Raw genomic sequence first — 60948 nt, 5'->3', positions numbered from 1 at the left:
CCTGCACCTAATTTTTATGTCTATGTTTCTATGGGTCCTCAGCATTAAATTCAACTTGACTTGATTCCCTGTTTTACATCATATTTCCAAGACAATGTGGGGTTTTCTTCAATTGTGTTGCAGATGGTTCGTGTGAGCTTTATGCTCCCAGCGTTTGTGTGAATGAGTCGGCATGGACCTGCAAAGCGGCGAGCACTTGCGTGCGCGGACTGGGAGGCTGGCGAGGCGGTAGTTCGTGCGGGTGCCGCTGAGGGCGCTGTTCGCGGCCGGCCGGCTGCCAGCCCGGCATTTCCGCTGCTGACGTCGACAAGGAGCTGTTATTGTCGAGGAGGCGGCCGGCGGTAGCGGCGGCTTGAGTGGAGCAGTCACACGATGGCGTACGCTTACCTCTTCAAGTACATCATCATTGGGGATACAGGTGAGCCCTGGGCACAGTCGGGGTTTGCTGGTACAATGGGAGGGTGGGGAAAGGCACCCTTAGGCTTTGGTTTGGGCCTCCGCTCCCAGCCCATTGCCAGCTCACCCGGCCTTGCGTGTGTCTACCGCGGTTCGGCCCGCCTTGAGCTTGAGCTTGCGGGGGCTGGGTGTGGTGGGGCGACGCGGCTATTGCGAAAGGCTTTTGCTGGGCGCTCAGCTGTTTCCGCTCCAAGTGCAGGCCCGTGGGCGTCCCTGTCAAAGGGGGCAGGGGCATTGTAGATCCCATCACTGAAACGTCACTAAATTGGGCCTTGAAGTGAGAGAAGATCCAAACTTCCTCTAGGCCTCGCCCGGATCCACGGCTGAGAGAGAGAGAGCCAGTGCTCGGCAACGCACTGTTTCGCCTGTAATTCGGTTAACGAGGCAAAGCCGAGTTTTCTCTGAGGGCGCTCCCCGGGTTGGCGACAACTGCGTGTTGGGGTGGAGATTAACAGAATGGATGCAATTTGTGCCCTTACCACCAAAGGTCCGAATTTTCCATTGGGTAAACACAACTCAATTCTCGTATTACGGAAGTGTAGGAATTGCAGGTGAAAACAGTGCATCAATTTTCATATCGTGGACAAACGTATGACATCGCACTCTTTGCTTGGTACAACATTGTGAGAACAGATTTTGGGTATAATTTGGCGAATTGTGAGATTACGATAGGTGGAATCGCAGGAATAGATAATCTCAGCCAACGATTGGAAGGGTAGAAGTGAAAATATAATACAATCGAACTGATTTGAATAATGTATGAAAAGGCAGGGGTTCTTTACTCTTGCCCCACCATCTTATAAAAATCTCGACCCAAAACGTCACCCATTCCTTCAGAGATGCTGTCTGTCCCGTTGAGTTACTCCAGCATTTTATGTTTATTTTTGATTAAAACCAGCATCAACAGTTCTTTCCTACATATCTTAAAAAATATGCAGGTTGCTTGTATGAAGCTGAAATGTACAGCAGTTGACTCTTCATGTGATATTTTACAATGAAGACCTACCTGAGTGCAACCTGTTCTTAAAATATCAATGGATTGATTTTTTAAGAAAGAACTGATGCTGGAAAAATCGAAGGTAGACAAAAATGCTGGAGAAACTCAGATGTTGAGGCAGCATCTATGGAGTGAAGGAATAGTTTTGGGTCGAGACCCATCTTCAGACTGATGTGGGGGGAGGGGGGGTCAAAAGAAGAAAGGAAGGGGTGGAGATGGTAGGCTGTGGGAGAGCTGGGAGGGGAAGGAGGGAGAAAGCAAGGACTACCTGAAATTGGAGGTCAATGTTCATACTGCTGGGGTGTAAACAACCCAAGTGAAACATGAGGTGCTGCTCCTCCAATTTGCGGTGGGACTCACTCTGGCCATGGAGGAAGCCCAGGACAGAAACGTCAGATTTGGAATGGGAGGGGGAATTGAAGTGCTGAGCCACCGACTGTCTCTGCCTCTTCCTTTCTTCTTCCCATCCACCCCCACATCAGTCTGAAGAAGGGTCTCGACCCGAAACGTCACTAATTCCTTTGCTCCATAGATGCTGTCTCACCCGCTGAGTTTCTCCAGCATTTTTGTCTACAGTGGATTGATTTTAAATGATCACCTTACTTGGAACTTGTCAAAAATAAACCAAACTGGTGCCAAACTTTAATTGGTGAATTCTATATTTTTTAATTTGTAGTTATCCTTGATTTGGTTCCATATAAAACTGCAACAGATAATTGATTTAGTCTCTGTGGAAAAGTTTTCAAACTACTGACAAATAATTCCTGTTCCGGTTCCGATGGCGCTGCGAGTTGGCTGCCTCGCCTGCAGCGGGTTCGTTGTTTTGACTTCTTTTTTTTTTGGTATGTCCAAAAGTATGTTTTAATGTTTTCTGTATGTCTTGTGTGTGGGGGTGGTGGGGGAAGAATAGGGGAAAACCGGTTTCAGGCACCCCCCTCGACGGAGATGTGACTTTCTTACTTGTCGCTTCTTTGCCCCCCCCCCCCCCCCCCCTCCTCGCGGCCTTACAGTTGGTTTGATGAGGAGTCGGGCCCAGAGCTTCAGCGACGGTACAGCGGGGACTTTAACATCGCGGAGTCCCTTGCTGGGGTTCGCCGGAGAAGCGCTCCGACCGCTGGCCTGCGGCCTACAAGATCTTGAAGCCTCGGTCTGTGGAGCTTCTGGCGGCAGGCGTGGAGCAGGCCTTTCATCGTGGAACGGGTGATCCCTCGCCGGGGGTTGCCAGAGAAGAGCTCCGGCCTGTGGCATACAACATCTGGAAGCCACAGTCTCTGGTAAAGAGGTGGCCGATTTGAGAACTCGACCTGTCCCGTCGTCGGCTTTTCGACCATCCTGACCAGAGGGCTTGAACATCGGGCCGTCCGTAGCGGTGATTGTGGAGGGTCAGGGCCCCGACCAAGGGTGAACAAAGGAGGAGGATGACTGCCTGAACAGTATTGCCTTCCACCACAGTGAAGAATCCTGTGGTGGATGTCTGTGTTGAGTGTTGTGTCCTTTTTTAATTGTGACGCTGCATGGTAAATTACATTTCACTGCACCTAATGGTGCATGTGACAAATAAATTTGAACTTGAACTTGAGAATAAATTATTTAATGGCAACCAGGAGACTTGTAAAAAGGCAAGTCGTGTAACTAATCTCATTGAGATTTTTGATGTTAAGTAATGAGGGGGCAATACTGTGATTATAGGTATACAGTTCCAAAAGTTGTTTGATAAACTGGATCATAGGAAGGTGGGTACTGGTGCTTCTTGGATATTAATTATTAATGACTTGGATTTACACAAGATAGGTTCACGGTTTGTGGACTACATACAGTGCCTTCCATCATTTATTTATTTGCCTCTGTACTCCACAATTTGAGATTTTTAACAGAAAAATTCACATGTGGGTAAAGTGCACATTGTCAGATTTTAATAAAGGCCATTTTTATACATTTTAGTTTCACCATGTAGAAATTACAACAGTGTTTATGCATAGTTTCCCCCCCCCCATATTTCAGGGCACCATAATGTTTGGGACACAGCAATGTCATGTAAATGAAAGTAGTAATGTTTAGTATTTTGTAGCATATTCTTTGCATGCAATGACTGCTTGAAGTCTGTGATTCATTGACATCACCAGTTGCTGGGTGTCATCTCTGGTGATGCTCTGCCACGCCTGAATTGCACCCATCTTTAACTTATACTTGTTTTGGGGGCTAGACCCTTCAGTTTTCTCTTCAGCATATAAACGACATGCTCAATTGGGTTCAAATCAGGTGATTGTCTTGGCCACTCCAGAATTGACAATTTTGTGGCTTTGAAAAACTCCTTTGTTGCTTTAGAAGCTTGTGTGGGATCATTGTCTTGCTGTAGAATGAACTGCTAGCCAATGAGTTTTGAGGCATTGGTTTGAATTTGAGCAGATAGGATGTGTCTGTACACTTCAGACTTCATGATGTTACTACCATCAGCAGTAGTATCATCAATAAAGATAAGTGAGCCAGTACCTTCAGCGGCCATACATGTCCAGGCCATAACACCCCCACCACCGTGTTTCACCGATGAGGGGGTATGTTTTGGATCTTGGGCAGTTCCTTCTCTCCTCCATACTTTGCTCTTGCCATCACTCTGACATAAGTTAATCTTCGTCTCATCTGTCCACAAGACCTTATTCCAGAACTGTGGTTGCCCTTTTAAATACTTCTTGGCAAACTGTAACCCGCCCTCCTATTTTTGCGGCTAACCAGTGGTTTGCATCTTGTTTGCAAATGTATAAAAATGGCCTATAATACAATCTGACAATGTGCACTTTAACCACATGTGATTTTTTTTTTGTTGCAAATCTGAAATTGTGGAGTACAGAGGCAAATAAATAAATGTTTTTGTCCCAAACATTACGGAGGGCACGGTATAATGTGGTATTACAGGTGCACAACCTTTTATCCGACGATCCAAATAACGAAAACCTCCGCATAGCGGACATTTTATCGGTCCTTGAAGAAAGGTCCTTGAAAACGTTCACCGAGGGCAGCCCGCAGAGGTGACAGCAGAACCTCCGGTCAGTCCTCGAAGAAAGGGGAACTAAATCCCCATTCATAAAATAAAAGGTGAGGGTATATTGTGCGGGAGGGTTAATAATTGACAATATGCTGCTGCCTGTCCGCTGAGTTAAAAAGTTCCCACGGTAGACTCATGATACACAGTGTATCGTGAGTCTTGCGTGGGAACTTTTTAACTCAGCGGGCAGGCGGCAGCAGATTGTCGCTCCCTTCAGTTTCACCCCACCTCCACCCCTCTGCTTCCCGGCCATGTGTGTGACCCCATCCCTCCCCTCTCCAGCTCCCCACTCATTGCACCGGCGCGGGGGCTTTGCACTGTCTTCACGTCGGCGATGCCAGCATACAATCCCAGTCACCGGAGACGTCAGGACCAATTGGACATCGACCACCAGGCCCGCCGCAAGCACGCAGAACCCAGAGACCCACAGCCTGCAGCAGCCCAGCCCCGCTCCAACTACAGAGGAACCTGGGTTGCGGATGACGTGGCGCAGCTCGGGGCGTCGTAGGGGCCCATCGGGGAGCGGGTTCCTGTTGGTCCTGACATCTCCGGCCACCTGCTGTCCTCCGGGAACTGTACCGCCCTTACAGGAGAGTGGGGTTGTTTGCAGTTGCAGAGGGAGGGGGCAAGGGCGGTACAGTTCCCAGTCTCAGCTCCAGTCCAGGGGGGTGGCCGGAGACGTCAGGACCAACGGGACACCGACCCCCAGGCCCACTGCAAGCACGGAGATCCCAGAGACCCACAGCCAGCAGCAACTCCAGCCCAGCCCCGCTCCAACTCCAGAGGAACATGTAGGGCAAACTGCCACTTGTCGCCGTAGCGGCCCATCGGGGAGAGGATTCCTCTGGAGTTGGAGGGGGAGGGGGGGTATTGTGCTGTTTGATCGCCCCTGCTATCCCAGGGACAGGGAGACACAGCGGCTTTTTAGACTGGTGGGCAATCACTTCCAAAGTTCTGCCCACCCAGTCAGTACACCTATCCTACGCTGCATTTCATACAAACATTTATTCTGCAAGAAAAAACTACATTGAAGACTCAAACTCGCGACCGAGTAACTGCCAGGATCGAGGCGCAAACTCGCGACCTAGCTCAGAGATTCAAGAATCCCCGAGCTAGGCCGCCTAAGGGCATGTAGCCCCGCTAGGGTGACATGAGTGCGAGAGGTGATTCAATGCTGCGGGCACATTTACAAATTCAGGAATTCATTCAACACACTGCATTTCATACAGACATTTATTCTGCATGAAAAAACGACATTGAAGACTCAAACTCACGACCGAGTAACTGCCGGGATCAAGGCGCAAACTCGCGACCTTGCGGATATGAGCCGAGCACTCTACCACTGAGCCAGCCATTAAAATCTACGCTAAAAAATTTCCACTCCGAAGGCCGACAAATTCTGAATTACGAAAAGTGTCTGGTCCCAAGGCTTTCGAATAATTTCACTTCCAATTCCAATCGTGGCACTTTAGGAAGTTTGTGACTGCCTGGAAAGGGTATGATAGGTTTACAAGAACTATTCCAGAATTAAGGGACTTGGGTTAAGTGCAAGGTTTCTGCCTAGAATAAATGGAGAAACTTGGTTTCAGTGGAACATCTAGAGCATTTAAAGTAATTGCTGAAAGAGGCAAATACATAGAAAAATCTTTTATAAACAAGAAACTGCAGATACTGATTTACAAAATAATACAGCGGATTAGGCAGCACCTCAGGAGAGCATGCAGGGCTCAAAATTAATGGTTGCCCGGTTGCCAATGGCCACCTAAAGCCCCGCCGGGCAACCTAAAAGCTGTGTCATTTTGGCCAGATTGGCCCCCTCTCTCTCTCTCACTCTCTCTCTCTCTCTACGCCCGCCATCCATGTCTAGACAAGGCAAGGCCTAATTCATTATATGCTGAGCAATTAAACAATGTATTTGTAATTACTGGATGGTGTGTTTAAAGTAGCTTAATTTCATTTAATTAAAAACAAGAACTTTATTTTCTAGGCCCTTTTGTTTTTAAATCAAAATTCTACGGTGTATTTGTCTAAATTATTCTATGCTACCACATGGGTGCTCTGCCATTTTCAAATTTCCAAGCCCTGGTGAAACTCATACTGGTTGATTAAAGCTGGTGCACTTGTAACTTTTTTTGTATCTCATGTGCATTTGAAAACAAATGGGTATCTAAAATTCTTGTGTTTGAATTTTGTGTACTGAATGTATTTATGAAAACTACTGGCAAATTGATCAACAAGCTAATCATGGATTTTAGCAACAAGGTAGGTTGACTAGGAATTTGCCACAATTTGACTCCAAAGTAGTTTTCTTATTAGTTCACAAATTGATATAAAAAATAAATGGCTTTTAGGGAAAACTCAGTACAAATAACAACAGGGTAATCATGTAGCATTAGCAAATAAGTAAATTGATTAGACAAAAATAAACATTTACAGAATCTCAAATTTGACGAAACAAGATCCTGATGAAGCAGTGTAATTGTTTAAAATGAAATTAAGTTGATGATTCACAACACATGTGCTCAAGGATATAGTCATTTGCTGACACATGTAGGAGAGTTGGTACCTCACACCTCCAGTTGCCAGGGCCGGATTTTAGACTAAGCTGTTCTACTTGTGAGGCCCCCCCCTCCAATCCCCCACCCCACGACTAGAGGAAGATGGTCTACCAGATTGAAACCGATTTGCGGCAGAGTGTAGCCAATGAGATAAGGGGCTGGAAAGCTGCGCTTTATCTATTTATTTATTTGTCTATCTATTTATTTATTGTCAGTGCTAGTGTCGAGTTAAAACACTATTATTCTGAAATGGATGGCAAGGTAAATTACTGAAGGGTTGTTTAGAGACTACAGTGCGTTGTGACCGCATATGTAAGAAAGGCCTATGACAGTGTCAAAAATATTATACACCTTGCAGGGCTCTCACTTAATTTGTTTTCTCTGTTAGCCGGGCAACCTTGGCAGCTTTTTAAGTTGCCAAATGACAATTTAGGTGGTCATTTAAGACGGCTTGCATGGGGCGTGCTATAATGTGCTTTAAGAAGTGGGTAGTTACCAGTCGGAATTATGCTCAATGAAGCATTCACATATTATTTCTGCTTCAAATAAAGTCACAAACTAAACATATACACCAATCAAGACATGATATATACCACAATGACATGCAGCAAAATTATAATACAGTATCTCAACTCTTTTTACACATTGCAATGAATGCAATTTCTATTATTTCTTTCCACTTCCAAACAAAAATGTGGTTGGATTATTCAGCGTATGATCAACCTCGGTGAGACCAAGCGCAGGCTTGGCGATCGCTTTGCACAACACCTCCACTCAGTTCGCAATATCCAACCTGATCTCCCGGTGGCTCAACACTTCAACTCCCATTCCCATTCCGAATCCAACCTTTCTGTCCTGGGCCTCCTCCATGGCCAGAGTGAGGCCCACCGCATATTGGAGGGGCAGCACCTCATATTTGCTTGGGTAGTTTACACCCCAGCGGTATGCACATTGGCTTCTCTAATTTCAGGTAGTCCTTGCTTTCTCCCTCCTTCCCCTCCCATTCCCAGCTCTCCCACAGCCTACTGTCTCCGCCTCTTCCGTTCTTTTTCATGTCATCCTCCCCCGACATCAATCTGAAGAAGTGTCTCGACCCAAAGCGTCGTCTATTCTTTCGCCTTACCCGCTGATTTTCTCCAGCTTTTTTGTCTACCAATGGGATCCCACCACTGGCCACATCTTCCCATCTCTTCCCTTGTTGGCTTTCCGCAGAGACCGCTCCCTCCGTAACTCCCTGGTCAATTCGTCCCCACCCAAACCATCCCCTCTCCTGGCACTTTCCCTTGCAACCGCAGGAAATGCTATACTTGTCGTTTTAATTAAGTTCAAGACTATGGGGCTGTACATTGGCCATAAAGTTGCTGCCTAAAAGTGCCAGAGACTGATACTGAATATGGGTGCTGTCTGTATGGAGTTTGCTCCTTTTCCCTTTGATCGCATGGGTTTTCTCCGGGTGCTCTTGTTTCCTTCCACATTCCAAAGGTGTGCAGGAACCTATTTCAGACCCAACCCAAAACGTAATATTTTCCTTTTGTCCAGAGATTCTGTCTGACCTGTTGAGTTACTCCAGCTTTTTGTGTCTATCTTCAGTTTAAACCAGCATCTGCAGTTCCTTCCTACACGCACGATAATATACGATAGAACTTTATTAATGCCAGGAGGGAAATTGTGTGTGTGTGTGGGTATATATATTATACACCGACTCCAACTGGTCCAGAACACAGCCGCCCGACTCATCACCCACACCAAATCCTGGCATCACATCACTCCAGTCCTCAAACAACTTCACTGGCTTCCCATCTCCCACCGGATCAACTACAAAATCCTGATCCTCGCCTACAAAGCCCTCCACCATCTGGCCCCCCCCATATCTCACTGACCTCCTCTTCCCCCTACCAACCCTCACGGTCCCTCAGATCCACATCAGTCGGTCTCCTCTCCATCCACAAGTCCAACCTCCGCAGTTTTGGGGGCAGAGCCTTCTCCAGGGCAGCTCCCAGGCTCTGGAACTCCCTCCCACAACTGATCCGCAATTCCGTGTCCCTCACCATCTTCCAGTCCCGCCTCAAGACCCATCTCTTCACCTCTGCCTATCCTCAGCCCCACGTCCCCCTCCCTTTTCATCTGTGCATTAATTGCCTCGTATTGTGTTTTGTATTGAATTCTGTCTTTACTTTGTGTACTAGTCATGTCTCTACTATTTATTTCATTCCCCTTACATGTATTTCCTCTACCTGCTAAATTTTTGTAAGGTGTCCTTGAGACTCTTGAAAGGCGCCCATAAATAAAATTTATTATTATTATATATATATTTATATAGTTATATATTCATATATAAATATTCACTGTTTTGTTTTCTCGTTTATAACTTTGTTTACAGAGTACTATGTTTACATATTCTGTTGTGATGCTGCAAGTAAGGATTTCATTGTTCTAACTGGGACATGAGAGAATAAAACACTTTTGACTCTTGACTTACTCCGCTAATGTGTGGGAAAGAACTAGTGTACGGGTGATCAGTGGTCGGCGTGGACTCGGTGGGCTGAAGGGCCTGTCTTTAAATTAAACTAAAGACACTAAAACCAGAGGGAGTCTAACGAAGGGTCTCTACCCGAAACGTCACCCAATTTCTTTGATCCTGAGTTGCTGGCTGCTCCATGGAGTTCACCTGCACAATTAAAGCATGGAATATTCTTCACCCTACCATAGTTACCCAACCAGTCGCAACTAAATTTAAGGAACCTCTTTTTTCGCCAAGAACCCTTTATTGCTTAAGTCCAAGTCAAGGGTCAAGAGTTTTGTTGTCATGTGTCTCAGATAGGACAATGAAATTCTTGCTTGCTGCAGCACAACAGAATCAATGAACATAATACAGAACAGGACATAAAAGTTCAGTGTGTTTATATACCATAGACCATATATATACACAATAAATAAACAGATAAAATGCAATAGGCTGTTATTGTTCAGCCCTCTACCACCTCCAGTTTAAATTCCATTTAGAATATTTATGGAGGACCAGGAAACCAGAAGCAAGAGTTACTCCAGAGAGTTACTCCTGATCCAGGGTCAGGGAGTGATTCTGCGTTAGTTTTCAGCGGTTGCGGCGAGGCAGCGACCGGACAGCAATGGCGGCCAAATCTCCCACAATTCAAAGCGAGGGAGAAAGTGCCCAGCGCCGACCAGTTGCAGTGGCAGTGCGCATGCGCAGGGCGGCCGATGATGTGCGGGCCGTGGTTGTGCGCATGTGCAGGGGGAGGAAGTGCTGGCCGTAGCAATGCGTGTGTGCAAGGCGGCCTGCCGTGGGAGAGCGGAGACACGACTGCCCGGACAAGGATGCGGGGCAGAGACGGAGAGATAGAGAGGGGGGCCCGCCCAGAGTTGAACGGCAGGTGTCCTGCCTTGGCCGGAGGCCCCCTAAATTTCAAGGCACTAGGCTTCAGCCTATGAAGCCTAGTGGTAAATCCGGATCTGCGAGGCCCCCCTAGATCTCGAGGCCCTAAGCTGAAGCTTATCCAGCTTGTACGTAAATCCGGTCCTGCCAGTGGCTGGGGTTCAGTCTGATCTTTGGTGCTGTCTGTTTGTGCATTCTCCCTGTAACTTTCTGGGTTTCCTCAAGTTGCTCTAGTTTCCTTCCACAACCCAAAGATGTGTGGATTGGCAGATTAATTGGCTGCTGTAAAATGCAGCGTGTAGGTGAATTGTGGAATTTGGTGCGACTTCATGCGACTATTGGTGAGAAATGGGATCCGTTTATGATTAGTGTAAATTAGTGTTTGCAGACTCTGAGCTGAAGGGTCTGTTTCTATCCCGTCTGGCTCAGCTCACCTTTGCATGATTTATCAGGTACAAATGACGAGCAGCTTTTTTCTCAAACTAATAATATTCCTGACTTGAATACTGTTTAGCACCTGCCTTTAGATGAACACTTGGCATCTGTAGCTGGGCTTCTTTCTGTAAGGCAAAACCAAGTAATAGCTCAAGTGACAGCGAGGTATGTCTCCTGGATGAACTGAATGTTTTTTTATGCTCACTTTGTAAGGGAGATTATTGATGTACATTCTAGGGGGCCCTCAGCCCCCCCCCCCCCCCCATGACACTGTAATTTCAGTCAACAAACTATCAGAAAGTATCTATTCCCGATCACCTGGCCACATTCTTAAAAACCTGCATGAACCAAGTGGCCGAAGTTTTTGCAGACATTTTATACCTCTCACTTGCTTTAAAGGGACATAATAATATCTGTGCCCGAGAAGAGTAGGATGACATGCCTCAATGACTACATAGAAAATAGGTGCAGGAATAGGCCATTCGGCCCTTCGAGCCTGCACCGCCATTCAATATGATCATGGCTGATCATCCAACTCAGTATCCTGTTCCTGCCTTCTCTCCATACCCCCTGATCCCTTTAGCCACAAGGAGAATGAGGCAGGAAACAACATTTAAATAAACTATTTTATCCATTTGCTGCAGGCACATCTAACTCCCTCTTAAATATAGCCAATGAACTGGCCTCAACTACCTTCTGCGGCAGAGAATCCCAGAGATTCACCGCTTTCTGGGTGAAAAAAGTTTTCCTCATCTCGGTCCTAAAAGATTTCCCCCTTATCCTTAAACTATGACCCCTTGTTCTGGGCTTCCCCAACATCGGGAACAATCTTTCTGCATCTAGCCTGTCCAACCCCTTAAGAATTTTGTAAGTTTCTATAAGATCCCCCCTCAATCTTCTAAATTCTAGCGAGTACAAGCCGAGTCTATCCAGTCTTTCTTCATGTGAAAGTCCTGACATCCCAGGAATCAGTCTGGTGAACCTTCTCTGTACTCCCTCTATGGCAAGAATGTCTTTCCTCAGATTTGGAGACCAAAACTGTATGCAATACTCCAGGTGTGGTCTCACCAAGACCCTGTACAACTGCAGTAGAACCTCCCTGCTCCTATACTCAAATCCTTTTGCTATGAATGGGTGGTACTAATACCTCCGGGTATTACGTGTTATGAGATATGACGCATATCAATTCCTGCCTTAGTAACGCCCTGGACCCACTACAATTTACCTACTGCCATAACAGATCAATAGGGGATGTGATCTTGCTGGCTCTCCACTGTGCTGAACTCTTTGGATAATTTTAAAAAATGGACATCACATTGTTATTCATTTATTGCAACTTGGCAATTAACTACATCATTCTCTCCAAACTCTCCAAATATAACGTATACGTATAACATAGCAAAGATTAGTGGGAAGCCAGTGGATTGGGAAGCTAAAAAGGCAATACTGGGAGAAAAGATGAAATACGAAGGTAAACTAGCCAATGATATAAAAGAGGATAGCAAGAGTTTCTTCAGTTATAGAAAGAGGCAATAGTGGAAGTTGGGCCACTGGAGAATGATGTAGGAGAAGTGATAGTGGGGAATAAACAAATGGCAGAGGAATTGAATTACTTTTTTGTATCAGTCTTCACAGTGGAAGACATCAGCAATTTGTCTGAAATTCAGGAGAGTCAGGGATTGGAAGTTAGTGGGGTAGCTATTTCTTGGGAGAAGGTGTATTTTTCTATGGGAAGGAGTCCTCGCCACCCAGTGATGACCCATTCTCCTCTCCTACGGTCCTCCTCATCTTGGACTCCCCAGGACTCCGTTCTACCCCCGCTAGACATTTCCATTTCTAACTGGTATCAACAGTCTTGACTTTACTACTCCCCTTACCTACTCTGACCTCTTCTCCCCTCCCCCACCGAATGTACAGCCCTCCGCTCAATTTGTAACAATCCCGACATTAACATCAAATCTGCTGATAAAGGAGGGGTCGTGGTAGTCGGGCAGGCTGACCTCTACCGGGTGGAGGCCAGGTCCAGCTCTTGGACGCCTCCTCTTACCTCTGGATCATGACGCCATAGATGAGCACCAGGCCATTATCTCTCAGACCATCTTTGGTTTTATCACTTCTGACTGGCTGCCCTCCACGGTTTCCAATCTTATTGTTCCCCAGCCCCGTACAGCCCAGTTTTACCTCCCCCCACCAAAAATCCAGAGGCAGAACTGGAGGCACGGTGACACAGAGGTAGAGTTGTTGCCTTACAGCGCCAGAGACCCAGGTTTGATCCTGTCCATGGAGTTTGTACGCTCTCGCCGTGACCTCGTGGGCTTTTTCCAGGATCTCCAGTTTCTTCCCACACTCCCAAGAGGTAGAAGTTTGTAGGTTAATTTGCTTGGTATAATTGTAAATTGTCCCTAGTTTGTGCAGGATAGTGTGGGGACCACTGGTCGACGTGGACGTGGTGGGCCAAAGAACCTTTTTCCATGCTGTATCTCTAAACTAAACTAAACTGCCCTGGCAGACCCATTGTTTCTGTCTGCTCTCACCCCCTGAAATCATATTCACATACTTCCATATCATCCTGGCCCAATCCCTTCCTACCTATGTCCATGACACCTCAGACACCCTTCGAGTCTGAAGAAGGGTTCTGACCGGAAAGGTCACCCATTTTTCTCCAGAGATGCTGCCTGACCTGCTGAGTTACTCCAGCACTTTGTGTCTATCCTCAAAATTTGGCACCTAGGTTGATGTCAGCTAGTCCATCTGGTTGTGTTTTTACTGATTTAATACAACTGTATTGATATGAAATGGTTTACTGGGACTTTCTGGAGGGAAGTTAGGAATCAGCGCTTTTGCTGTGGGTCCAGAGTTTCATATGTTTTAGACCAAGGAAGGATACCACCTGTATAGCTCTGACGGCTGTTGGTGGTAGTCGACTTGTGCAGTGACATAACCTCTGGCCACGTTTTGCTGCAGTTCTGTGGTACTGTTGGAATTATCTTCTTTCTGCTGGTCTGGCGATTCAGGAGCCATGAATTATTGGGTACTAGTTTCTGTTAAATCTTCTGGCTTACCTTCAAGGTGGAAATGCTGCACATACCATAAGCTACATCATTCAGTATGATTTTCTACTGAGTTGCTGGGTTCAAGAATATTAATATCGTTTTATTAGATATTTTGATATTTTACACAATTTAAAGTTTCATGGTAAATGGCATTTTGCATAACCCTTTCTCACACTTTAATAGGCTAGGTATAGTTTTTAGGGAAGTTAACTAGTACATTTTGACTGACCAAGGAAATGTTTTCCATTCGCTTTATTTGACTAATCACTGAGGAGTTTTGTCATAATTAAAATAGTGTACTTCAGTAAGAAGTTGGGTTTTGTCTTTTGGAATAGAATTTAAAAACTGTTCTTTAAATTATTCTGCTGTACCATTGTGTGATTAAATGGCACAATCTTTAAGTTTCAACAAATATGTGGTTAATGCTACATTTAGCTTTAGTTTAGAGATACAGCGTGGAAACGGGCCCTTCGGCCTACCGAGCCCACACAGACCATCAATCACCTGGACACTCGTTCCATGTTATCCCAGTTTCACATCCACTCCCTACAAACCTGGGGGAATTTACGAATCTGCAAGTCTTCAGAATATGGGAGAAAACCCATGCGGTTCCAGCGAGAATGTATAAACTCCCTACAGACAGAACTCGTAGTCAGGATCGAACTCGGATCTCTGGCGCTGAAAGGCAGCAACTACTGCTGCACCACTGTACCGCCTCCTATTTGTGCACCTTAATTGCTTGGCCAATTTATCATGGCTGCTCTTTTGTTGCCAGCGGATCAACTGTCAAACCTCGGTATCTACTGAATTGTAACGATTGTGAATAGATTCTGTTACGAAATTAGTTTTCATATGTTTAAAATGTGCAATTGTTACTACACTGAATTTCATTAATTGAATTGATTGAAAAATACCACATGGAAAGAGGCCCTTTGGCTCACCGATTCCACTCCGACCATCAATTACATGTTCACAAGTTCTGTCATCCCACTTTTGCATCTGCTCCTTACAATGCAGGGGCAATTTAAAGACCAATTAATCTACATGTCCTTGGGATGCGGGAGGAAACTGCATCTCAAGGAAACCTCCTGAAGCTAACTTTGCACCGAAAGCACCCAGGTCAGGATCAAACCTTTGTCACTGATGGTGAGGCAGCAGCTCTATCAGCTGTGCCACCCCTGCCATTATGCTGTAATTTGTCTGTTGAAAGACTTTTGTGTAGAACATGTTATTCTAATTGAAATAATTATTGCCTAAAATTCAATAACACCTTGGCATGACAAATCAAAATAGGATGTACATGGTAAATGGTAGGGAATTGAAGAATACGGTTGAACAGAGGGATCTGGGTATAACCGTGCATAGTTCCTTGAAGGTGGAATCTCATATAGATAGGGTGGTAAAGAAAGCTTTTGGTATGCTAGCCTTTATAAATCAGAGCATTGAGTATAGAAGCTGGGATGTAATGTTAAAATTGTACAAGGCATTGGTGAGACCAAATCTGGAGTATGGTGTACAATTTTGGTCACCCAATTATAGGAAGGATGTCAACAAAATAGAGAGAGTACAGAGGAGATTTACTAGAATGTTGCCTGGGTTTCAACAACTATGTTACAGAGATAGGTTGAATAAGTTAGGTCTTTATTCTCTGGAGCGCAGAAGGTTAAGGGGGGACCTGATAGAGGTATTTAAAATGATGAGAGGGATAGAAAGAGTTGATGTGGACAAGCTTTTCCCTTTGAGAATAGGGAAGATTCAAACAAGAGGACATGACTTCAGAATTAAGGGACAGAAGTTTAGGGGTAATATGAGGGGGAACTTCTTTACTCAGAGAGTGGTAGCGTGGTGGAATGAGCTTCCAGTGGAAGTGGTGGAGGCAGGTTCATTGGTATCATTTTAAAATAAATTGGATAGGCATATAGATGAGAAGGGAATGGAGGGTTATGGTATGAGTGCAGGCAGGTGGGACTAAGGGGAAAAAAAATTTGTTCGGCACGGACTTGTAGGGCCGAGATGGCCTGTTTCCGTGCTGTAATTGTTATATGGTTATATGGTTAATAACTTTGGGAGTAATGTGCAAGTTTTTATTCTGACAGTTTTGTAACACTGCCTTCATCATGCATGCTTGTTGGTTAAATTCTTAATGCAAGTTAAATCGTTCCACTGCCAGTAGAAGCTTCAAGAGCCGTAACACTAGGTAGACCTGAATTTGAAAGAGCAAAATATTTTTCTATTTTTGGGTCATAATTAAGGCCAAAACAGTAGGAAAACTTACTTCCCCCATTTCACTAGACTGTAATCCTCTTGTCAATGTTATCAATTTATTCTGAAGCACTTTTCTTGGTTTGAACTGCTTTTGAACACAAATACAAAATTTGTAAAACTTTTACTTAATAAAACACTAGTATTTTTAAAGCAGAGATTGATAGGTTCTTAATTAGTAAGGGTGTCAAAGGTTATGGGGTGAAGCTAGGAGAATGGAATGGAATACTTTATTGTCACGTGAAAAGGCACAGTGAAATTCTTTGCTTGCATACCCAAGTTATGCAAATGGCGGCCACCTACGGCGCTGATAAAGTTACAAAGTACGCCGGCTCCGTTGAGATTGAGAGGGAAAGAGGGATCAGCTGTGATTGAATGGCAGTAGACTAGATGGGCCAAATGGCTTGTATCTGCTCCTATGACATCAACACTGTAATGCAATGTTTGGACATTATATTTTGCATGAAATTCATATTCATTTTCTTAATTGAGCATTTTGGCTGTAATAGTTAAATTAGATTAGATTTGTTTATTGTCATTCAGACCTTTCGGCCTGAACGAAATTTCGTTTAGTTTCCCTGCAGTCATACATATAATTAAAAAATGACAAAAACACACAATCAACACAAATTTAACATCCATCACAAACGCCAAACAAAAGTCGCATCCCCGAAGGAAGAGTCCAAAACATGTTTCTCCCACCCCACCCACACACATACACAACTTAATAAAACAAAATTAACTAAAACATGACAAGGAACAAAAAGAAAGAAAAAAAACAGACGGACTGCAGGTGGACGCAGCTGTTAAGCCAGCGCCGCCATCTTGTATTGGCACCTGCCCCCCTTAGTTGGCACCTGCCCCCCTTCCCCGTGATAAACCCCCCCCCAATGGTTCTTCCCCCGTCTTTTCGCCGAGCTCTCCCACACGCTGGCACGGGGGCTTCCGGGGCTGAGCTGAGGATCCTCGCCGATGGCTGATGCTCCTCCGGGACACGCAAGAAGGGAGAGGAGCGGAAACCTCGCGATCCTGGGGAGGGAGAGTGGGGAAGGAGAGGGGGGATAGAGGGAGTGACTAAGGGCAGGGGAAAGGAGAGCGGGGAGGGATTGGGAGAGGGAGGATGTGAGGTGAATGGGAGGAGGGGGAATAGAGGGAAGGAGGGGGGGGGAGTAGAGGAGAGCGGAAGTGGGGGAGGCAGGGAGTGGGGAATAGAGGGAGGCGAGGAGGGATAGTTTGGGGGATAGGGGTGGGGGATAGGCGGGGGTAGGGAGGGTAGAGGAATTATGGAGGGATGGAATGACTTGAGGGTAGTGGAAAGGTGGGGGAGGGATTGGGGAGGAGGAGGGGAAAGAAGAGGGAGGGTGAAGAGGAGCGGGAGGGAATGAGGGGAAATGAGCTGCGCCTGTGCAGTTGGGGACGATGGGTGAGTGGTGGAATATTGCTTTGGGGGACCAAGCCTCCTGTGTGTCAGGGACCCAATGGGTCCCACTTGTCTAGTTGATGTATTAATATGGGGTGAGATAATCGCAATTGACTGCCTTCTTGGACAATCCTTAAAACAGTGGAGAGAGCTAATTACGCAAACAACAGCTGTGCTTTCATCATCAGTGTTGGTACCAGCCAGTAAACCACAGGCAGTAACAAATATGCTATTATGTTAAGCAAAGAAATGAAATTGAATTGTTTGCAGTTGTATGGTGTATTAAGTTTCCCAGCTTTTGTGGCCAAAACCATTAAAACACATTATCAAAGACATTTATTTTAACTCGGAACAAAATCAAGAACTGAGATAAGGAGTTTGAATTTAATCCCAATATAAAGTATATTGTAATTGAAAATTTTTAAATATATTCACATTGAAACTTACCAAAGAATAAAAAGCCTGGACAGTGGATGTGGAGAGGATATTTCCAGTAACGGGAGAGTCTAGGACCAGTGGGCAGAACCTCAGAATAAAAGGACATACCTTCAGAAAGGAGATGAGAAGGAGATTCTGTTGCCGAAGGGTGGTGAATTTGTGGAATTCTCTGCCATAGACGGTTGTGGAGGCCGTCGTTGAGTCAGTGGAGATTGACAGGTTTTTGATTAGTAATGGTGTCAAAGGTTATTGGTAGTAGACGGGAATGGGGTTGAGAAGGAAAGATGGATCAGCCATGATTGAATGGGGGAGCAGACTCGATGGGCTGGATGGCCTATTCTGCTCCTCTGACATGAACTTCTCCATAGGTGCTGACAATGTGATATTTACTCAAACCCTTGCTTTTAGTTTGGGTCCATGCAATTTCTACCATTGGCCCGAGATGTATTCCCTGCACTTACCCACATATTAATACTCCTGTCATGACTTTATTGAAAGATCTGCTACCCAACAGTGACATTGGTGTTTGCAAATTTCCTTTTAACAGTAGAACATGCATCGATATATAGTTTTTCATTGCTTTGAAACATTTCAGACCATGCATTAGTATGCTGGCCCTTGCTTACCACTCGGTATACAGTGCCCTCCATAATATTTGGGACAAAGACCCATCATTTATTTATATGCCTCGGTACACCACAATTTCAGATTTGTAATCGAAAAAATCACATGGTTAAAGTGCACATTGTCAGATGTTATTAAAGGCCATTTTTATACATTTTGGTTTCACCATGTACAAATTATAGCTGTGTTTATACATAGTCGCCCCCCCCCCCCCCCCCCCCATTTCAGGGCACCATGATGTTTGGGACATGGCTTCACAGTTGTTTGTAATTGTTCAGGTGTGTTTAATTGCCTCTTTAATGCAGGTATAAGAGAGCTCTCAGCACCTAGTCGTTCCTCCAGTCTTTCCGTCACCTTTGAAAACTTTTATTGCTGTTTATCAACATGAGGACCAAAGTGCCAATAAAAGTCAAAGAAACCATTATGAGAGTAATAAACAACAATAAAACTGTTAGCGACATCAGCCAAACCTCAGGCTTACCAAAATCAACAGTTTGGAATATCATTTAGAAGAAAGAGAGCACTGATGATCTTACTAATTGCTAAGGGACTGACAGGCCAGGGAAGACCTCCACAGCTTGTCTGACAAATCAGAATCACTCTTCAGGAGTCGGGTGTGGATTTGTCAATGACCATTGTCTGCAGAAGACTTCATGAACAGAAATACAGAGGCTACATTGCAAGATGCAAACCACTGGTTAGCCACAAAAATAGGATGACCGGGTTACAGTTTGCCAAGAAGTACTTAAAAGAGCAACCACAGTTCTGGAAAAAGGTCTTGTGGACAGATGAGACGAAGATTAACATATCAGAGTGATGGCAAGAGAAAAGTATGGAGGAGAGAGGGAACTGCCCAAGACCCAAAGCATACCAGCTCATATTTGAACACACAGTTGTGGGGGTGTTATGGCCTGGACATGTATGGCTGCTGAAGGTACTGGCTCACTTATCTTCATTGATGATACAACTGCTGAAGGTAGTAGCATAATGAATCCCGAAGTGTATAGACACATCCTATTTACTCAAGTTCAAACAAATGCCTCAAAATTCATTGGCCGGCAGTTCATTCTACAGCAAGACAATGATCCCAAACATACTGCTAAAGCAACAAAGGAGTTTTTCAAAGCTTAAAAAATGGTCAATTCTGGCGTGGCCATCAATCACCCGATCTGAATCCAATTGAGCATGCCCTTTTATATGCTGAAGAGAAATCTGAAGAGGTCTAGCCCCTAAAACAAGCATAAACTAAAGATGGCTGCAATACAGACCTGGCAGAGCATCAACAGGAAGACACCGAGAAACCGGTGATGTCCCTGAACCACAGACTTCAAGCAGTCATTGTACGCAAAGGATATGCAACAAAATACTAAACATGACTACTTTCATTTACATTACATTGCTGTGTCCTAAACATTATGGTGCCCTGAAATGGGAGGACTGTATAAACACTGCTGTAATTTATATATGGTGAAATGAAAATGTATAAAAACGGCCTATATTAAAATCTGACAATGTGCACTTTAACCACATATGGTTTTTTTCTATTACAAATCTCAAATTGTGGAGTACAGAGGCAAATAAATGAATGCTGGATCTTTGTCCTAAATATTATGGAGGGCACTGTATGTTTCCAGGAAAGAGAACATGAATGACATTGGCGCTAAAATGTGGTTATGTAGAGATGCATTACTGGCAGTGGTGGGAATCTAGTGTAAAGCCCTGTGCTGTTGTTGTAGAAATATGACATGAATTCCTGCCCTTTGCTGGCACCCTTACAACATTGAGTATTGCATTGCATGGGTTGGAGGCCAAATGCAAAGCTGATAATTGGCAGATTGGGGCAGGTAGTGAGTGCAGTTGTCTAGCAGTGCCCTGGGGCTCAGATGTACCTTGTCTGGTCCAGTCTCTGTGGGTTGTTGCTTAGACTAACAGCATCTGCTCCACACGTTGACAAGCTGCCTGTACTCTGGTTTCACTTTTGGATTTGATGAAAGCTGTTGTTTCTCCCTCTTCAAGTCAAGAGAGTTTATTGTCATGTGTCCCAGATAGAACAATAAAATTCTTGAAGCTGTTCCTGAATCTGGACGTTGCAGATTCCAGGCTCCTGTACCTTCTACCCGATGGCAGCGGAGAGATGATGGTGTGGCCAGGATGGTGTGGGTCCTTAATGATGCTGGCAGCCTTTATGAGGCAGCGACTGCGATAAATCCCCTCGATGTTAGGGAGGTCAGAACCGATGATGGACTGGGCAGTGGTTACGACTTTTTGCAGCCTTTTCTGCTCCTGGACGCTCAGGTTGCCGTACCAAGCCACAATGCAACCGGTCAGCATGCTCTCTACTGTGTACCTGTAGAAGTTCGAGAGAGTCCTCCTTGACATACCAACTCTCCATAATCTTCTCAGGGAGTAGAGGCGTTGATGTGCTTTCTTTATGAAAGACCTTCGGAAATATGCACGCCCAGAAATTTGAGGTTCTTGACCCTTTCCACCATCGTTGATATAAACGGGACTGTGACTCTTGACTTGAATTCCTGCCCTTTGCTGGAACCCTTACAACATTGAGTATCGCATTGCGTGGGTTGGAGGCCAAATGCAAAGCTAATAATTGGCAGATTGGAGCAGGTAGTGCAGTTGTCTAGCAGTGGCCTGGGGCTCAAATGCACCTTGTCTGGTCCAGTCTCTGGGGATTGTTGCTAAGACTAACAGCATCTGCTCCACATGTTGACAAGCTGCCTGTCTTTCTTTGGATGCACAGGTCTTACAGCTTAGGGACTTCTGTGAGATATCTTCAGTTGTTGTTGCTAAACATCATTGTTATACTCCTCCAGAAATGTTTGGGCTGGGATAGAGCAATGCAGCCAAATATTGGAGGCTGAGAGACAAGTTTCCATCACAGTGTCGGCCAGGATGAACCTTCGGGGCTCACATCTCAGTGTTGAATTGCCACACTTCTCTTTTCAGGCATCTCAATACCAACTCGCATAGGCAGCTTTCCCACACCAAGCCATGGCAATTCATTGAAGGAATGTCAGGTATTTGGAACCAAATTTTCTGCACAATTGTGTGGCCCAAACAATGGTTATGTACCTCTTTGTATGGTTGATGGTATCCATTTGGGACATGCAGTTGGGTACCAAAATTATTTACTTTTTGCATCTATCGGCATGTTAAGATTGGTTCATTGCACTTATTGGTGCAGTAATCTAACATTAACATGCTTTTTATCCCAAAGATTGGGTAAGATAAATCTAAAATATTGACATTAATTTATTTTCCACTACTGTCTCGCCTTTTAGTTTTGTCTTTCTTTCCCATCACAACAGACAATGTTTGATGTTAATAATTTCTATTTCTGCAAAATTGAGAATGAACAGGGATACCATGCTCTGTTGCATGTGTTCAAGCATCCATCTATTATATAATTGACTTAAGTTGTGTTATTTTGGTATCCTTTTGTACGAGGGAATTTAGATTTTAATAATGTTTGGACTTTCTTTTGTTTTGTAGGTGTGGGAAAGTCATGTTTATTATTACAGTTTACAGACAAAAGATTCCAACCTGTTCACGACCTTACCATTGGTGAGTATGTGTTAAGCATGTGTGTGTGTCCCAACATTTTTCTTGCTCCCTTAAAACAAATCTCAATAGTATTGATTTCCACTCAAAGAATTTCTCTTTTGAATAAAACAATTAGAAATTGAATATAATCCCCTTTTGAAAAAGAGTGTTTGTGGAAATAGTAAGGTTATAAGTTGGCATAATGTTGTATACGGCTGTGATGATTGCTAGCAACATTTATTGCAGATATAACATTGAAGTACAATAAAATGAGGTTAATTTGTGTATTAGTTCAAGTCAAGTCAATTTTATTTCTATAGCACATTTAAAAACAACTCTCGTTGATCAAAGTGCTTTACATCAGTGCAGGTACTAACGTGCTACAAACAGTGGTACATGGATCTAACAATACATACATAAATACATACATACAGCGCTCCCTCAGAGGACCTCAAAAAACTCTTGTTAGTAGAAATAAGTTTTAGGTCTAGACTTAAAAGAGTTGATGAAGGGAGCAACTGATGGGAAAAGAGATGCTGTTCCATAGTCTAGGTGCTGCAACCGCAAAAGCGCGGTCGCCCCTGAGCTTATGCCTGGACCGCGGGATGATCAGTAACCCCAAGTCGACCGACCCGAGGGGCCTGGAGGTAGTATGGTGGGTTAGCAGATTTTTGATGTAGGTGGGGGCAAGCCCATTAAGAGCTTTGTAAATATAAAGGAGCTTGAAATTGATTCTGAACTACACTGGGAGCCAGTGGAGAGAGGCCAGAATGTCGGGGTGATGTGGTCAATTTTTCGGGTGCCCGTCAGAAGTCTCGCTGCGGCATTTTGGATCAATTGCAGGCGGGACAGGGATGATTGGCTGATGCCAGTGTAAAGGGAGTTGCAGTAATCAAGGCGGGAGGAGATAAATGAGTGGATGATCTTTTCAAGGTTGTCAAATTGGAGGAATGGTTTTATTTTAGCTATCGTGCAAAGCCGGAAGAAGCTAGCTTTTACCACGGCATTGACTTGTTTGTCAAACTTCAACGCGGAGTCAAATATCACACCAAGATTTTTGACATGAGGTTTGGAGAGGAGAGGAGGGGGGGGAGAGGAGAGGGGGTAGCGAGGGGGGGGGGGGGGAGGGAGAGAGGTGGGGGAGGGGGAGAGGGGGGGGGGGGAGAGGAGAGGGGGGAGGGGGGGGGGGGGGGGGGAGGGGGGGTGGGGGGAAGAGAGGAGTGGGGGGGAGGGGGAAGAGGAGTGGGGGGGGGAGAGTGTGCCTTTTTATTTCAACCTAAACCCCCCAAACAACCATTTGCAGGCAGTGCTTTTTTACTTTAACCATATTTTCATTTTCAAACCACATTAAGGGTACTTACTCACAGTTGTGTGGAATTGTGTTCAGTGTTATTCACAGCTCAGAGAAACGTGACCCTCTGCCTTCCTCCAGCTTGCAGACTAATTGAGGCACACCACTTCCTGGTTTTATAGTCCATCCCCCCTGCCGCCAGCGGGGGCAGCAGAGAGAATGGGGAATTTTGTAAAATCATTAATATCTCTGTCATTTTTCATCGACTGGAAAATTCCTTGGCACACATGCGGCGGAGGGGGCTCTGAGCGAGGTGGCCAAAAATGACGGCCGTAGGTGGCGGCGTTCTCTCGGAAATCGCAGCACAGATCGCCAAAACCGGTCAAGAACAGACTTTTAGTAACATAGATAGATAGGTGCAGGAGGAGGCCATTCGGCCCTTCGAGCCTGCACCACCGTTCATTGTGATCATGGCTGATCGTTCCCTATCAATAACCCGTGCCTGCCTTCTCCCCATATCCCTTGACTCCACTAGCCCCTAGAGTTCTATCTAACTCTCTCTTAAATCCATCCAGTGACTTGGCCTCCATTGCCTTTCGTGGCAGGGAATTTCATAAATTCACAACTCTCTGGGTGAAAAATGACCTCAGTCTTAAATGACCTCCCCTTTATTCTAAGACTGTGGCCCCTGGTTCTAGACTCGCCCAACATTGGGACCATTTTTCCTGCATCTAGCTTGTCCAGACCGTTTATAAATTTATATGTTTCTATAAGATCCCCCTCAACCTTCTAAACTCCAGTGAATACAAGCCTAGTCTTTTCAATCTTTACTCATATGACAGTCCCGCCATCCCAGGGATCAATCTCGTGAACCTACGCTGCACTGCCTCAATCACAAGGATGTCCTTCCTCAAATTAGGAGACCAAAACTGTACACAATACTCTAGATGTGGTCTCACCAGAGCCCTATACAACTGCAGAAGAACCTTTACTCCTATACTGAAATCCTCTTGTTATGAAGGCCAACATTCCATTTGCTTTCTTCACTGCCTGCTGTACCTGTAAGCCAACTTTCAGTGAACGGTGTACAAGGATGCCCAGGTCTCGCTGCACCTCCCCCTTACCTAATCTAACCCCATTGTGATAATAATCTGCCCCCTTGTTTTTGCCGCCAAAGTGGATAACCTCTCATTTATCTATATTATACTGCATCTGCCACGCAACTGCCCACTCACTCAACCTGTCTAGGTCACCCTGCAACTTTCTGACACCCTCTTCACAGTTCACACTGCATCCCAGCTTTGTGTCATCCGCAAACTTGCTAGTGTTGCTCCTAATTCCCTCTTCCAAATCATTAATATATATGTTAAACAGTTGCGGCACTCCACTCGCCACTGCCTGCCAGTGTGCTGGCAGCCATAGTAAATGCTTACCTGACATTCACCGCGTGTACTCCAGTTGGCGTTGCGTGACAACAGTACGTATCCTGGTCGTCACCTCGACTGCCGTGCAATCTCCATATGGTTAAGTTCTACCATTTGGACAGTGTATGGAATAGACTGTTTACTTAATTGGAAGACTGAACCCTTTAGGAAGGGTTTTGAATTGTGTTGCTTTATGTTTAATGTAGGACAGTTGCGTAGTTGTTCCGATACTATGTCACAAGGTCCTCTTCTACTACATCTCGTTGTTGATCTGGCTCGCAATAGAATCATTAGGTTGGCACTGTGCTTGGCTACACAATCGTGAGTGTACAGGGAACAGACTAAGGGACTAAGTGCACAGCCCTGAGGATCTCGAGTCTGGAGGGTCAGAATAATGCAACCTTTTTCATTTCAAAAATAAACTTTATTCAGAATAAAAATAGAATAAGAATACAAATTAAAAACTGCAAAAATTCTACATACAGTCTTAGTGTCTATAAATTCAACAGTGTCATTCTCGGTTGTGTTCGCACCTTTCTTTAAACAAAACGCCCTTTCATTCGTGGAGCACTGGGGTGATACCCCTCAAACAAGGGAAGGGATATCCCCACAGGATTCAGCCCCTCAATGGTCAGCAGTTATTGGTCTAGGGATCCTTGAGGTGATAGCTCCAGCATTTTGACATGGCCCATCAGCAGAGTGGACTTAGCATAGTTGGTCCTCTGCATTCATAGAAGTCTCTTCATATCGATTGAGGTCTTGCCTCCATACGTGTGGACTGTCAAAGTCATCGTTGTTACTTTGAATGACTTTGTTTGAAAACAGTAACATGACCTAGTTTAAAGATGAAAAAATGACATATTTTGATTGCAGAGATATATTTGCATTTTAAAATTATTCACAACATTGAAACTTAGTTCAATAACAAAATAAGTATTTGTCCCAGAAGCCAATGTCTCGCTCATTTATATGAATCTGAACTGGAGTGGGCAGCTGATATGCTTGGGCCTCATTAACCTGCTGCAGACTCAGCAGACAGGCTTTCCAGCCTGAGAGTTGAGAAACCTATGGAAGATCATGCAACCCTTCAATGTTTGTGTTCCTTGGGTCATAAGATAAGAACAGCTTGTTTCCATTTGCCCTATAACCTCTATCAATCTTTTTTGGTCCAAGAAAAATTCCCAGCTTTCCAGTTTAACCTTGTAGCTGAAGATTCTTCTCTGGGATAAAGCTTTTTTTTTTTGGTGCCATGTCTGGGACCATCAAGTCATAAAAATGATTGAGTATTCTATTTATGGACTGACCAGTGTTTTGTATGGGTTTAACATGACTTCCTTGCTGTTGTACTCTGTATCTGTTAAAGGACCCCATGGACTTTCTAACCACTGGCAAAGATGAACTTTTAAGCAGGAATAGTGATAGTAAATTAAGGCTTCACACTCCTTTTGCCCCTAATCCAGGATTGGTCATCCAAAACTGATCCGTAGCAGTAGTAGTGCATTAATGATTCCTTTCTCATTTTTATTCAGGCGTAGAATTTGGAGCTCGAATGATAACCATCGATGGAAAACAAATAAAACTTCAGATTTGGGATACAGTAAGTCTTTCACAATTGCAGATAGGCTATTTGAATGCCATATACAATTGATTGCCAGGATAATACTGTAAAGGTGTGATCAAGCATCTGGCATTAATTTCCCCATGTCAAATGATTGATATACAGTATATTTATTTTGCACTTTGTAGTTGTATCGATTCTAGTTTCTGGTATTTAACTTGTTGCAAAATTCAATTTTTACTTTCACTCTAAAGTTAACAATGAACACTTATGTTATGATATTTTATAAACTGAATTAAAAAATAATGCAATTGTCTCATGTTTTTTTTTGTCGTAGGAAGGCAAACCTTTTGTCAATTGACCTAAATGAATCTTCACTAATTTTTCTGACAGCATTTGATCTCTTGCTTTGCATGTTACTAATTCCTCCTGTAATTTCCCATTTGTCTGTACAGGTGCACAACCTTTTATCCGAAAGCCTTGGGACCAGACACTTTTCGTAATTCAGAATTTGTCGGTCTTCGGAATGGAAATTTTTTAGCGTAGATTTTAATGGCTGGCTCAGTGGTAGAGTGCTCGGCTCATATCCACAAGGTCATGAGTTTGCGCATTGATCCTGGCAGTTACTCGGTCGCGAGTTTGAGTCTTCAATGTCGTTTTTTCTTGCAGAATAAATGTCTGTATGAAATGCAGTGTGTTGAATGAATTCCTGAATTTGTAAATGTGTCCGCAGCATTGAATCACCTCTCGCACTCATGTCACCCTAGCGGGGCTACATGCCCTTAGGCGGCCTAGCTCGGGGATTCTTGAATCCCCGAGCTAGGTCGTGAGTTTGCGCCTCGATCCTGGCAGTTACTCGGTCGCGAGTTTGAGTCTTCAATGTAGTTTTTTCTTGCAGAATAAATGTTTGTATGCAATGCAGTGTAGGAGAGGTGTACTGACTGTGTGGGCAGAACTTTGGAAGTGATTGCCCACCAGTCTAAAAAGCCGTGTCTCCCTGACTGGGTGCAGGGGGGCAGAACTTTGGGCCGCTACGGGACAAGTGAGTTTGCCCACAGCCCAGTCTTGCACACCAAAAAGTTCCTCTGGAGTTGGAGCGGGGCTGGGCTGGAGTTGCTGCTGGCTGTGGGTCTCTGGGATCTCCCTGCAGTGGGCCTGGGGGGATCCCGTTGGGGGACGTCTCACCCCCTTGGACTGGAACAGGAACAACCGCCCCCCCCTCCCCCTCCAACTGCAAACAGAGGAATCACCTCTCCCGGTACAGTCCCCGATTGTGGGCCTGTCAGGACCAACAGGGAACCCGGTCCCAATGGGGTTCTCCGTGCCCCGAGCTGCGGCCTGGTGGTCGAGGTTCCAATTGGTGGAGCGGGGACTGGTCTCCGGTGCTGTTGGCTGTGTATGCTGGCATCGCCGACGTGAAGGGGCCTGGTGCATAGCCCCCGCGCCGACGTGCAATGAGCTGGCATTGGAGAGGGGAGGGAAGGAGTCACACACATGGCCGGGAAGCAGAGGGGTGTAGGTGGGGTGAAACTGAAGGGAGTGACAATCTGCTGCTGCCTGCACGCTGAGTTAAAAAGTTCCCACGCAAGACTCACGATACACTGTGTAGCGTGAGTCTACCGTGGGAACTTTTTAACTCAGCGGGCAGGTAGCAGCATATTGTCAATTATTAACCCTCCCGCGCAATATACCCTCACCTTCTCTTTTATGAATGGGGATTTAGTTCCCCTTTCTTCGAGGACCGACCGGAGGTTCCGCTGTCACCTCGGCGGGCCGCCCTCGGTGAACGTTTTCAAGGACCTTTCTTCTAGGACCAAAAAAAATGTCCGCTATTCGGAGGATTTCGTTATTTGGATCTTCGGATAAAAGGTTGTGCACCTGTACTATGCAAATCTGAGTATAGAGTCCCAAGCAGTGGCAATCATTATTTTAAATAAGGCACATTGATAATGGGATTGATCTAACAAAGCATGCAAGTGGGGCACTATCCTATTCTTTATCCACGGCTGTGCAAATTTCCTTCTCCAGTATTTAGTTATTTTTTTCAGCATGGCTAATTTTGAATTTTTTCTCTGCAACCATTCATGCATTATATCCCAGATCTTAAATCTGGTTTATTAACGTGTTTTGTCTTTGTTATGGTTCTTCTGCCCATTCCCTTTTGATCTGTACCCAATGGTTATCATCCCTCCTGCAATAAAATGTCTTAATTACTTGAAAATAATTTATAATATCAAACATTCCGCTCTCCTACTTCTTCCATCTGTCGACCCATTGAAATGTAAATCTATCCTACCAAGTAATTTTTAGAATTGGAAATGTTGGTCTAGGTGAGGCCTTGCTTGCGATTTACAACAAATTGGTAAATCTATTTAATGTTGGGAGGGGGGTCAGAGAGTGTTCAATATGAAGATGGCAATGATCTGAATTTAATTTCAAATCCCAATAATGGCAATTCGAGAATTTAAGAAATTGGTATCAATAAAGCCGTTCTATGATCGCATTTTATTTGGAAGGACATCTATTCTCCTTGCCTGATCTGACCTCGTGTGGCTGTGCATTGTTCTCTGCAGCAGTAGATGATGATCTTTTCAATTGTTTTGAATTTTGGATTTATTTTTATAATCGACATGTGCACGTACACTTGAATCGCACATATTATGTAGGAGCATCTTGGCCTTGCTTGCTTGATGTTTCATTAGCTGTTTGTGTGTTTTGGCCACCCAGTCTCCCAATCCATTTTTTGGCCATTTTTTGTTAGAGACAAATAATGATGGTTCAGGCCTGGAATAAGTAGATTGAAGTTAGGGAATCCAGTACCTGTAAGGGATTAGAACAACGAAAGAAAGAATAACAATCAACACATGCTTGTAGTTAAAAGTAGAAATAAAATGGATGTTTAAGCATAGCATTTGTTTTCCAGGAAAGGCAAGAATTTTGAATAAAACAATGTATTTTTGAAATCTGTCTTGTTTTTACTAGGCTGGTCAGGAGTCTTTCCGCTCTATCACAAGATCCTACTACAGAGGAGCTGCTGGTGCCTTGTTAGTTTATGACATCACAAGGTAATTCTTATACAGTTGATTTTAAATGTATTAATAAAAAGTAGCACGTCAATTTAAAGTTTCAGTGAAATGTGATGCCTTATTTACTTTAATGTAAAGGTCTCAAAGCAAGTCTCCTGTTGAATAATCTTGTGCTTTCAACTGATTTTAGATTCACTACTTTTCTTTTTTTTACCCATTTCCTCTAATTTTGTCAAGCAACTTCGTCAATGCATGGTTAAGGATAAATTATAGATGTAATTTGGAACATTGCTATTTTGTGGTCAGTGGCTAGTAGTGTCAGATCACAGATCACATCATTAAAACTTACCTTTGGCAGTCTTCCAGCAGGAACTTGTGGAAGCCACTAGGAGAATTCTTAGACAAAATGAGTAGAGAAACTGCTATCTGGCTCAGTCAAGCCTTCAATGACTGAAGCCTGCCATCTATTTGAAATATGTTCAGTTCTGCATATCTCAACATCGACAAAAATGCAAACTCTATTGTAAAGAAAATGCAACTTGTGTTTGTTTAAAATATTTAATGTCCGTTAGAGATTTAGGAAAAAATCCTTGGAAACGCAAGTAGTTTTAACCAAATGACTTTAAAAGATTTTGAAATAACTGGATTCTTGCTTAAAGTTCTTGAAGTCATTTTCCATCTCTTTATCCATTCAGAATAAAAGCTAGGGAGAAGTCTATAGCAGAATTAAACATAAATTAGCAAATGGTGCAAATATTTTGAATGATCCAATGAAGCTGGAACACATCATGAAATATGATGAATGATCCAATGAAGCTGGAACACTTCAGTTGAAGCTTTCTTAATATTGTGGCGGCACCTGGTGGCAACCCAAGGGCACAATGAACCATCGGCTCTGGAGGGTGGTGTCTTGGTGTGGGAGGCGCTAGTCACTGGGGCGGTACCGGAGTTGGTATTTAAGGCCGGGCAACGCCCCTGATCTCGAGGAAGTAGGGAGCTGTATTGGAGAGAATAAACACGTCTAGTGCACACAACCCGTGTCCGACTAGTTTTTGGCTGGACTCCTGCGAGTCCCCGCTACAATATGATAGATAATTTAGAGCAGGAATGTAAGGAAAAACGAAATAATTGGTTTCTAGAGTGGTGAGGAATAGCTGCAGACCTGTTCATAAAAAAGGAAGATTTGTAGGGGTGAGTATGCTTTGAGTTGCAATAAATGTTGGTGTATATTTTTGGCAAGTGGACTCTTGAATGATAATCTAAGATTAGAGCTTTTCTTGTGTCATTAAACCACAAGCATGCATTTTGAATGGAATGGAAATGAGATTAAGGGAACTCAAAAAATGATTGGAGAAGTGTGGCTTTGGTTCGGTGGGAGATAAAGGCAGGCATTAAGAAATAAGGGGTTAGAGTTTGCATATCTTGAATTAAATTAATAGTTTTGCTTATAATCCATAGATTTAAATTCCAAGACTTTTTCCATCATGTATCAATTTCTCTCCCACAGAAGGGACACGTTCAATCACTTGACAACTTGGTTAGAAGATGCTCGCCAGCATTCCAATTCAAATATGGTCATCATGCTTATTGGAAATAAGAGGTAACTTTTTAACATGTCAGGCTCTAAAAAACGGTTCTTTCGTTTAGACCCATGGTGGAAAGGTAAGGAACTAAACTGAGGAGAGTTACTACCATTGTTTTAGGTATTCCAAACATTTTGTTGCGTTACGAAGATGCAGTCCACAACCAGAAACTACAGATGAAAATACTGAAAAGGAATTAGTGCCCTCCATAATGTTTTGGACAAAGACCCATCATTTATTTATTTATTTATTTGCCTCTTGTACCCACAATTTGAGATTTGGAATAGAAAAAATCACATGTGGTTAAAGTGCACATTGTCAGATTTAAATAAAGGCCATTTTTATACATTTTGGTTTCACCATGTAGAAATAACAGCAGTGTTTATACATAGTTCCCTTCCCACTTCAGGGTACCATAATGTTTGGGAAACAGCAATGTCATGTAAATGAAAGTATTCATGTTTAATATTTTGTTGCATATTCTATGCATGCAATGATTGCTTGAAGTCTGCGATTCATGGACATCCCCATTTGCTGGGCGTCTTCTCTGGTGATGCTCTGCCAGGCCTGTATTGCAGCCAACTTTAGCGTATGCTTGTTTTGGGGGCTGGTCCCCTTCAGTTTTCTCTTCAGCATATAAAAGGCATGCTCAATTGGGGTCAGATTGGGCACTCAAGAATTGCCCATTTTTTAGCTTTGAAAAACCTATTTTGTTGTTTTTTAGCAGTGTGTTTTGGATCATTGTCTTGCTGTTGAATGAACTGCCAGCCAATGAATTTCACGATTCAAGAGAGTTTATTGTCATGTGTCCCAGATAGGACAATGAAATTCTTGCTTTGCTTCAGCACAACAGAATTATAGAAGGCATGAATACGGAACAGATCAGCGTGTCCATATACCATTGTATAAATATATACACACATGAATAAATAAAACAGATAAAGTGCAAAAACGCAGATAATGGGCTATTAATGTTCAGAGTTTTGTTTGAATTGAGGTCAATGGCTGCGGGGAAGAAGCTGTTTCTGAACCTGGACGTTGCAGTCTTCAGGCTCCTGTACCTTCTACCTGAATGTAGCGGGTAGATGAATGTGTGGCCAGGATGGTGTGGGTCCTTGATGATGCAGCTTTTTGAGGCAGACTGTGATAGATCCCCTCGATGGTAGGGAGGTCAGAGCCGATGATGGACTGGGTCGTCTTTTCCGCTCCTGGGCGCTCAGGTTGCCGAACCAAGCCACGATGCAACAGGTCAGCATGCTCTGTACTGTGCACCTGTAGAGGTTAGAGAGAGTCCTCCTTGACATACCGACTCTCCATAATCTTCTCGGGAAGTAAAGGCGCTGATGTGCTCTCTTTATGATTGCATCAGTGTTCTCGGACCAGGAGAGATCTTCAGAGATGTGCACGCCCAGGAATTTGAAGCTCTTGACCCTTTCCACCATCGACCCATTGATATAAACGGGACTGTGGGTCCCTATCCTACCTCTTCCAAAGTCCACAATCAGTTCCTTGGTTTTGCTGGTGTTGAGGGCCAGGTTATTGTGCTGGCACCATTTGGTCAGTCGGTCGATCTCTCTTCTATACTCTGACTCATCCCCATCAGATATAAACCCCACAACAGTGGTGTCGTCAGCATACTTGATGATGGAGTTAGCATTATGACCATCTAAGCAGTCATGAGCATAGAGTGAGTACAGCAGGGGGCTAAGCACGCAGCCTTGAGGTTGGTAACCAGCTTGGAGGGGATGATTGTATTAAATACCGAGCTGTAATCAATGAATAACAGCCTGACGTATGAGGTTTTGTTGTCCAAGTGGTCCAGAGCGGAGTGGAGAGCCAGCGAGATCGCATCCACCGTTGATCTGTTGTGGCGGTAAGCGAACTGCAGTGGGTCCAGGTTTTTGTCGAGGTAGGAGTTGATTTGCGCCATGATCAACCTCTCAAAGCACTTCATCACCACCGACGTTAGTGCCACCTATCAATAGTCGTTGAAGCACGTCATCTTGCTCTTCTTGGGCACCGGTATTATTGATGCCCTTTTAAAGCAGGTGGGAACCTCAGACCTCAGAAGTGAGAGGTTGAAAATGTCCGTAAAAACTCCAGCCAGTTGGTCCGCACAGGTTTTTAGAACACAACCGGGTATACCATCAGGTCCAGGCGTTTTTCGAGGGTTCACCCCTCTGAAGGATTTTCTGACGCCGGCCTCTGTGACTGACTGAAATACCATCACCATGGGGTGAAGGAGGCATTTGTTTGTACTTGAGCAGATTGGATGTGTCTATACACTTCAGAATTCATTATGCTACTACCATCAGCTTCTGATCTGTATTTGAAGGAGGAGTTGGAGTTTTAAATTGGGAGAAGTTGCAGATAATTTGGAGCATTGAAATTTGCATGAGTAAAGAGGATTAGAGACGGAGGACATGATTTGGCATCTATTTTGGAGACTTCTATGAATCAAGATTTGAAGTGATTTGCCAAAGCATAGGTCTTAACACTCTTGATACATGTGAAGGTTGGTGACCAAACAAATCGCCATTGCCAATTTAATGAATTTGATCCAAAATTGGCTGGAGTATTTAGCAAAAACCTGCAACCAACTAAATCAAAAAGGTAATACTACTGAAGAAGGGTTTCGACCCAAAACGTCACCATTCCTTCTCTCCAGGGATGCTGCCAGTCCGGCTGTGTTACTCCAGCATTTTATGTCTATCTTCAGTTTAAACCAGCATCTGCAGTTCCTTCTTACACATATTGCTTTGTTAATCTTACTCTAATGGAAAAAATCCAAAGAACAGTTCTGATGAAAGGTTCTGGGGTTGCTTTCCAAATTTGAGTTTTACTGTATTAGCTAATATTAGATGGGATGATAGAATACTAATGGTGTCTTGGGTAATAAAACCCAAGTTAGTTATTAAAAAGGGATTGCATTTCTGATCAATATCTTGCCACCATAAGTTTCATGAAGAGGTTTTGAATTAAAGGGAATTAAAGGAACAATGGAGAGGGTATCTAATTATTGCCTCTGCTTCACACAGAGAATCTCCATGCATTTGCAAGCAACCATGAATGAAAAATGTTTTAAAAATATTATTACTTTTTTTTAGTGATTTGGAATCAAGACGGGAAGTGAAGAAGGATGAAGGGGAGGCTTTTGCAAGAGAACATGGCCTCATTTTCATGGAGACTTCTGCAAAGACAGCTTGCAATGTTGAAGAGGTAAGATTGCTTAGTATTTTAATATTTTAACAGATTGGGTTTATTTTACTTAAAAGCAGTTTTGTTTTGGAAATACTGAAATGGATATGAGCGAATACCTCTGAACTAAATATTTCTTGGAACACATCCTGATATTTTTGAACTGGTATTATTGAGGCTTGATTGCTAAGTAACAAATTTGTTGCTTGGGCATTGGAAATTAATATTCATGTTTAATTTTGCTTGCTAACTAACTATCCTGTCAATTTCACAAACATTTTCAATTATCCCGTCTCTCCTTGTTTTTGCAGCCTTGTGTAGAAAGAATATTTAATTGTGATATACACCTGGAACAGATCTGTTAAATTCTTACTTGCTGCACTTTTACAGACCCATTAACACAATAACACACAGATAGAATGCAATTTATTGTCATTCAAACCTAGGTTTGAACAAAATATCATTTCTACAGTTTAACATTACAACACAATCCAAGACCCACACTTAACACAGTTTTACATAAGATATACAAAAGAAACAATTTATAATCAGTAACACTTGGTAAAAAGATCAATGTAGTGCAAAACCAAAGTACATAATACAACAAAAACCAAAGTTGAATATAGTTTGTTGCTGAGATTGGGTTGTACAGCGTGGTTCAAGAGCCTAATGTTTATGGGGAAGAAGCTGCTCTTGAGCCTGGAGGTTCTTTGGCTCTTGTCTCGCCTTCCCAATGGTAGCAGCAAGAATGGACCATTTTGTGGGTCCTTGATAATATTAGCTGCCTTCTTGAGGCAGGGCCTTATGTAGATCCCTTCAATAATGGGGTGGTAATGTGATAGACTAGCCAATGTTTGCGACTTTTGCAGTCGCCTTCATTCCTGTACTTTCGATAGCTGAATCAGGCCATGACAACCAGCCAGAATACTCTGCACTGTGTACCTGTAAAAGTTGAATCGACTATTTATAAGTGTTCTGTGATTCATCTTTCAATTAAATATACACTTTTTAAAGAATGCAAGGAGAAGTTTGTCTATCATTTTCATTTGAAGGTAAAAATTAAGATTTTTCTCATGTTCTACACCTAATAAGGCTCTGACAGTGGAGGACGCAGAGGACAGAAAGGTCAGTATGGGAATAGGAAGGAGAGTTAAAGTGTTTAGCAACCGGGAGATCATGTAAGTTTTGGGCGGGCTGAGAGGAGGTGTTCACCTAAACCTACATGATCTCCAGGTTGCAAAACACTAACTCCCTCCCATTCCATACTGACCTTTCTGTCCTGGGCTTCCTCGACTGTCAGAGTGAGGCCCAATGCAAATTGGAGGAACAGCACCTCATATTTTGCTTAGGCAGCTTACAACCCAGTGGTATGAATTTTGACTTCTCTAACTTCAAGTAACCCTTGCTTTCACTCTCTCTGCATCTCTCCCCCATTCCAATTCTCTGGCCAGTCTGATTGGCCTTTTGATTAAATTTTTATCTTTGTATGCTTCATTGTCACCTTCCCCCTAGCTAACAATGATCTATTCTACGTTTTCCTTAATCTGCGTCCCCTTTGATGTCTTGGTTTCACACCTTACCCTACCATATCCCCGTGTGTACCTCTCCTCTGACTCTCAGTCTGAAGAAGGGTCCCGACCTGAAACATCACCCATTCCTTCTATCCGGAGATGCTGCCTGTCCCGCTGAGTTACTCCAACATTTTGTGTCTCTTCGGTGTAAACCAGCATCGGCAATTCCTTCCTATACATTCTCTAATTTTGTTTTGCTCAGCTGAATACAGCAATTCAATTAATCCATAATTTAGTTTTCTACAAATGGTCAAATGATGAAAAGATCTGCCTTCCAGAATTCATTTTGGTTTGCAAATGGATCTGCTTAATATTGGTGATGCTAGAGTGTTGTGTTTTCGGCAGGGTCCTCAAATTACTTTATGAGGAAAGTACTATTCCAGGAAATTCATACCTGTTACCACTTGCTGAATTGGTTGCATTCTGTCCCTAACATATTTGCTGATAGGGTTGCATTGAAATGTAGTGTGGATGCAGAAGGGTTTTGCAGTTTGGGAAATGTTCTCATAACTGAGATCTGCACATGTGCAGTGATTCATATCCAATTCTACTAATGTGGGCTATGTTGCAACCCGTTTGAAGAGACTAAGTTGAAATGGCACAAGTAGTTGGAAAATGTGATTATCAAAGATTACAGTTTCTGCTGAGCCTCACCCATGTATCCTTCCTGAGTAGATCATCTTGTCAACTCCTTTCCTGCCTTTACTATTCTAAAATTGGTGATTAGTTACTTCAAGTCCTTTTTAAATGACATGCATTATTCCAAAATACTGAGCTTAAAAAAGTAAAGTAAACAGGATAAAATGAAATATTTGTAGGAAAGAACTGCAGATGCTGGTTTAAATCGAACGCAGACACAAAATACTGGAGTAACTCAGCAGGGCAGGCAGCATCTCTGGAGAAAAGGAATGGGTGACGTTTCGGGTAGAGACCCTTCTTCTGACTGATGTCAGGGGAGTGGCCGGGACAGAGATAGAATGTAGTCGGAGACATTAAGACTCTTGGGAGATCTGGGAAGGGGGAGGGGATGGAGGGAGGGAAAGCAAGGGATATTTGAAGTTAGAGAAGTCACTGTTCATACCGCTGGGGTGTAAGCCACCCAAGCGAAATATGAGGTCCTGTTCCTCCAATTTTCCGCTGGGCTTCACTCTGACAATTGACGAGGCCCAGGACAGAAAGGTGAGATTGGGAACGGGAGGGGGAGTTAAAGTGCTGAGCAACCGAAAGATCAGGTAGGTTAAGGCGGACTGAGCGGAGGTGTTCAACGAGACGATCGCCGAGCCTGCACTTGGTCTCGCCAATGTAAAGGAGTTGACTCCTGGAACCGCGGATACAGTAGATGAGGTTGGAGGAGATGCAAGTGAACCTCTGCCTCACCTGAAATGACTCTCGGGGTCCTTGGATGTGGAGGTAAAGGGACAGTTGTTGCATTGCCTGCGGTTTCAGGAGAAAGTACCTGGGGAGAGGGTCGTTTGGGTGGGAAGGGACGAGTTGACCAGGGAGTTGTGGAGGGAACGGTCTCTGCAGAAAGCAGAAAGGGGTGGAGTTGGGAAGATGTGGCCTGTAGTGGGATCCCGTTGGAGGTGGCAAAAATGTTGGAGGATCATATGCTCTCCAGAGATGCTGCCTTTCCTGCCGAGTTACTCCAGCATTTTGTGTCTATAATAAAATATTTGTTGGATATGTTATCATTTAAAAAGACATACCTTTAATACTATTTCATTTCATTAAAATAACCATTTAAATAAAAAGCTAAAACTCCATTATTTTCAGCTGCACTGAGTTTCAACTATGAGCTGTTTAATTGTTGTTTTTTGCCAGTAGAGGTCAGTATTTTGCACTGAAACATGATGTGTCTACACCATGACTCCAAAAAATAATACCAAGAGGTGAAGTTGAACACTGGTTAATTTGTGATGGGCAAGAAAACAAGACATTAATAAAAAACATAATTAGACAAAAAATTCAAGTTCTTACACCTAGGAATATGAAGCTCTCAACCATCTTGACTTTGGCACCATTAAAACAGACTTGGACATATACTCCTCATTTTCCTGAAATTAATGACCAGCTCCTTCATTTTGTTGACGTTGAGGGAGAGGTTTGTTGTTTTGACACCTTGCTACTAAGATTATAAAGGAATCATGATCAACTTGGGCCATTATAAAAAGGATGACTGACAGTTTAATTTAAATAAATGCAAGGTGCTTGTTAAATAGTAAGGTCTTGCAGAATGTTGTAAAACAGAGACCCGAGTGTGCAGGTACACAGTTCCATCCAAGTGGTATCATAGGGTGGTGTAGAATCAAGGTGCATGTTACAGCTCTATTAAAAAAAGGTTGGTATCGCCACATTTGAAGTACTGTTTCCAGTTCTGGTTGTCCTACTTTAGAAAGGCTATCATCAAAGGAGTTTACTGGGACTTGGCATTTCGAGTAAAGGAAAGCAGAATAGACCAGGACTATTTTCCCTGTAGCTGAGGAGTGACTTAAAGGTCAATAAAATTATGATGGGCTGAGATGAGATGAACAGCTGTTGTCTTTTCTTAAGGCAGTGGAGTCCAAAACTAGAACTCTGGATTTGGGGGAGAGTGGAATGATTTAAAAGGATTCTGAGGAGCAACTATTTCCAATAGTTGTTGCCAGATGAAGTGGTTGAGGCAGGCACAATTATGACATTTGAAAGGTGCTTGGAAGTATGTAGATAGGTAAGGTTTAGAGGAATGTGGAACAGGCACAGGCAAGTGGTTCTAAATTGGTTAGACAATGTGTGGATGAGTTTGGCTGAAGGGCCTGTTACTTTGGTATATTACTCGATGGCTCTGTCTTGGAACCACGACCATAATAATAGATTCCAACATAATCCTGATAACTGGTGTACAATTCCTGGTTTTATTCCTCTTTAAATAACAAAGTGTGGAGCAATGCATTTTTGTAATAGGAATATAGGAGTAGACTATTTTCTGAATGGGGAGAGAATCCAGAAATCTGAGGTGCAAAGGGACCTGGGAGTGCTGGCGCAGGATTCCCAAAATATTTATATAAAAAATAAAAAATAAAATAAAAAACAGGGATGTAATTCTAAGGTGCTGGCCAGGCTGCATTTGGAGTGTTGTGAGCAATTTTGAGCACCATATTTGAGGAAGGATGTGCTGGTCGTGGAGAGGGTCCAGATAATGTTTACAAGAATGATCCCAGCAATGAGTGAGTTAACGTATGATGAGCATTTGACAACATTGGGCCTGTACTTGCTGGAGTCTAGGACCAGAGGTCATAGCCTCAGAATTACAGGACATTCCTTTAGGAAAGAGATGAGGAGGAATTTTTTTAGATGGCGGTGAATCTGTGGAATTAATTGCCACAGAAGTCTGAAAGCCAAGTCAATGGATATTTTTACGGTAGAGATAAATTTGTGATTAGTATGGGTGTCGGGGGTTGTGGGGAGAAGGCAGGAGAATGTGGGTAGGAAAAAGAGATAGATCAACCACGATTGAATGGAAGAGTAGACTTGATGGGCCGAATGTATAGGTAGGAACTGCAGATGTTAGTTTAAACCGAAGATAAACACAAAATGCTGGAGTATTGGGTCAAGACCTTTCTTCAGTCTTGTCGACCCAAAACGTCTCTCAGTCCTTCTATTCAGAAATCGCCATTGCCAATTTTATGAATTTGATCGAAATTGTCTGGAGTATTTGCAAAATGCTAAAACCTGCAACCAACTAAATCAATATGGTAATACTACTGAAGAAAGGTCTCGACCCAAAACGTCACCCATTACTTCTCTCCAGAGATGCTGCCTGTCCCGCTGAGTTCCTCCTACATTTTGTGTCTATGATGGGATGAACAGCCTAATTCTGCTCCTACTGCTTATAAACACTATTACCTTTACTGATTTAATTTTAGTCTGAAGTGAATGACCTCCAGACTGAATTCTTCCAGTTCTTCCCACTTGTCATCTCTTAGTCGTATTCCAACTTATCTACACTATTTTACCACCTAACTATATCTAGTAAAAAGGGCCAGACGTCCCCCTCTGACACTTGGTTGTAAATCCTTGATCTTTAACTTAAATATGGGGTTTTTGGCACAAAACACTCTTTGGCAATAAAAGGACTGCAGATGCTGGAAATCTGAATCTATTTGTGACCCTTCGTTATTTTCTGGTAGTTGTAGTTTTCTAAGTTTCCTTCCTTGTGTTTTTGTACACTTGTTTTATTGCTAACCAGGACCACATGCTTTTGATTTAGCACATTAAACGTGGTTATTGGATAAAATGTCTGAGGCAGATTGAAATCTGAATTCCACATAATAAAAGTAAATTACTCTGACTTGTAAAAGAATGATGGTCAAAGTTTAAATCTTCCACATGAAGCATTTTTTTCTTATGCCATTTATACATGTACAGTGCAGCCTCATAAATATAACTGTACATGTTCTCAACATATTAGCTAAACAAGGAGGAAGGACATCCTTGTGATTGAAGTGCAGCGTAGGTTCACGAGATTGATCCCTGGGATGGCGGGACTGTCATATGAGGAAAGATTGAAAAGACTAGGCTTGTATTCACTGGAGTTTAGAAGGATGAGGGGGGGCTCTTATAGAAACATATAAAATTAGAAAAGGACTGGACAAGCTAGATGCAGGAAAAATGTTCCCAATGAGGGGCGAGTCCAGAACCAGGGGCCACAGTCTTAAAATAAAGGGGAGGTCATTTAAGAATGAGGTGAGAAAAAACGTTTTCACCCAGAGAGTTGTGAATTTGTGGAATTCCCTGCCACAGAGGGCAGTGGAGGCCAAGTCACTGGATGGATTTAAGAGAGAGTTAGATAGAGCTCTAGGGGCTAGTGGGATCAAGGGATATGGGGAGAAGGCAGGCACGGGTTATTGATAGGGACGGTCAGCCATGATCGCAATGAATGGCTGTGCTTGCTCGAAGGTGCCAAATGGCCTCCTCCTGCAGCTATTTTCTATATTTCTATGTTTCTATGTAAGGAGCATAATCTTAAAAAAAGATTAAAAAAATCATGCTTTATGTGCATCGTGGTTTTATGTTTATTTGAACAAAATAAAGAACTGATTTTAGAAAATGGCAGCATATACTTGCGATAATAACTGAAAAGTATAGTTGGAGAAGATTTCTCAAGAATGGGGTGAGAGCATGAGGCAGCACAACATCAAGATAACTGATTTTGAAAATCAATCTACTGAGGCATTCCCCCTGGTCTGCAGCTTAATAAGCTTTTAACTCCTTCCCTGATCTGTTGACGGGTCTTTGACCAAAACTGTTAGCTCAGCTTGTTTTCCTGCAAGTGCATTGGTGATCTATATTTGAGGAAAGAATATGAACTAAAATAACTAACTTTACTAGGTGGAATATACCAGAACACCCCTCATGGTTTGTCCCCACTATTTTCTCCAACAGGGCCAAGTTGCTTGTTTGTTCAGCCAAATTGGCATTTGTACTATTTGAAGAAAATTTGAATGGTGAAAACAGTCCATTCATCACAACCAGATTTCTATTCGTTCATGGCATGAATAAATGACCAAGTGCACTAATACTTTGAGAGCTGTAGTGCTGGACTTGATGTCTAAAGCTAGTCACTGTTCTAGGTTGGCAACAAAAAATGAATGTGAGCTGAAGCTGTGGTATCAAAGCAGCATTTGCCTTAATGTGATATCAAGCAGTTATATTAATGTCGATAGGAATATTTGGGGAGATGATGGGTAATAACCTGACGTGATCAATTATTTCTTGCAAAGGCAGTTAATAATGGTTCTTGTCAGTCTTCACAATCCCAAATAAATCTGCAGGGTTTCATTATGAACAGCAATCTCCAGTTGCTTCATCAATGATCTTGCATGAATTTCATGTGATGCATCATAGACTATCTATCCATCTGGATCTGTATACTTAAAGACAAGGACAATGATTTTGAATTATTTAGATAATGGGCAAGTATAATGTTGCTATCTAGATGTTAGGCAATGACCATCTTCAACAAAAATTTTGCCAACTTTTAACTTTCAGTCTAATCCATTACCATCAAAATCCCAGGCTGGCAAATACTGGAAATGTATTGCTTGAGTAATTTGGCAGGTCAGGCAGCATCTCTGGAGAAATGTTTTTCCAGAGATGTTGCCTGACCTGCTGAGTTACGCCAGCATTTTGTGTTAATCTTTGGTGTAAACCAGCATCTGCAGCTCCTTTATATTACACATCGTGCCCTCCATAATGTTTGGGATAAGACCCATCATTTATTTATTTGCCTCTGTAATCCACAATTTGAGATTTGTAATAAAAAAATCACATGTGGTTAAAGTGCACATTGTCAGATTTTAATAAAACTCGACGGAATAGGCATCAGCACCCCACTATGCAACTGGTTACTGGACTTCCTCACCAACAGACCACAGATAGTAAGAGTTGGCAAAAACCCATCAGAGACCACCATCATGAACACCGGGGTCCCACAGGGATGTGTGCTGAGCCCTCTGTTGTTCACGCTGATGACACATGACTGTTGTGCCAAACATAATTCGAACCACATCATCAAGTCCGCAGATGACACAACAGTGGTGGGTCTCATCAGCCGCGATGACGACTCAGCCTACAGAGAGGAGGTACAACAACTCATCAACTGGTGTGACATCAATAACCTTCAACTCAATGTCAATAAAACAAAATAAATAACTGTGGACTTTAGGAAGAAACAGACAGCACACACCCCACTCACCATCAATGGTAGTGCAGTGGAGTCTGTGAAAAGCACCAAGTTCCTGGGAGTGCACATCACAGATGATCAGACATGGTCCACCAATACCATCTCCCTAGTCAAGAAAGCACAGCAACGCCTCCACTTCCTTCGACGGATGAGGAGAGCCGATCTCCCCCCTTCTGCCCTCACCACTTTTTACAGGGGTGCCATTGAGAGCATTCTTACCAGCAGTCTCTCAGTCTGGTATGGCAGTTGCTCTGCTGCTGACCAGAAGGCCCTACAGAGAGTGGTGAGGACAGCGGAGAACATCACCAGATCATGCCAACCAGCAATCCAGGACTTATACCCATCTCGCTGTCGCAAGAGAGCAACCAATATCATCAAAGACACCACCCACCTAGCACACAAACTGTTCACCCTCCTACCATCCGGCAAGCGCTACCACAGCATGCGGAGCAAAACCACCAGATTCAAAAACAGCTTTTACTCTCAGGCCATCAGGCTACTCAACACACTTAAGAAAATCCCATGAACATTACACAAACAAAGACCAACTGACTGTCAAAATAGCTTTAACTCAATGTCTGCAGTATGCTATTTGAACTTTTCTATATTGCACCTTTATTATTGCACCTTAATAACATACCTTAAAATTTTACTACACTCTGGCACACTGAATATTTTATATAATGTATATGTCCATTGTCTATCTTTATTGGTATATAGTCTGTCTGTGTTATAAATATTACTTGCACATTTGGAGTATGGGGAAACGCAATTTCATTCCTCTGTGTAACTACTTGTTGCATTATTTGAATTGACAATAAAGTTTACTTTGACTTTGACTTTAAAGGCCATGTTTATACATTTTGGTTTCACCATGTAGAAATTACAGCAGTGTTTATACACAGTCCCCTCATTTCTGGGCACCATAATGTTTGGGACACAGCAATGTCGTAAATGAAAGTAGCCATGTTTAGTATTTTGTTTCATATCCTTTGCATGCAATGACTACTCGAAGTTTGTGACTGATAGACATCACCAGTTGCTGGGTGTCTTCTCTGGTGATGCTCTGCCATTGTATTGCAGCCATCTTTAGTTTATGCTTGTTTTGGCAGGTAGTCCCCTTCAGTTTTCTCTTCAGCATATAAAAGGCATGCTCAATTGTATTCAGATCGGGTGATTAACTTGGTCACTCAAGAATTGACCCTTTTTAGCTTTGAAAAACTCCTTTGTTGCTTTAGCAGTATGTTTGTGATCATTGTCTTGCTGTTGAAAGAACCGCCGGCCAATGAGTTTTGAGGCATTTGTTTGAACTTGAGCAGTTTGGATTTATCTATACACGTCGCAATTCATTACGCTACTACCATCAGCAGTTGGATCATCAATGAAGATAAGTGAGCCAGTACCTTCAGCAGCCATACATGCTCAGGCCATAACACCCCTACCACCGGGTTTCACAGATGAGGTGGTATGCTTTGGATCTTGGGCAGTTCCTTCTCTCCACCATACTTTGCTCTTGCCATCACTCTGATATAAGTTAATCTTCATCTCATCTGTCCACAAAACCTTTTTCCAGAACTGTGGCTGCTCTTTTAAGTACTTCTTGGCAAACTATAACCCGGCCATCCTATTTTTGCGGCTAACCAGTGGTTTGCATCTTGCAGTGTAGTCTCCGTTATTTCTGTTCATGAAGTCTTCTGCGGACAGTGGTCATTGACAAATCTACACCTGACTCCTGAAGAGTGTTTCTGATCTATTGGACAGGTGCTTGGGGATTTTTATAGAGAGAATTCTTCTGTCATCAGCTGTGGAGATCTTCCTTGGCCTGACAGTCCCTTTGCGATTAGTAAGCTCACTGGTGCTCTCTTTCTTCTTAATGGTGTTCCAAACAGTCGATTTTGGTAAGCCTAAGGTTTGGCTGATGTCCCTAACAGTTTTATTCTTGTTTCTCAGTCTCATAATGGCTTCTTTTACTTTCATTGGCCCAACTTTGGTCCTCATGTTGATAAACAGCAATAAAAGTTTCCAAAGGTGATGGATAGACTGGAGGAAAGACTCGGTGCTGAGAGCTCTCTTATACCTGCATTAAGGAGGCAATTAAATACACCTGAGCAATTACAAACACCTGTGAAGCCATGTGTCCCAAACATTATGGTGCCCTGAAATGGGTGGGTGGGTGTGGTGTGACTGTGTATAAACACGGCTGTAATTTATACATGATGAAATCAAAATGTATAAAAATGGACTTGAATAAAATCTGACAATGTGCACTTTGACCACGTGTGATTTTTTTTTTTTTTTTTCTATTACTATTCTCAAATTGTGGAGTACAGGGGCAAATAAATAAATGATGAGTCTTTGTCCCAAACATTATGGGGGACACTGTACCAGAGGCATATCTCCAGCCTTCGGATCAAATCTTAGAATGCCCTACTTAATGTTAATATGGCCTGCTGTCATCTTGTGCAGCAATGATTTGAAGTGGTTCACTATTGCCTCTGAAGGAAACTAAGGGTCAGCTATAAATTGTGCTTTTGCCATATTCAATCTAAGTGAATTTAAAAATACGGTCTCTTTTTTAAATTGCTTCCTTGTCATTCTTCAGGCTCAAATATAAATAGACCTTGAGTGAAGTGCCACAGAGGTTTATAGCTCTTCAGAAATCCAAAGTGAAAAGTTAGTGCTTCCAGGACTCATAAAAGATGCAATAGGGTTGGGAGAAGTGTGAAAAAATGTAGATTATAATGTTTTATAAATTATTATTATTAATTGCCTTTGAGATTGTGTATGATACCGAACATGCTTGTGATTAGTCTCTGACAAGGCCTGACCTTTTAATTTTGCTAGATGCACAATAATGTGAAAGTGTTTCATACACAGCATAGTTCGGTGTTTGTATTTCTAAAGTTACAAAAATGGTCTTGACTATTATGCATCTTGTTTGAGTTACTAAGTGAGTAATTTGCAGACCCCAGTTATTGAATTTATGTTGTATAAAATAGCATGGAATTTGAAACTGCAATTACCAATTAATATAATTTGTAAAGCCATTGAGGTAAAGTATATTATTAAAAGCACAAATTGAGTTGACGTGCAGATCAGCTTTAGTTGCCAAGGAAAATGGAAGTATTTGATTAAGTTTGGTATTGGCTGGAAGCCAAATGTACTTGTTCAGAGCCCAAAGTCATTTGATGAAAATGTATCAATTTCCTGAAATTCCCAACAAACTGATTACTCTGGCAGCAAACCTGTGTACACTTTTTCAATTATCCAATCCGTTTTATGTATTTATTTCTTTAAATTACAGAATTGAGCTCAACCAATGAACGAATAAATAAATTCAGTTAATTGATTGTTTTTTGGGGGGGGGAAATGAGCAATGCACAAGTTTTATTCATTAAAAATTAAGTATCTCTGCCATGTATAGCAATGCCCTGCAGGTGAAAGCTTGTAGCCACATATTCTTAGATATCAATTATATAAAATTATTACTAAACAATACTGTTGCAAGATAGTTTCTGCTCTTTCTTCATCTATGGTGGCCAATGAGTGGCAATTTCACGCTCCGATCTTGTGCTGTGTTAAACGGCACTAAAGGCAATTTTGAGTCCTGTCCTATTCCAACTGACTAAAGGGCCTGTCCCACTGTACGAGGTAATTCAAGAGTTCTCCCGAGTTTTTCCCTGATTCAAACTCGGAGAGTGTCCGTAGCGGGTCTGTAGGAGTTTGTGGATGTCTCATAGCAGCTCGTATGAGTAACGGTAGGTATTCGGGAAATCCGGTAAACTCGTCAAGTTTTTTCAACACTGTGAAAAATGTCCACCAGTAAAAAAATACTTTTACTTTTTACTCGTACGAGCCACTATGAGACATTCACGAACTCCTACGTACCCGCTATCACATGAAATTTACGCCAGACACTTATGCGAAGTACAAGATGAATAAATCACTAATTTGGCACTTCTGGTTGAGAGTAGATTATAGATGCATTTGTGCTTGTCTGCTGGGTTCAACCGTTATTAAGAATGGGAATGCTTGCAAACTATTATAACCCCCCTGACTCCCATAGCTATCTTGACTACACTTCTTCCCACCCTGCTTCCTGTAAAGACTATCCCCAACTCCCAATTCCTCTGTCTATGCCGCACCACCCCAAAACGCCACCCATTCCTTCTCTCTGGAGATGCTGCCTGTCCCGCTGAGTTACTCCAGCCTTTTGTGTCTGTCTTTGGTTTGAACCAGCATCTGTAGTTCCTCCCTGCAGACTATGGACCACCTCTTGCAGTAGCAGGTTTTGCACAAATGTGTTAAATAAAGCTTTAATAATAATAATAAAATAATTGCATGGTCTGTAATTTTACTGTCTTATATCATTTACATATTTGTGTTCAGTATGTTGTCTACATCTTGCATGTGCTCCTGCAAGCTAGCTTTTCATTGTACCTGTACTTGAGCATATGACAATAAACTCACTTGACCTGACTTCTTTGCTTCCTCTAGTGCTATCTCTCAACTGGAAGAAGATTGATTTGTTAGTTAAGAGAGGGTAATAGTTTGTAATCAGTATGTTTCATTCTATAAGTTTGACTTAATGCCATGAGATTTCTTGGCATTTGGAGTCAATGTTAAGCACTCTCAAGCCATTCAGTCATCTGAGTTTATCCCCACATTGTACAAACATTATTTTTTTATCTACATTGGTAGATGTGGTGTGGGATATCTGATGAAAAGAATGGATCTTGCTCAATTGTTCTCAGAAAAACTGTCCTGACTTTTTGTTCCAATGTGTTTCTGGGGAGGATTGCCAGGGTGCATATGCTTTCTTGTATCACTAGGTTGGTTTCCACATATTTGCTGAGAACCAACTCTGCCGGCCTTAAATTGACACGCTGCTTGACATTCAGCATTGGGTGAACTGAAATTTTCACACTAAGTTACAATGGCTAAAGTCGTGATTTGTTCCTAACTACTGACACAATCCTTACACAATCGTCTATATGAAACTGAACCTGAATGTCTACAATGCATTGGATTTTTTCCATGTTTCTTAACTAATGGCTTGGCATGTACTTGAACTTTGTTTCAACCTCAGTTTGAAAACACCCGTTCATCACTTCACTGCACATTCTAGTTGCATATAATCCCATGTCCTTTCCTATTGATCAACAGACATGGTATTCTGGCAATGATGCTAAAAAAAGAAAAATGTTTGTTTTTAAAGAATTGTACTTCCATGTTCCCCACCCTAGAGTTTTTGCTCTTTTGTGCCTCACAAGAGGGTGAACCTTGCCTCCTTAACAGCTGTGCTTTTTTTTTCCTTCTGCTTTGACGGGGACCATCTGTTCAACTATTTCTGCTTCCCCTCTCCCGCCTTGTACTATCAAATCCCCTATAAACTCCCTCAAGGTGTTCCAGAATCTCCTTGTGCTTTCCTAACATTTCTACCGTCCATGGGAATCTGCCTCCTGTAATCTCTTGATTTAATTCCTGTTACGTTTAAATTGTGTTTAAATCCATTCATAGTCCTGTCCATCTAATCTATTGATGCAAGATTATCCTGATTTTTTTTGATTTTTTTTTTTCCTTGTTATGAGTCAAGCTACAATGGTCACCACCTTATTTCAAAATTATTATTTTTAACTAAATAAATATATACTGGATGGTCAGTAATATGTTAGTGCTAATTAACCATTTTCATACATTTTCAAACTGAAAACAAATAGTTAATGGGGTTTAGCACATTTTAAGTGATATGTATGTAAAGGCAGGAAGACCTGAAACTATCCCTTCTGCACCCTGCACGATCAGTGTTTTTATTTTTAAAAATTCAAATTTTCACAAATTTAGATTAAAATGATTTCCTGTCCAGGCTGCACTCCAATGCCTGTGATGCTCACTGATTGTGCAAAGACCTGGTGTGCTCCCTCTCCATCCAATAATGCATGTTTTCTTGGAACACAGGCAAGCAGTTTGGAGAGGAGGATTGTGGGCTGTAGTGCAATTAGATTTTGTGGAACATCACTTTTAATTCCTCAATTCAGGCTGCAGCCTGTCATATTTTGGAAATATTGAAGACTGACCCAGGCTGCAGAATTAGGAGGTGGCCCAGGAGTCCATGACCAACTCGGACAGCTTCAGTATAGGACAGATATATGGATAGGAAGGTTTTAGTGAGATACTAAACCAAGTGGGACCCATTGGGCCCCATTCCCCCAATGCAATATTCCACCACTCACCCATAGCCCCCAACTGCGCAGGATCAGCAGACGTTTTTAAAGTTTAAAATGGCAACAGCTTGTAAAATATAAGATCAATGTGAATGCATCTCACTTTCCCTCTTCAGTCCCCTATTCCCCTCCTCCATTATCCTCCCTCCCCCAACCTCCACCAACCCTCCTCTGCTTCCTCCCCTCACCCCCTCCCTCCCCTCCTCCATTACCTCGCCATCCTTCTTCCTACCCTTATCCTCCACCATTCTCCCTAATCCTGTGGTCATTTCAAATGCCGCACTCCGGGGAGACTTTCAGTTATGCATGTGGTATTTAAAAATAACTGAAAGTTAAGGGCCTGTCCCACGAGCATGCGACTCCACGCGGAAAGCGCGACGTAAAGGGCCTGTCCCACGAGCATGCGACTCCATGCGGCAAGCTCGACCTAACGTCGTCGCTTGAGCTGTACAGCTCGCGGGGCCGGTCCCACTTCGATCGCCGGAGTCGTATGGAGTTGTGCGGAGCTGGTCCCGACATCGCACGGAGCTCCGAAAAACTAACCGTGTTCAAAATTTTCGCTCGGCAACGGCCGGCCAGCCCGCAGCCACCTCGACACCGTACGCACCGCCTCGATGGCGTACGTCACGCGCGAACGTCCCGCGGACATCGCTCGAACTTCATGTCACTCGCGCCGCCCCGGCTTCTGGTTTGGTCGCGCTTGTCGCATGCTCGTGGGACAGGCCCTTTTAGGTCCCGCTTGCCGCATGGAGTTGCATGCTCGTGGGACAGGCCTTTTAGTCAGTGAATTTTTGAGGCTGTCCGTCTTAACGTGGTGCGCGGCTCCGGGCCCTGTCGGTGTCCAGCGTGCTTTTATCATGTAAATGAAATCCCGGATGCGCGCTGCTGGTTGCCTCTCCTTCTCCTTCCCCCTCCCCGCTCTGTAAATGAACAGAGGTTTCATAACCGCCTCCCTATTTCACACACACACACACACACACACACACACACACACACACACACACACACACACACACACACACACACACAAACACACAAAAACCCACACACACACACACACCCACACACACACACAAAACCACACACACAAAACCACAATGATTTTTTTGGTGGGGAGGGGTCGTCGCCGCTTATCATCTCTTTCCCCCCCCCCCACCCCAGTTTCGGCATCCAGTAAAAATCAGCAACAATTTGGGTCGATTCAACCACTTTGATGCCATGGCCAAGAAAGCACACCAACCCTTCCACGACCTCAGAAGATTAAGGAAATTAAGTATTAAGAAGAACAAAGGAGGGGCCCGGAGTGGGGAGACCGCAGTGAGGGAGGGGAATGGGGAGAACAAAGGAGGACCCGGCTTGGAGGGAGAGGCCGTGATGGGGGGGGGGGGGGGGGGAGGATGATATGTTCAGACAGAGGCAGACGGGGTGTGGACCTGGCACCGGATACGCTGTAACTTTGTCAGCGCCCTTTATGTGGCAGCTATTGTGTACCTTGGGTACGCAAGCAAAGAATTTCACAGTGACTTATCACGTGACACCGTATTCAATTCAATTCAAAATTCAGCATGTCTAAATTCACTCTTGGTAATTTCTACAAATACACTGTAGAAAGCTTTCTTTTGGAATTCACAAGAATTTGGTTTGCCAGCTACTCGACGAAAACTGCAATAAATAGCAGAAAGTTGTGGATGCAGCCCAGTCCATCATGCAAATCTTCAAAATTTCAGTCTGTAGATGCCATTAGGTTCTGAAGTACAAATACATGGTAAATTAACTACATTTGGGTGTGCAGGTCTTGTGCTTGAGTTCCAAGATTTATTTCACATGTTGTTGCCAATTTTCTATGAATAATTTTTCATACCACCTCTCTTTAGTTCCTGTTTGTCCCAAAATAAATTGTGCTTCGGGGACCATACTCAGTAGAACTGGAGTGTTGAATGAGCGATTGTGATGAATGTTGTAGGTACCTTAACAATTTTATCATATGTTTTCTTTTAAATTGCAGGCATTTATTAACACAGCTAGGGAGATCTATGAAAAAATACAAGAAGGAGTCTTTGATATAAATAATGAGGTGAGAACATTGTTGCTTAAGTTTCTGTGTTATGGTATTGAATGTTTAATTCTTGTAAGTAATGAGTGGCCTAATGTGACACAAGAATTTTTAATTTTTGATCGTAAACCGAAAAAAATTTAGCTGCAACTTTTCTACATTAATTTTTTTTCTTGCAAGACGGAATTAAGAGAAAGAAAATCAATTGTTTGAATTGATATTGTCCAGTGATGTACGTGTAGAACTGCCAGGCCTCCATTCCAAAACTAATTTGAATATAAACCCAAAGGAATCATCTCATAGGCCAATAATTCAGTAAAGAGGTACTTAATCCCTGCTGTTGGCTGATTGGAGAATCTTTGATTAGATTTCTCACAATATACTTATACAGTAATGCAACATTAATGAAAATGTAAGTGGTTAAGGCCCAATCATGCTATGTAAGTACATGTTTGGAAACGTAATAACCTGCAGATGCTTGAATCTTGAGTAAAAAGCAAACTGAGGAAATGAGTGGGTCGGGCAGTCTGAAGGAAAGTCCCGTCCCTAAACCAACATCTCTCCATTTCCCTCACCAGATGCCGCTTGATAAGCTGAGTCTCTCCAGCAGTTTCATTTAATTTATGTAAATTAATTGTTTGAAAACAAAATCTGTGAACAGTTTTCCATTGCAATATATATTTGCTTTTTTCTTTCCCGAGTAGTGATTCTTCATTTTTCCCCAGAGCGCTGGCATGATTAGTTTGCATCAGGAAGTGGCCTTGTTCTTTCAAAACAAACCTCTCAAAAATTAGATTTACCACTGGTGGTCTATTAAGCTCTGATAAGTAGCCCTTAGAATCGGCCTTCTGTTAAACTTGTCTATGTCGAACAAAGCGCTCATCTATACTAGTCTGGTTTGTCAGCATTAGGCCTATATTCCTCTAAATATTTCTTATACAAATGTCTTTTAAAACCTATTATTGTACCTACATTACTTATACCTTATCTATGTTCTATATGGTCACTCCTCTCACTCCTACAGTCCAAGGAATAAAGTTATTTCCTAACCAACCTCACTCTATATAATTTAGGCCCACACATCTTGGTAGGGTTTTCTTAAATCTTTTCCGCATTCATTCAGCTTAATGATGTCTTTACTACAGCAAGTTAACTAAAACTGTACATCATCAATGTCTGGCACAACTGCAATTTCACAACTCCTGTACTCAATGCCCTGACTACTGAAAGTCAATGTGCCAACTGCTGCCTTCATTGTCACCCTGTCTACCTGTGACACCATTTTTGGGATCTGTGTACTTGTACTTCAGGATCTCTGTTCTACAACAGTACGCTGGGCTCTAATGTTCTGTAAAGGTCTTTCCAAAATATAATAACTCCAACTTATCTATATTGAATACCATTTGCCATTCTTGTGCCACTTACCTAGCTGATCAAGATATAACTGAAAATTTTGACAACCTTCTTCCCTTGCTACGATGCCACTTATCTTAGTATCATCCGCAAACTTACTCGACTCTTGTTTAACTCTTCAAACAACTCTTTAACAGATTAATGTGACACGATTTCCCCATCACAAACTTGTGTTGACTATCCCTAATCAATTATTTTTTTCTCCAAATGCTGGTAGATCCTGTCCCTCAGATTCCCTTCGACTAACTGATCCGAAACTCTCGGGCTTACCAGTCTGTAGTTACCGGGCTTATCCTTGATTCCCTTCTTAAATTAATCACCCTCCAGTCTTCTAAAATTCCTGACTTGTGGCTAAAGATGATGCAAATATCTCTGCAAGACCCCCTGCAATTTCTCCCTGAGCTTAAAGATAGAACATAAAACAGCATGCCACCAGAACAGCCCTTGATTGCCCCTCGGAGTATAGATAAGGTGAATGCACAAAGTATTTTCCCATGGTTTGAGGAATCAATAACTAGAAAGCATAGTTTGAAGGTGAGAGGGGATTGGAATGTGAGGGGTAACTTATTTTACATGGTTCCATGCATGGAGCAAGCTGCCAGATACAGAAGTTGAAGCAGGTACAATAACATTAAAACAATAAATTTGGACAGATATATGGATAGGAAAGATTAGAGGGATTAAATGTGGGGAATATGACTAGTGTAGATGAGTATCTTGGACCAGTTAGGCTGAAGGGCCTGTTTCTGTGATATGATTGATGCAGAAAAGACTACTTGCCTCGAGGATGAGTAATAAATTATTTTTTTTACATCACTCCCACCACCCCATTCCTGATTCCAATGTAAATTAGTTATTTTGCTGCTACAAGCATTCACCTGGCATGTAGTTGGATCCAGAACTTTCTGGGCTCATCTCATTTACATGTTAATATCACCCAGGCATGAACATTTATCTGGAATAGGCATGCACCATAGATAAGAGAGAGAAAAGCATGAGAAAAACATATTCTTGTAATCTGGAGCAATCTTTTCCTCAATGCAATGTAAATTTTTCTTAACCGCTGGTATTTTAATGATATTTTAAAATCTAGTAAATGGGCTCCATATTTTGCTATGTGGACCACAAAGACAACTCGAAAGCTTGGAACTTTTTCTAAGAGCATAGAACACAATTAACAACTAAGCAAACTAAAATTATGAGTTATCAATGTAGTGAAAGTTAATTTATTGTACTATATGATCTTAACATTTTGAAAGGAGGGCACATTAATTTGATCAATATCCAATTGAAGGTCTAGTTCAGGGGTCGGCAACCTATGGCCCCCCGTAACCCGAAATTACCCGGTCCAACGGCCTGTTTTTTGTTTTGTTTTCCATAATTATCTGGCCCGCAGACTTCCATCGTCTTTGGTACCTCCCGAGGCCGTGGTGCCCAGGCACGGTGTCGCTAGGACACAAGGAGGCCTGGCGGCCGCAATGACAGGGCTGCACTGAGCGCCAAGCTCTGGCCTTACCGCATCCTGTGCAAAGCCACTGGCACGGCCGCCCGCACACCTTCTGTGTCTGGGCTTCACGGTCGGAATCAAAGATCCGCTCTATGATCTTTGGTCGTGATCGGGATTGTCAGTAGGCTGGGGACAAGTGAGTATGAGTGGCGTCCTCAAATGGGCAGGATCCACGTGATAGATGTGGCCTGCCATCTGCTCACAGGCATGCGTCCTAGCCCCAATGCAGAACTAAGTTGCCGAGCCCTGGTCTAGTTTGATACAAGAACATGTACAGCTCCTAGAGCAATTTCATGGACCAACACTAGAGGGTGTTCTGACCAAACCAAAACGAGAGGAAGTGAAATGTTGAAATGGCTGTCATTTACACACAGTTGGAGTTGTGTATGAGCTGCAATGAAATTGGACTTTTATTGTATTCACCAATGGTCATAAGCAGATAGAATTAATCTTAGTAGCTTGTGTAGAATCTGAAGTTTCAGTGACGCATGTGTTGGTGACATTAAGTCTAACCATTATTTTGACATTTGGGATCTGTTGGATAAATGCATAATCTCAACTAACATTTGAGGTACTTCAAAAATATGATTGGGGAAACTATTGTAAGTAGTTTTTAAACTATGGTTGAGACTGGAAACATTTTCTTGGGTGCACCTTGGGATTGCAGACGATACTGATCACTGTTGCTAGGTGTCTGAAGAAGGGTCTCAACCCGAAAGGTCACCCATTCCTTCTGTCCAGAGATGCTGTCTGTCCCGCTGAATTACTCCAGCATTTTGTGTCTATCTTCGGTGCTAGGTGAGAGATAGACAAGGAGCTGCAGATGCTGGAATCATGCATAGAAGTGCTGAAGTAATACAGCAAGTCTCTGGATAGACATAGATAGGGAATGTTTCAGGTTGGGACCTTCTTCAGACTGCTGGGTAATGTAGTTTGCAGTTTAAGGAGCACTGCTGCAAAATGGTGAAAGATTTATAAGGCATCATCAAATTTCTTGATGGTTGTTTTTATAATTTTATGTAAGAAATGTCTTTAAAACATTTTTTTTAACTTGTTTGGTATGAACCAAATTCAACACAGATATTACAGAAGGCATTGTCCTGCTCCAAGCAGAAGTAACATTGGTGGCTGCAATCTGATCAGCATTTGGGCCATATTCTGCCTTGGATTTTATCCTTTGCTTTTGATTTTCATGTAATTTAACTGGTACTTTAGTATTCGCAATATGTTCTGGAATGAGGACTAGTGGATTTGGCACTGAATTAGGTAATTATAGTATCGTATATATGGTGATGCAACTGATTTAAATACTGGCAATGCTATTGTCAGCAAACTGGCACGATTTATTTTGCCCTCCCTACTGCTGTGTTGGAATATTTGTGGGAGCCTCTGTCCTATCCTGGTGCTTGTGCAACAATTATATGGTTATAGTGATCTCTGCCACAAGGATTTTTTAATGCGGAGTGAACCTGGGGCTATTTGCCTGGTGTTTAGGAATGTTGGGATCAGTAACCATACAGCCCTGAGGCCTGCATCTCTGTGTTGAGTGGTCAAAGCATCAGCTCCAACCTGCCCATCAGACCTCACAACAGCCTCTGGTCATTACTTTGGGGGTTTCTTCCATCTGGGCCATGTGGTGATAAGATCACTGTTTCATGCTGCAAGAGGTCAGTGGAAGGCAGGGTTCCAGCACAACAATGTGCAATCCTGGTATATTTTTAAAAGTATGGTAGGCATGCCTGGTCTCCACAATGTAGAGCACTAAAAGTTGAGTGTTGTGCAGGGCCGCACTAAATCGTATTACTCAAGTACATTCTTGGGAAATCCATCATGATGACTGCACAAACTGTATTTAGATCAGTTGTAAACACAACTAAAACATGTAGCTGCTAACATTTGAAATAACAATGTTAGAAACATTCAAGTCAGCTAACATTGGTGAGAATTGGATGTACACTGTCACATTTATACTAAATGAATTATCAACTTGGCTTCAGAATCAAAGAGCAGTAGCATTATTAGCAGACTGCATGTCAGATTTAGTTTAAGTGTGAAGAATAGTGTCAAATGTTGGTTATATCCTAGAAACTTATTTAACGAAACCTGCCTGAGATTCTGTCAAGAAATTGTTTTGCCTATTCACATCTCCCTGACTTTCTGATGGTTTATTATAGTAAAGTGTTACTTTTGTTCATATTCCTGTCCATTTGAAGAATATCATACAGCCTCATAATTTATTTGGAAAGCTTTTCTCAAACTAGTTAAAACAGTAAAAAAGTACAAATTGCTTGATAGAGTTTGAAAAATGAGATTACATTAAGGGTGAAATGATAAGCAAATGCACTGTATGGGATCATGGTGCATTTAAAAGGCCTGGTAAAATATTACAATAATTTACTGATTGTGTAATTTTACAAATAAATGAGCCTTCTATTATCTTTCACAAGTCATCTTTCCTATCTGACAAGGGTTTGAGTGTTAGCATTGTTAGAAACCACGAACGTTTGTTATTTGTTACTTGGATAAGTGCCATGCTTGTGCTTCACGATATCGCAAAAGGTTGCTACTAGTCCAGATGGATGAAACCAATGAGCCATAGGGCATGTATTCAATAAGAGGAGTTAGAGTGAACTTAAACCACATCATCTGGTGTAAATACAAAACTGCTGCCAGAAACCCCAAGGCTAATGTAAAACTGGAATGTCTGCCAAGTATTTTTTTTTAATAAAAGCTGAGATTTATCAGTGTACTTTGCTTCTAAGCAAATTTTATTGTGTTAACCGTGACTTTTAGGGGGGAAAAATAGGTTTAAGGTGTAACCACTTGAGCCAGTAAGTGTTAAGATAAGTCTGTGTTTGATGAATGAAAGTGCTCAGTGTACACGCGTGTGGGTTCTTGGCAAACTGCCATGTCTTTGGGGAGTGCTGAGATTATTGATGACATAGAACATTCGTACTCTTGGCATGTACAGCTGATTCAAACTGGCAAAAGAATTGGTGCCTAGAGGATCAGTGTTTTTATATTCTCCTCATTTAATACAATAGGGAATCATTTATATGGAGCACCTGTTTAGCACAAGTTGTATACAGAGTATTGTAGGTCATTTTTCATTTTTCATTTTTCAAAAGCTCTTTGGTTCTTTTATTTTAGAAATACACTTAAACAATAACATGTACAATTTTGTGTCGGGTATAACAGAAGCATTTTAATTTTGATCCGAACAAATTGAGCTCAACTTATTTTTTGAGAGGTTGGCTTTTACAATTGTTGAGTTACGTTAAAAAATGAAAGATTTTACAAAATCATCCATTTCAGCATGGAATGAAGGCATTCGGCCCATCGTGTTTAGACTGACTCTGAAAGAGGGATTCAGCCATCCCACTCTCTCTGTCTATAGCCCTGCAAATTCAATCTTTTCAGATACATCTATCTCCTTTTTGAATACTCCATTTGAATCTGCCTCCCCGCACTCCTGGGTTTGAATTCTAGACGTTAACAATACGGCGTGCGTGTTTTTTTTAATTTAAAAAAAGCCATTTTGGATTGCCAGTCACTTATTTTATATCGTCTAGTTACTAACCCCTCTGCCAAAGGAAACTGGTTTTCCACCTACTCTGCTGATACACTTCATGATTATTAATTTCTCACCCAAAAGTCCTTGCAACCTCCTCAGTTAACAGGCAAACAACTCCAGCTTTTCCAGCCTATCCACATAAATGACGTACCGCATCCCTGGAATCATTTTGGTTATATTCTTCTACATTTTCAATCTTTCCTTTTTTCACACGTTTCAGGAGTAGAATTAGGCCATTTGGCCCATCGCGTCTACTCCGCCATTTAATCATGGCTGATCTCTGCTTCCTAACCCTAATTTCCTGCCTTCTCCCCATAACCCTTGACATCCGTTCTAATCAGGAATTTGTCTGTCTTTGCCACAGAAATATCCACGGACTTGGCCTCCACAGCTCTCTGTAGCAGAGTTCCACAGATTACCTACCCTCTGACTAAAGAAGTTCCTCGAAGGTAGACACAAAATGCTGGAGTAACTCATCGGGACAGGCAGCATCTCTGGAGAGAAGGAATGGGAATGGGCGACATTTCGGGTTGAAACGTAACCCATTCCATCTCTCCAGTTATGCTGCCTGTCCCACTGAGTTACTCCAGCATTTTCTGTCAACGTTCGATTGAAAGCAGCATCTGCGGTTCTTTCCTATACCTAAAGAAGTTCTTCCTCACCTCTTTTCTAAAAGAGCGTCCTTTAATTCTGAGGCTATGACCTCTGGTCCTAGACTTTCCCACCAGTGAAAACATCCTGTCCACATCCACTCTATGCTATATTTTTCTTGATGTGATGCTCAGAAGTTGACAGGTTACTCCAGTTATGGCAAAACAAGTACCTTTTTTAAAAATAAACATTCATCATGACTACTGTGCTTTTACATACGAACTTACATATGAGCAAGAGAATACCACTCAACCCCTCAACCTGCACCATTCAACAAAAAAATATTTGTCGCCATTTGAGATGGGGAATTACAAAGAATCTTGACAGTCCGTGAAGGCAAGAAAATTGCCACATTTGTTTAAAATGGTGACCCTTATTTTTAAATTGCAACACAGTTTGAAATCTCCTGATGATCTTGTATGTTTCAATTGTCTTCACTCTAAACTCTTCCTGATACAAACCTGCCCGTCCAATCTTTCTCCATGAAATAGCCCTTTATTATAGTTATTTGTCAAGTAAACACCCGTAGAACTCCTTCCAATGCATCAGCCTCTTTCCTTAAATAAGATCTAAATTTTGTTGTACATGGTTCATGTTACAATGACAATAAATAAACTATTCTAAATCATATAAGGTACTGGGTGTGATAATATTCCATGTAACTAAAGCTCAACCTACCTATTGTATTCAATTCTTCTAACCATGATAAGCTTTCCAAATTACGTGAGTATCTGCATAGTAGCCGGTTGTGAATCATTCACTACAACATCCTAATCTCTCTTTTTAGATAACTTTACTGTTTGTGCAAAATGGATAATTCTACACTTTCCCCCATTATATTTCACTTGGCAGATATTTGCTCACTTATTACCTACCTATATCCTTTGTATGCTATTTCAGTTCCCCTCACAACTTTCCCTCCTTTGTGTAAACATCTCAAATTTATAATTTCAAAGCAAAATTTGAATGTTTTCAATCTTGCAATCAGAATTTGATAAGATCATTCGTTTTGGAGAAAATACGGCAGTATAAATGTTGTGATATGCAATGGAAAAATAATATGCAAGTATTAAAGTGATCTTGAATAGAAACATTATGCAGCATTTTGTAGATATTTGATTTTGGGAAAAAAGGTTTATTATAGTAAACAAATTCTGCAAATGATTTGATAAATCGTTTTTTATGTGCACCATAAAGACAATATGCATTTTTTAGAGATAATATTCCAGTCTCCTGAATCTGTTATACATGTACCACTCCTAATTTTTTATCTTTGTCTCCTTCAAGGCAAATGGCATAAAGATTGGACCACAGCACGCTGCTACCAATGCATCACATCCGGGTAGCCATGGAGGGCAACAGGCTGGTGGAGGTTGCTGTTGAGGTTCTTCGACTCTCTGTCTGCTTGACTTGGGACCCTTTACCTTTTCACTCTCTTCCTTATCAGTTCAAGAAGTGAGGCCATTGCTGTATGTTTTATCTAACAGGGGATATCCGGAAAGTCCTTCATAAACCTTGTAAAACTTATCGTATATACTGTTCTCAGCAGGAATTTGCTTAATGACAGGATTTGAAAATTGTACTTGCACCTATTTACAGTTAATTTTTTCTGGTTAATCTTTTGTCTATTTTGCCCTTGACTACAACATGAATTGTATTAAACACTACAAATTTTGTCTGAGTATTTTAAGTATGGATTAAAATTGCTATCACTGTTACTTATTTTGCAATACCAAACTGTAAAAGCTGTCAAATTTCAAATGCTGTGGAGAAATGCTAGAGGAATGTTTTAATTCTGTATTTATCATCCACTTTGTGTATATATAGTTAAAATAACAAGCTTGGGTATATGTTGGTCGAGCTGAAATCCCTTCGTAGTTAAGCAGATCACAAACATTTTCTGGATGACTACGGCTTAAAATGGCAGTATTGTTCTTCTAGTCTAAAGCTTTGTCTATTCCAAATTTGTGATGGTTTTACTTTTTGGGCTCACTACCAACTGTTCTGTTCCCCATCCTACCACTGAAACCTACATCCATAACTCTCAAATGTAACTCAAGTTAAATGTACATTGTCACAAACTTCATATCTTCATTTGTCTATTTTAATGCCAAATGTCTATTCAGCTTCTTTAAAGCACCCCCTCAAAAATGAATCAGGTTTGCCTTAAGGAGTAGTTTGACAAGATTACAACAAATGGCAGCTGAGAGGATCCTTTTTGTTTTGTTTGGGGTGGTTCATTGAAATGTGTAGAACTTTTTTCTCATTATACACATTTTTATCTGCATGTATTTCTTTGACCAGTAAATTTAAACATGAACTTAAAAATTAGATGTACAAGTGGTGTAAAATTTTTCTTTCTTGGCAGTTTGTTCTGTTTTGTCAGTGAAGATCTTGTTTATTGTACAGGGGTCATAAAATAATAAACCTGCCAAAATGAAACAACCTGGCAAAAACTGAACAGGCTGCAGCTTTGTGAAGTGTGTAAGAAGGAACTGCAGATGCTGGTTTAAATGAGCTTTGTGGATCCCATTTTCCTTAAATATTTAGAAATGTGTTTAAACTAAAATTTTAAAGTAGCATCTTATGAAGGTTAATTGTGTTTTGCCATATTCCACAACAAAAAAGGCATTTTGGGCAGTTAATTGCTATTGGTAAACCTATAAACCAAAGCAGGTCAAAGGTAATTGAACAGGAAGAAAGACATTGGTAAAGGATTCAAAAAGTAATGAGTTAAGATGCCGGTAATACATGAACTTTTGTATGAGCATTTAATCAGACAGCAAAACTTGGTCCTAAAATCAGTCCTAAAGACCCATCATTTATTTATATGCCTCTGTACTCCACAATTTGAGATTTGTGATAGGAAAACAAATCACATGTGGTTAAAGTGCACATTGTCAAATTTTATTAAAGGCC

At 42.3% G+C, this 60948-nt stretch overlaps 1 protein-coding gene across 1 annotated transcript; it reads left to right on the top strand.

Annotated features, from left to right (window-relative positions):
- The first annotated feature begins 263 nt into the window (after positions 1–263).
- rab2a (RAB2A, member RAS oncogene family) lies at positions 264–60490 on the top strand. The gene is made up of 8 exons (XM_055634014.1): positions 264–418; positions 22185–22256; positions 26480–26547; positions 29491–29573; positions 31042–31134; positions 34225–34336; positions 50837–50905; positions 59317–60490. Exons 1-8 carry the CDS (start codon positions 373–375, stop codon positions 59410–59412), a joined length of 639 nt encoding a protein of 212 aa, XP_055489989.1. The 5' UTR covers positions 264–372; the 3' UTR covers positions 59413–60490.
- Positions 60491–60948: the final 458 nt, after the last annotated feature.

This window comes from Leucoraja erinacea, chromosome 4 (assembly GCF_028641065.1).
Source record: "Leucoraja erinacea ecotype New England chromosome 4, Leri_hhj_1, whole genome shotgun sequence".
In the NCBI taxonomy this organism is placed as follows: domain Eukaryota; kingdom Metazoa; phylum Chordata; class Chondrichthyes; order Rajiformes; family Rajidae; genus Leucoraja; species Leucoraja erinaceus.
Note: the sequence above shows the minus strand (reverse complement) of the source record. Positions and strands in the feature narration are given on the sequence as shown.

Coding starts and splice junctions, on each gene's coding strand:
- rab2a (XM_055634014.1), top strand. CDS start 373: ATGGCGTACGCTTACCTCTTCAAGTACATCATCATTGGGGATACAG. Junction 31,135..34,224: donor ATGCTTATTGGAAATAAGAG/GTAACTTTTTAA, acceptor ACTTTTTTTTAG/TGATTTGGAATCAAGACGGG. Junction 50,906..59,316: donor TCTTTGATATAAATAATGAG/GTGAGAACATTG, acceptor GTCTCCTTCAAG/GCAAATGGCATAAAGATTGG.